Raw genomic sequence first — 72,089 nt, forward strand, 5'->3', positions numbered from 1 at the left:
TGATGATACATAGAATAAATATAAACATGAATATAGTTTATTGGTACCATCATATTAACCGTTTCAGCCCCGGGCCCCCTTGCACTGCATCGCTTTAACTGACAATTGCACGGTCATGCGCCATTGCATCCAAACAAAATTGGCGTCCTTTTTTTTCCCACAAATAGAGCTATATTTTGGTGGTATTTGATCACATCTGCAGGTTTTATTTTTTGCGCTATAAACAAAAAAAGATGACAATTTTGAAAAAGAAAAACAGCATTTTACTTTTTGCTGTAATAAGTTTCCCCAAAATAAAAATAAATAAAAACTTCTTCATCAGTTTAGGCCAATATATTTTCTTCTACATATTTTTGGTAAAAAAAAGTGTGTATTGAATGGTTTGCGCAAAAGTTATAGCATCTGCAAACTATGGGAAAGATTTATGCCATTTTTTTATTATTATTATTTTTTTTTAGTAGTAATGGTGGTGATCTGCGATTTTTAGCATTACTGCGACATTGCGACGGACAGATTGGAGACTTTTTTGGGACCATTGGCATTTATACGGTGATCAGTGCTATTAAAATGCACTGATTACTGTGTAAATGTCACTGGCAGGGAAGGGGTTAACACCAGGGGACAATCAAGGGGTTAACTGTGTGTTCCCAAACTGTTCTAACTGTGTGTGTGGATAAGATTGACAAGGAAAGGAGCCATATCGTTTTTCCTGCCTAGTAGGAACAAATGATATGGCTCCTTTCCTCTGACAGCACAGGGATTTGTGTGTTTCCACACACAAATCCCCATGCTGGTGCTCGTGCACGTAACCGCACGTGGCCAGCAGCGATCGTGCCCGCCGGCCATGCGCATCAGGCCCCCTACCATGCAGCGGGCGCACGAGAGCCCTCTGGTGGCTGAAAAAGGGTAGAATGGGATTTCACCCAGGAGAGCCATTGTGCCACAGTATATCTGCATGACACGGTCAGCAAGTGCTTAAGCATTCTGTAATCTTAAAAAAAAACATGTTGAATAAATAATTGTATAATGTAATCAAAAGACTATCAAATACAATAATACATTACAAATAATCAAAGATATGCTTAATACAATGAATTCAAAATGGGTAATAACGATCATCAATAGGCATAATTGGCAAAAAATAATTCATAGGTTACTCATACATCGATTGTCAAATGTGCAGACAAACATAATATAATGCGTATTGTTAAACCAGCCTTCTCTTGGCACCCTTGTTGAAAACGCTACACATTTCATGACGATACAGCCACTCTTCTGGAGTATGATGCAAATTTTTACTGCAGGATAGATAGTATCTATTAGTATATAAGCCCTTTAGGGGAAGAAAATCTCAAGAAAAGACAATTTGACTGTTACTTTCAGATCCCAAGCTGTACCCAGCTCCTATACGGGAAATGATGGGGACCTCAGATAAATGTCAAACCCGGGGTTGAGGCAGGTAACCCCCCAAAATGGGACCAAGTGGGGCAGCCATGTGACACGCAAGGTCGCCACAACGTAAACCCAAACCCAAACCCTGGGCTAATACTTCATATGCTCCTATCACCAGGAATGGATTCCGCACATGCTGTTCCTCACACAATCATACACTTCAGTTAACTGGGGGTCATTTCATTGCTCCGTCCACACATTTGGTTTTGTTTGTTTGCCATTTGAGCAAACCTACCGGAGTGTATTACAACACTCCCAACAATTAGTTTATATCCATTCTGATTTTGTGGGTTTATCCAAACACCCATCAATCCTACACTAATGGTAGCCCCCTTGCGGAACACATAGGTGTTTTAGACACACCACTCTTCTTATCTGCTAAGATTTATTCATTTACACATCCCCTTTTCACATTATTTGCAGAATGCAAGTGCACTCATCTTATACTTGGGGCCTGTGTCAAGGCAACCTGGCATGTTGCATTTCTGCCCCCCTTGGTCCAGTTTTGGGGGGTTATATACTAATAGATACTTTATCTATCCATCCTACAGTATAAATTTGCATCATACTCCTGATTAGTGATGGACGAACGTTTCGCCCGGCGGTCGTTTCGCGGCGAATTTCCGACATTCGCGGTCCGCACGTTCGAACGCCTTTTTCCGTCGTTCGCCGCGGCGGACTTACGTGTTTAATGTATACAAGAACTTTAACCTTTGGTGACACGTTTATCATGTGATACAGGACAGCCAATTGAGACATGACAGCACATGGACACTTGTACATTCCCCCTAACCTATAAATACACCCGATCCGGTGGCCATTTTACATTCTTTCTTCTGTTACGATAGGGACAGGTTCCTGTGTGGAGTAGGGAGAGATAAACCACTAGCTATTTGGTACACAAAAGTTCTTTTCAGGACTGGTATAGGTGTTAGGTGTTGATAGGTTTGCTGTGCTGCTGATTCTTGCAGCAGCCTGAGTGTCTTTTGTTAGTTTAGAGAAAGGGAAAGGACGGTGTATGCTACAGGGACAGCCAGATTAGTCTTTCATCATCATCATCATCATCATCATCATTAGCTGTTACTATCAAGGTCCACAAAAGAGCTGTTCCAGTAACCACTAATCGTTCTCTTTTTTTGCCAATTTGTATAGGGACAGGAAGGAAGCAGTGTTGTCAGGCAGTGAGGGTAATTTTAAAGACTTGCTGTTATTATTAGTTCCACAAAGGTTCTTTTCAGGACTGGTATCAGTGGTACAGTAATAGGCTTGTACATGTATAATATTCTTTCTTCCAAATATAGAAAGGATATTATACTTGACTGCTGCCCTTCTGCTGCAGTCTGCTAAACATTCACAACTCACTTGTTCCACAAAAGTTCTTATAAGGACTGGTAACTTGGTATAGGGTGCTACGGTACATAGGCTTGAGTGCGGTACAGTCTGCTGTTCTGTAAGGACCGCTATCGGTCCACAATAGATAGGGTTGACGTGCACCACTGCTGACCGCTGCCCTATACTGCAGCAGTCCTTCAGCGGTATAGGGACTGACGTACAGTCTGCTAATCACTAACACACAACCTGCTTGTTCCACAAAAGTTCTTATAAGGACTGGTAACTTGGTATAGGGTGCTACGGTACATAGGCTTGAGTGCGGTACAGTCTGCTGTTCTGTAAGGACCGCTATCGGTCCACAATAGATAGGGTTGACGTGCACCACTGCTGACCGCTGCCCTATACTGCAGCAGTCCTTCAGCGGTATAGGGACTGACGTACAGTCTGCTAAACACTAATACACAACCTGCTTGGTCCACAAAAGTTCTTATAAGGACTGGTAACTTGGTATAGGGTGCTACGGTACATAGGCTTGAGTGCGGTACAGTCTGCTGTTCTGTAAGGACCGCTATAGGTCCACAATAGATAGGGTTGACGTGCACCACTGCTGACCGCTCACCTATACTGCAGCAGTCCTTCAGCGGTATAGGGACTGACGTACAGTCTGCTAATCACTAACACACAACCTGCTTGTTCCACAAAAGTTCTTATAAGGACTGGTAACTTGGTATAGGGTGCTACGGTACATAGGCTTGAGTGCGGTACAGTCTGCTGTTCTGTAAGGACCGCTATCGGTCCACAATAGATAGGGTTGACGTGCACCACTGCTGACCGCTGCCCTATACTGCAGCAGTCCTTCAGCGGTATAGGGACTGACGTACAGTCTGCTAAACACTAATACACAACCTGCTTGGTCCACAAAAGTTCTTATAAGGACTGGTAACTTGGTATAGGGTGCTACGGTACATAGGCTTGAGTGCGGTACAGTCTGCTGTTCTGTAAGGACCGCTATCGGTCCACAATAGATAGGGTTGACGTGCACCACTGCTGACCGCTCACCTATACTGCAGCAGTCCTTCAGCGGTATAGGGACTGACGTACAGTCTGCTAATCACTAACACACAACCTGCTTGTTCCACAAAAGTTCTTATAAGGACTGGTAACTTGGTATAGGGTGCTACGGTACATAGGCTTGAGTGCGGTACAGTCTGCTGTTCTGTAAGGACCGCTATCGGTCCACAATAGATAGGGTTGACGTGCACCACTGCTGACCGCTGCCCTATACTGCAGCAGTCCTTCAGCGGTATAGGGACTGACGTACAGTCTGCTAAACACTAATACACAACCTGCTTGGTCCACAAAAGTTCTTATAAGGACTGGTAACTTGGTATAGGGTGCTACGGTACATAGGCTTGAGTGCGGTACAGTCTGCTGTTCTGTAAGGACCGCTATAGGTCCACAATAGATAGGGTTGACGTGCACCACTGCTGACCGCTCACCTATACTGCAGCAGTCCTTCAGCGGTATAGGGACTGACGTACAGTCTGCTAATCACTAACACACAACCTGCTTGTTCCACAAAAGTTCTTATAAGGACTGGTAACTTGGTATAGGGTGCTACGGTACATAGGCTTGAGTGCGGTACAGTCTGCTGTTCTGTAAGGACCGCTATCGGTCCACAATAGATAGGGTTGACGTGCACCACTGCTGACCGCTGCCCTATACTGCAGCAGTCCTTCAGCGGTATAGGGACTGACGTACAGTCTGCTAAACACTAATACACAACCTGCTTGGTCCACAAAAGTTCTTATAAGGACTGGTAACTTGGTATAGGGTGCTACGGTACATAGGCTTGAGTGCGGTACAGTCTGCTGTTCTGTAAGGACCGCTATCGGTCCACAATAGATAGGGTTGACGTGCACCACTGCTGACCGCTGCCCTATACTGCAGCAGTCCTTCAGCGGTATAGGGACTGACGTACAGTCTGCTAAACACTAATACACAACCTGCTTGGTCCACAAAAGTTCTTATAAGGACTGGTAACTTGGTATAGGGTGCTACGGTACATAGGCTTGAGTGCGGTACAGTCTGCTGTTCTGTAAGGACCGCTATAGGTCCACAATAGATAGGGTTGACGTGCACCACTGCTGACCGCTCACCTATACTGCAGCAGTCCTTCAGCGGTATAGGGACTGACGTACAGTCTGCTAATCACTAACACACAACCTGCTTGTTCCACAAAAGTTCTTATAAGGACTGGTAACTTGGTATAGGGTGCTACGGTACATAGGCTTGAGTGCGGTACAGTCTGCTGTTCTGTAAGGACCGCTATCGGTCCACAATAGATAGGGTTGACGTGCACCACTGCTGACCGCTGCCCTATACTGCAGCAGTCCTTCAGCGGTATAGGGACTGACGTACAGTCTGCTAAACACTAATACACAACCTGCTTGGTCCACAAAAGTTCTTATAAGGACTGGTAACTTGGTATAGGGTGCTACGGTACATAGGCTTGAGTGCGGTACAGTCTGCTGTTCTGTAAGGACCGCTATCGGTCCACAATAGATAGGGTTGACGTGCACCACTGCTGACCGCTGCCCTATACTGCAGCAGTCCTTCAGCGGTATAGGGACTGACGTACAGTCTGCTAAACACTAATACACAACCTGCTTGGTCCACAAAAGTTCTTATAAGGACTGGTAACTTGGTATAGGGTGCTACGGTACATAGGCTTGAGTGCGGTACAGTCTGCTGTTCTGTAAGGACCGCTATAGGTCCACAATAGATAGGGTTGACGTGCACCACTGCTGACCGCTCACCTATACTGCAGCAGTCCTTCAGCGGTATAGGGACTGACGTACAGTCTGCTAATCACTAACACACAACCTGCTTGTTCCACAAAAGTTCTTATAAGGACTGGTAACTTGGTATAGGGTGCTACGGTACATAGGCTTGAGTGCGGTACAGTCTGCTGTTCTGTAAGGACCGCTATCGGTCCACAATAGATAGGGTTGACGTGCACCACTGCTGACCGCTGCCCTATACTGCAGCAGTCCTTCAGCGGTATAGGGACTGACGTACAGTCTGCTAAACACTAATACACAACCTGCTTGGTCCACAAAAGTTCTTATAAGGACTGGTAACTTGGTATAGGGTGCTACGGTACATAGGCTTGAGTGCGGTACAGTCTGCTGTTCTGTAAGGACCGCTATCGGTCCACAATAGATAGGGTTGACGTGCACCACTGCTGACCGCTCACCTATACTGCAGCAGTCCTTCAGCGGTATAGGGACTGACGTACAGTCTGCTAAACACTAATACACAACCTGCTTGGTCCACAAAAGTTCTTATAAGGACTGGTAACTTGGTATAGGGTGCTACGGTACATAGGCTTGAGTGCGGTACAGTCTGCTGTTCTGTAAGGACCGCTATAGGTCCACAATAGATAGGGTTGACGTGCACCACTGCTGACCGCTCACCTATACTGCAGCAGTCCTTCAGCGGTATAGGGACTGACGTACAGTCTGCTAATCACTAACACACAACCTGCTTGTTCCACAAAAGTTCTTATAAGGACTGGTAACTTGGTATAGGGTGCTACGGTACATAGGCTTGAGTGCGGTACAGTCTGCTGTTCTGTAAGGACCGCTATCGGTCCACAATAGATAGGGTTGACGTGCACCACTGCTGACCGCTGCCCTATACTGCAGCAGTCCTTCAGCGGTATAGGGACTGACGTACAGTCTGCTAAACACTAATACACAACCTGCTTGGTCCACAAAAGTTCTTATAAGGACTGGTAACTTGGTATAGGGTGCTACGGTACATAGGCTTGAGTGCGGTACAGTCTGCTGTTCTGTAAGGACCGCTATCGGTCCACAATAGATAGGGTTGACGTGCACCACTGCTGACCGCTGCCCTATACTGCAGCAGTCCTTCAGCGGTATAGGGACTGACGTACAGTCTGCTAAACACTAACACACAACCTGCTTGTTCCACAAAAGTTCTTATAAGGACTGGTAACTTGGTATAGGGTGCTACGGTACATAGGCTTGAGTGCGGTACAGTCTGCTGTTCTGTAAGGACCGCTATCGGTCCACAATAGATAGGGTTGACGTGCACCACTGCTGACCGCTGCCCTATACTGCAGCAGTCCTTCAGCGGTATAGGGACTGACGTACAGTCTGCTAAACACTAATACACAACCTGCTTGGTCCACAAAAGTTCTTATAAGGACTGGTAACTTGGTATAGGGTGCTACGGTACATAGGCTTGAGTGCGGTACAGTCTGCTGTTCTGTAAGGACCGCTATCGGTCCACAATAGATAGGGTTGACGTGCACCACTGCTGACCGCTGCCCTATACTGCAGCAGTCCTTCATCGGTATAGGGACTAAGAGTTTTGTCACAGGGTCATTTAAAAAATGACAGGCAGAGGAAGAGGCAGGCCCTTCCGCAGGGGTGGTAGGGGTAGGGCAGGAGCAACAGGCTTGAGCCAAAGTGGGAAGTTGCAGAAGGTGCGTTCAATTACTTTAAAGGATGCACCAGACTTGGTTGAGTGGCTCGCTCAGCCTTACTCTTCTGCACCCTCCTCATCCTCTCGATCTGCACCCTCTTCTTCACTCTCTGCTATGTGCACCCCCAAAGACACTACCACCAACAACACGACCACCACCACCACCACCACATACCTTCCGCTTGAGTCACTGGAATTATTTTCCGATCCATATCAAGAGGACATTTCTGATGCGCAGCCACTCTTGGTATTGGATCAGGAAGAGGAGGTAGCAACAAGCGCTACTCAGCAGTCTGACGCCAGTACCCAGATCAGCCCAAGGAGGAGGTTGGTCCCCGGTGTTGCTGCCTACTCCGAGATCTCTACTTATAGCGGTGGGGAAGGTGACGTTGATGATGACGTGTCTAGTGATGTCACGTGGGTGCCCACAAGAGAGGAAGAGGAGGGGAGTTCAGAGGGAGATATGGACCAGCAGATAGGGAGGAGAAGCAGCAATGACTTACATTGCACAGCAGGGACAAAGCAGACTGCAAATGTATCAGGAGCGAGTCATCGACCATGTACGGTCACATCTGGCGCTCCCAGGACACCGGCACATGGCTCCGCAGTGTGGGCTTTTTTTAACGTGTCCGCTGCTGACAATAGCGTTGCCATCTGCAATCTTTGCAGTCAACGCGTTAGTCGCGGTAAGCCCAATACTCACCTAGGGACGACCGCCTTAAGAAGGCACATGAGCAGCCATCACCGAGCCCAGTGGGAGCAACGGAACACACAAAGCCACACTGCAGGCTCTCACCGTCCAGCCTCGTCTTCTACTTCTCCTTCTCCTCTCTCCTCACAATTGTCCTCCACTCCACCTTCCATCACGCCAAGCTCACATTTTTCTGCAAAAAGGCAGGCTTCCGTGGGCCTAATGTTTGAGCGTAAAAAAATGATGACGCCGGATAACCCTCTTGCCCAACGGTTGGCGGCTGGCTTGTCAGAACTCATAGCCCGCCAACTACTGCCATATAAACTGGTGGACTCGGAGGCCTTTCGCAAATTTGTGGCCATTGGAACACCACAATGGAAGGTCCCAGGAAGGAAGTATTTCTCAGAGAAGGGCATCCCAGAGCTATATGGCCATGTTCAGCGGCAAGTGAATGTATCTCTGGCACACAGTGTCGGTGCCAAGATACATCTGACCACAGACACGTGGTCTAGCAAACACGGGCAGGGAAGGTATATCAGTTTTACTGCCCACTGGGTGAACCTTCTGACGGCCGTCAAGCATGTAACCCGTGGCACCCGTGTAGATTTGGTTTTACCGCCACGGATTGCATGCAGGCCTGACTCTTCTTCTCCTCCTCCTACTCCATCCTCCTCCCTCTCCTCCTCAGCTGCCTCCTCCTTTTCCGCTGCTAGCGTCTCTTCCACTGCACCGCCCAAGCTCCCCAGAACCTATTCCACATGCCAGGTGAGACGTTGCCATGCCGTGCTGCGTCTGTTGTGCCTGGAAGCAAAGAGCCACACTGGCCCGGCACTCCTTTCAGCTTTGCGTTCACAGGCAGATGAGTGGCTAACACCGCTCAATTTGACAGTTGGTAAAGTGGTGTGTGACAACGGTGCCAATCTGCTTAGCGCATTGAAACAGGGCAAAATCACGCACGTGCCGTGCATGGCACACGTCTTAAACTTGGTCGTGCAGCGATTCCTTGTCAAATACCCTGGGGTCCAGGACATCTTGCGGCAGGCAAGGAAAATCTCGGCCCATTTCAGAAGATCTTACACGGCCATGGCTCGCCTTGCTGACATTCAGCGGCGACACCATCTGCCGGTCAGACGTCTTATTTGCGATTGCCCGACGCGATGGAACTCAACCTTCTATATGCTTGATAGGCTGCTCCAGCAGAAACGTGCAGTTAACGTCTACCTGTATGAACTCTGCGAAAGAAACGGTTCTGGGGAGCTGGGTTTTTTTTCACCGCGCCAGTGGCTGCTCATGCGCGACACATGCAGACTTCTGCGGCCATTTGAGGAGATCACCAAACTGGTCAGTCGCAGCCATGGCGCCATCAGTGACATGGTACCTTATGCCTTCTTTCTGGAGCGTGCATTGCGTCGTGTCATTGATCAGGCTGTGGAGGAGCAGGAGCGGGAAGATGAGGAAGTCGCAATGCTGGATGAATTCCCAGGGGGGGCTACTCTATCTGAGACAAGTCAACAACAGGAGTCTGATGAGGAGTCAGAGGAGGATGGTGCCGGGGCGGATGAGCAGGAGCAAGAAGAGCATGCTTTAAACCTTTCTGGGATCCCTGTTGTGCGAGGATGGGGAGAGGAGAATGAAGAGGACGACATTATCCTGGATGATGAGCAGGAGCCAGGCCACCACACCGCTTCCACTTTAGTGCAAATGGGGGCCTTCATGCTCCAGTGTTTTAATAGGGACCCCCGTATAAAAAGCATGAGGGTCAAGGACCAGTACTGGGTGGCAACGTACTTAGACCCCCGGTACAAACACAAAATGGCGGAAATGTTACCGCCGTCGCAGAGGGCTGTCAGAATGCAGCACTTCCAGGCCTTGCTTCGAGAAATGCTGCATTCTGCTTTTGCGTGCGCTGGCAGAGGAGCAATTCCCACTCCCAGAGAAGGATTTGCGGGTACCAATCCAACAGCGCCTGCAAGAAGAGGCCGGTTTGAAGATGTGTTGGTGACTTCGGATATGAGGTCATTCTTTCAGCCGACCCATCGACAGGTGTCATCCGGATCCAGCATCAGGGAACGCCTAGACCGTCAGGTGTCCGACTACATTGGGTTAACGGCCGATGTGGACGCTCTGAGGAGTGATGAACCCCTAGACTACTGGGTGGGCAGGCTTGACCTCTGGCCAGAGCTTGCCCAATTTGCAATCGAACTGTTGGCTTGCCCCTCATCCAGTGTCCTGTCCGAAAGGACGTTCAGCGCAGCAGGGGGGATTGTGACCGATAAGCGTACTCGCCTAGCTCACCACAGTGTTAACTACCTCACATTTCTAAAAATGAATGAGGCATGGATCTCGGAGGAATTCAACACATGTGACCAGTAGACCATGTATATGTCTATAAACTATTTTTTTAATCAAGCACACAGACCTTCTTAATTCATTTGGCTCACTTCCTTGACCCAAAAAAGCACACCGTACTATATGCCCCTACCCTCCTCTTTGAAGAGGTTGAGCGGTGTCATATTTCTACTGGGGCTGCTTATGATATCCCTGTGCTGTGCTGACTTCCTCCTGGGGGTTCTTATTATGAAGGGATCACACTATCCCTGTGCTGTGCTGACTTCCTCCTGGGGGTTCTTATTATGAGGGGATCACACCATCCCTGTGCTGTGCTGACTTCCTCCTGGGGCTGCTTACGGTGCTGCTGTCAGTGCTGTATGTCACGGTGCTGCTGTCAGCGCTGTATGTCACGGTGCTGCTGTCAGCGCTGTATGTCACGGTGCTGCTGTCAGCGCTGTATGTCACGGTGCTGCTGTCAGCGCTGTATGTCACGGTGCTGCTGTCAGCGCTGTATGTCACGGTGCTGCTGTCAGCGCTGTATGTCACGGTGCTGCTGTCAGCGCTGTATGTCACGGTGCTGCTGTCAGCGCTGTATGTCACGGTGCTGCTGTCAGCGCTGTATGTCACGGTGCTGCTGTCAGCGCTGTATGTCACGGTGCTGCTGTCAGCGCTGTATGTCACGGTGCTGCTGTCAGCGCTGTATGTCACGGTGCTGCTGTCAGCGCTGTAGTCACGGTGCTGCTGTCAGTGCTCTGTATTACGGTGCTGCTGTCAGATGCCTCTATCACGGTGCATGTGTCATTCCGGTATGTCACGCTGCTGGTGATCATCTCCTGCACCCTCTTCTTTGCCTACCCTGGTCCCTGACCTTCCCTCTCCTCCATTGCCTTCATTAGCTCCATAGTCCTGAATTGTTAGAACAATTTCCCAAATAAAATAAAAATGCTTGTAGTTATCGATCCCAAATTCACCTCATACATGTATTATGTCATTGTCCAGATGGTGGGACTACGTTTTACCCCCTAATAATTACCACGTGGCCGCAAATTCGACATGAAGGTTTGCAAAGTTCGCCTCCCATTGAAGTCAATGGGGCCCGCGGCGAACGTTCGGTTTCGCGAACGTTTGGGTCCGTTCGCATTTCGCTTTCGCGAAACGTCCCGTCGGAAGTTCGTCCATCACTACTCCTGATGAGTGACTGTAATGTCACGAAACACGTAGAGTTTTCAACAAGGGTGTCAAAACAAGTCTGGTTTAACAATATGCATTATATTATGTTTGACAATTGATGTATGAGTAACCTATGAATTATATTTTGCCAATTATGTCTATTGATGATCGTTATGACCTATCTTGCATTCATTGTATTAATCATGTCTTTCAATATTTGTAATGCATTGTTATATTTGATATGTTAATCTTTTGATTGCATTATATAATTATTTATTTAACATGTTTTTTAAGATTGCGGAATGCTTAACATGATGTTACCAAAACTATTAAAAATGTTATATTTATTCTATGTATCATCAATTGTAATGGCATGCCTCATCCAAAGTCCCAATACTCTTTCTCTTCCTATGCACTCATGATAACAGGTCTAATGCTAATAAAAAGCAGCCATGGTTACAATCACATAATTGTAATTTCCATCTATTCAGTGCATACAGACTATTGTCATTACATGTAGAGGTAAAGAGTAATTCATGACACTATGCAAAGTAAGCTTATTTTCTTTTCTACTCAGCTAATAAAAATGCATAGCGAGTAAAAGACCGCACGTGCCCTTAACATCGCCTTAACATATTATGCAATCAATCTTCTTTCACCTCAGTGTGAATGAGGAATTTTCTTAAGCTGCTAGGTAATCTTCATTCTGACCCCATCTGATGCTGTGATTCTGTGACTACATGTACATCAGCACATGACGATTATTTACAAATGTGGACAAATTTGTTGGTACCCTTACAGCTCTCTAAAACAATATTTTGTTCCACCTGAAAAATTATGAGATTAAAAACAATAATTTATGCATACCTACACATCTTTGGTGTGTCATAGAATAAAGCAAAAATTTTGAAAAAAGATTCTTACTTATTTTACAAAGATAAAATAAAATGTCCAGGGTAGATTTGTTGGTACCCCTGAAAGGATTATATACAATATAACCGGATCAGTAATATTTCAAACAGTTTTCTATCATTAATATAACATATCCTCAATCTTGCATAAAGGGGGGAAAAATTGGGACTTTGATTGAGGCATACATATGGTGATATGTGCCTCCATCCCTGAATCAATGAAACATAAAAAGGAAGTTGGGACTTTATGTGAGGAAAATGGCAGTTGAATAAGGCAATACATGTATAGTGACTAAATTTGTAAAATTGTCATAAATAGGGTATAGAATCACACTCAATATGAAATACATTAGAAGCCACTACATATATGTAAATGTTGAATGAAGTACAGTTCATAGACACATAAAGTTAGAAAATACAAATACATAATCCAAATAGTTCATGTATGTAAAACCTTAAAAATGAAAAAACGCAGCTTTTATCCCTGGTATATTCTTCTATAATTTCAGCAAGAAAGCCCCTCATTGAGGCTGTATCATCTCCAATGGGAAAAAGAACTAGGGAGGCAGTTAGACCCAGAGTATTGGCAGATAATGAATATAGCTCTTTCAAAGATTTCCCAAAATGTTCTTTATATTAGAGAATGCCTATAAAGTATTGTATAGGTGGTACTACACACCGGCTAGATTGGCCTGGTTTATCCCAACCTACTCTCCTCTCTGCTTTCAGGGGTGTTCACAGGAGGGGACAATGACACATATTTGGTAATCATGCCCAAGGGTATGCAGGCTATGGGTCAGAATCTATAACACTTCTTCGCAATTTATTTCATGTTAACTTCAAAAGGGATCCCTGTGAAGCCCTACTAGGCAAGGCAATTGTTCAACTACTACGCTCAGAAAGGCAACTGGCCCAACATCTATTTACTGCAATTAAATTAACAACTGCCAAGGGATAGAAGATTCCTATGCTTAGCTTTAAGGCTGTCAAAAATCACATGAACAATGTCATGATAAATGAGAAAGTAACGACCATTCTCTCAGATACACATGATACATTTCTTAGGGTTTTTTGCAACCGTGGATCACTTATTTTCAGCCCTTCCAGTTCAACAGTACTCTCCTCTCAATTTAACGCTCCCCGACACGTACCCCATGGACTTTTCTTTCTCCTCTTTCTTTCCTTTTTGGTCTTTACTCCTTGTGTCATGTTTCTTCTTTTCCCCTTTTTTCTTCTCTTTCTCCTTTTCCTTTTTCTGTTCAATATGCTTTATGCATTAAGTTAATATGGTTATCGGGCCGACAGGTATTGCCCTGGTTAGGATGGTTATTTTGATAATATTGTTTTTGTGTTATCTCTGAATTCCCCTCCCCCCTTTTTTTTCTATCCTCTCCAATTGGGATACTCTAGACCAGTGATGGCAAACCTTGGCACTCCAGATGTTTTGGAACTACATTTGCCATGATGCTCAAGCACTCTGCAGTGCAGTTGAGCATCATGGGAAATGTCGTTCCAAAACATCTGGAGTGCCAAGGTTCGCCATCACTGCTCTAGACTATGCATGCCTTCGTTCAGATATCCCAGATTCTATAATTGGACATTTAGGTCTGTAGGCATGATATCTCCTCTATGATACCTTGAATAGCTGCTTTTGGGCTCTCCCTTACATTCTTAGTGACCTGGGCCATTATGTTTGTGACCTGTGTAATGTTATTGTTTATGTTCTCCCTTTTTGCTATTATTTTTCCTTGTTTTATTTTATTTACCTCATTTCTGTTTATTATAAGCTGTAACCATCCCATCGCTGTCCATATATGTTGAATTGTCTATTAATAAACCTTTTAAAAATAATAATAATAATTAAATAGCAGCACATTTCAGTTACCAATGTATAGAGTAAATACTCTGTGTAAGAGCATAACAAATGATAAAATGGGTAATAGATAGAGATGCAGTGATGGTTGACTGAAACAAAGTTGCATCCTGTCAATGCTCAACGTGTTTCATGTAATGGAACTTCATCAGGAGTGGCTGCATCCGTTAGTCTGTAAAAAATATATATAGATACTAATAAGTTCTGGTAAGAACTCCAGCATCAAGGAGAAGGAATAAAAAATATTATGGTCTGGTTACTTACATGGGACTGTAAAACAGAGGTATCTGATACTGCACTTGGAAGGAATCACCAGGATAGGTCGTCTGTCCCGGGAGCTGAGGAGGCCAAACCGTGCACGGGGTGAATGCACAAACACAAGATCCCCAAGAAATTGGATTCTCCATGGGGCTCCATAGTAGTCTGTGGAAAAAGGAGTTATACTATGAAAAACTCTCATGTAGTAATGACGGTGTGGATTGAGTAAGAGTGAAGCATCAAGTGGGGGGAAACATTTGGTGACGATACTGAAAGAGGACAAATATATGTTATTAAGAGCCATAGAGCCATATCCAGGTAAGTGAATCTGGGGGTGAAGAGTGTATGAGGCAATCATGTGTTTAAAAGCCAAGATAAGTGAAAAGACCAAAGAGTTGTATACAGTAAGGAAAGATCCAAATGTAAAAAGATAGTTAGTTACCTTATGTGAAGATGCATCAAGCAAAATGTGGCATGGCCTATGGTGCAAGTAAAGGCATTGGCAGTGGAGGGTGCTTGAGGTGTTCAGCCCACCTGTAGGTAACCTCCAGCATCACGCTGGGCATGATAGAGGAGGAGAGGCATCCCCCCTGGGCAGCAACGCTGTCCGTGATGGCACCAAGGTGCTCCCCCTATAAATCAGTCATGTTCATCATGTAAAACTTTTAATACGGTCTGTGTTTTTCTGGTAGAAACAGCTGCCATCTGTCTTTAGAGTTGTCCGAGGGCCCCTTTGATAAATCACCCTTTTTCTCAAATACAGATTCCACTCCCTATGGACTATTTGTGCTTCTTTTAGAGTATCTGTTAGTAGCAATTCTGGGTTTTGACTCTCTGGAGCTTTCAGTGTTCGATTACAGAGGGTGTCTTCTTGTCTGTGTTTCCGTAGATGCTTCTTTGACAACCTGGGTAGACTTTCATCTCTTATTTGGGAAAAGTCACAGTAATATTTAGGAATGTCAGCTGTGGCGCCTGCTGCCTCTTTGGCACAGTTCTCCACCCCTGAAGATAGGGCTTATACTCCTTCTGGAGTTAGTTGCGCACAGCTGTCTGTAGGAATGTGTGAACCAAAAGGCCTTATGGAGAGAGAATCGGCATCCATGTTTCCATTCTTGAGGGCAATACTTCAGGCTGAATCAGAACCCAGACAGATCAGCCAACCACCAGTACCTGGTAGCATCTAGCTTGGCTGTGGTGAGTACATATGTAAGTGGCTTGTTGTCGGTCTAAACTACGAAGTCTGCACCATAAAGGTAGTCTTTTTGCTTGTCTACCACTGCCCACTTTAAGGCCAGAAAGTTCAACTTGTGAGTGCAGTAGTTTCTTTCGGCAGGGGTTAGACTTCTGCTCACATATGTAACTGGTCACAGATGTGTACAATGCTCTTGGTATAGTCCCCTGCACAGTCCGTTTCTGCTAGCATCGAAGTGTAGTTCATATTATTTAGAAGGGTCAGCATAGGCTAGCACTGGAGAATTGGTTAGACTCCTCTTCAGCTGGCGAAACGCCTGTTTGCACTGATTTGTCCACTGGTCTTCAATAGATTCTCAAGGCTTTCTGGGTCCTTTGCTTGGCCTTGCCTTGGGTGCGTCTATATCTTCCTTCTCATTCTTAACAACTTAACAACTTATTGAGAACCCTTCATTGAATCCTCATTAGTAGAAGGAGAATCTCAAGAATGACCTTAGTTCAGTGATGTTAGTTGTAGGCCAGGAGGTGACAGCTTCTGCCTTTTTTGGGTCGATTGCAACTCCCTCTGCAGAGACAACCTGCCCCAGATAGTTGACTGAGGGTTGATAGAATTGGCCTTTCTCCAACATCAATTTAAACACTTAATCATGCAGTACCTTTTTCAGTCCCTCATTGTGTTCTTCAAGAGTCCTCCTGAAGACAGGATATGCACCAGTACCTCAAATCAGGTTCATGTCTTCTATGGTGCGTTCCATTAGCTGTTGAATGGTATCAGGGGCCCCTGACAGTTCTTGAGGCATTCTGTTGAATTTAATAAAAGGCAGTGGGCAGATGAAGGTAGTTTTCTCCTTGTCTTCTGGGTGCATGGGGATTTGGTAATACCAGCTTTTCAGATCTAACAGTCTGAACCACCTTCCCCTGATAGGCACTGCAGAGCATCCCCTATGTGTTAAGTGGTTTATTGGTGGTGAATTGTTCTCCGGTTAAGTGTTCAATAATGAATGCACATTCAGAGGGTGCCATGCATCTTTCCATGCAGGGAGCAGGGACACCGCCCCGCCCCCTGCCCCCCCAATTCATGCACCGACCCTCCATGCAGGGTGCTGGACGGATGGATTTCAATGTTTTTTTTTTTGGAAGCTCTAATTGGCTTAAAAAAAGGGTGGGCTTGGGGCACAGAGCACTGTGTCCTGAGCCCACCCAATTGTGTGACAATAGCAAATTAATATTTGCTATTGTCTGATTCTCCTCCCAATCTCCTCCTCTCTGATTCTCCTTCCAATCAGGAAGTAGGTCCTGAGACCCGATTGGCCATGGAGACTTAGGATCCACTTCATGTTCGGTCAGGAGGAGAAGCTTGTCTGTTCGGGCGGGAGGAGGTCCTGGCTCCTCCATCGCCTGGAGCGAGGAGCAGCAGCCCTACCCCTGCTCATCTTCTAAGGTAAGGCTGGCTTCCCGTCGGTCACCCGCGGGAGGGGTGGTGGCAGTGGCGGTGCGAGTGATGGGGGAGGTGGCGGCAGGTGGTGACAGTGCGAGTGAGAGGGGGAGTTTGTTTGCCGCCCCCCAAAATATTGAGCTCCAGCCACCACTGGTACCCATAATATGGAAAATTCTTTGTTCCAATACCCCAAATCTCCAAGCCTTCCAACATCTGTAGGGATATACTTTCAGATACTTGTCATAAAAGTATTGATGCAATAACGTCACTTGTGCCCCCTTGTCCAGCAGAGCCTTGGTTTAGACTCTCTCTACTTGAATTGGAACTACACTCTGTGCACAATTGTTAGACAAGTTGTACTTGGATTAAATGTCATTATTGAACAATTACAGTGCTCTCGGTCAATCCAAAATGGTAATAAACCTCAAACCTGAATATTTAAAAAAGTAAAAGTGGCTTTCTTAGGAGAATATCTGTGTGCAGAATTATTATGCAACTAACCGAAAAATGAAAATTTTCCCATCTCACTTGTTTATTTTCATCTGTTAAAGTGAGAATAATAAAGAAACAAATCCAAATTTAGAAAATAAACATTTCTGACTTAAAAAAAAAAAAAAATCAGTGACCAATATAGCCATCCTTCTTCTCAATAACAGTCATAAACTTCGATTTGTGGAGTCTGTCAGTTTATTGATCTGTTGACGTTCAACTTTTTGTGCAGCAGCAACTACAGCCTCCCAGACACTGTTCAGAGAGGTTTACCATTTTCCTTCACTGTAAATCTCCCGTTTAAGAAGGGCCCACAAGTTCTCAATAGGGTTTAGGTCAGAGGGAAAGGGGATCATGTCATTATTCTTTCATTTTTAAGGCCTTTACGGTCTGGCCACGAAGTGGAGTACTTTGATGCAAGCGATGGAGCATTGTCCTGCATAAATATCATGGTTTTCTTGAAAGATGTAGACTTTTTCCTGTACCACTGCTTGAAGAGAGAGTAGTCTAATAACTAGCAGTAGGTTTGAGAGTTGAATTTGAGTCCATCTTTACCCAGAAAAGGTCCAACTAGCTCATCTTTAATAATACCAGCCCATACCAGTACTTACCTCACCTTTCTGGCATCTGAGTCGAAGTGGAGCTCTGTGCCCATTACTGATCCAGCCACAGGCCCATCAATCTGGTCTTTCAAGGGTCACTCTCATCACATCAGTTCCTAAAACCTTTGAAAAATCTGTCTTCAGATATTTCTTAGCCCAGTCTTAGCATTTCAACTTTTGTGCCTTGATCAGTGGTAGTCAGGTTTCAGCCTGCCTTACCTTGGCCATGTCTCTGAGCACTGAACACCGTGTACTTCTGTGTACTCCAGGTAGGGTGCAGTTCTGGAATATGACAGCACTGGAGGATGGGTTCCTGGTAGCTTTATCTTGATTCTTCTCAAATCTTTTTCCAATCACGTTTCTTGCAACCCTGTTGACTATTTGCAACAAAATGTTTGATGGCTCTGTGATCATGCCCCAATATTTTAGCAATTTCAAGAATGCTGCAACCCTCTGAAAGGCTTTTAGCATTTTTGACTTTTCAGAGTCAGTTAAATCTCTTTTTGGCTTCTTGTGCCTGAGGAAAAGAAGCTGCCTAATAATTATGGGCACCTTGATATAGAATGTTAATCTCCTTAAAGCGGACCTTCAGTCATTTTTTAAACTTTCCATCTATTAAATCTTCTGTCCTTGTTGTTTTAACTTTGGATAGTAAAACATTTTTTTTCTGCCGGTAAATATCTTATACAAATAAATAAATAAAGTTGCGCTACGGACTGCCCACCCTGTGGGTAACTTAACCACTTTCAGACCGGACCATTTTGCTGGTAAATGACCAGAGGTCTTTTTACAATTTGGCACTGCGCTGCTTTACCTGGTAATTGCGCGGTCATGCAATGTTGTACCCAAACAAAATTTGCGTCCTTTTCTTCCCACAAATAGAGCTTTCTTTTGATGGTATTTGATTGCCTCTGCGATTTTTATTTTTTGCGATATAAACGTAAAAAGACCGAAAATTTTGAAAAAAAATGATATTTTCTATTTTTTGTTATTAGAAAAATCCAATAAACTCAATTTTAGTCATACATTTAGGTCAAAATGTATTCAGCCACATGTCTTTGGTAAAAAAAAAGTCAATAATTGTATATTTATTGGTTTGCGCAAAAGTTGTCACATCTACAAACTAAGGTACGTTTTCTGGAATTTACGCAGCTTTTAGTTTACGACTGCCTATCTCATTTCTTGAGGTGCTAAAATGGCAGGGCAGTACAAAACCCCCCCCCCAAATGACCCCATTTTGGAAAGTAGACCCCCTAAGGAAATTGATAAGTGGCATGTTGAGCCCATTGAATATTTTATTTTTTTGCCTCAAGCGATTGAATAATGACAAAAAATTTTTTTTTTTTTTTTTTTTTACACAAAGTTGTCACTAAATGATATATTTCTCACACATGCTATGGGCATATGTGAAATGACACCCCAAAATAAATTCTGCTGCTTCTCCTGAGTACGGGGATACCACATATGTGGGACTTTTTGGGAGCCTAGCCGCGTACGGGGCCCCGAAACCAAGCACCGCCTTCAGGCTTTCTAAGGGCGTAAATTTTTGATTTCACTTCTCACTACCTATTATAGTTTTGAAGGCCATAAAATGCCAAGATGGCACAAAACCCCCACAAATGACCCCATTTTAGAAAGTAGACACCCCAAGCTATTTGCTGAGAGGCATTTTGAGTCCATGGAATATTTTATATTTTGCCACAAGTTGCGGGAAAATTACAAACTTTAATTTTTTTAAATTTTTTTTTCACAAAGTTGTCACTAAATGATATATTGCTCACACATGCTATGGGCATATGTGAAATGACACCCCAAAATAAATTCTGCTGCTTCTCCTGAGTATGGGGATACCACATATGTGGGACTTTTTGGGAGCCTAGCCGCGTACGGGGCCCCGAAAACCAAGAACCACCTTCAGGTTTTCTAAGGGCGTAAATATTTGACTTCACTCCTCACTACCTATTACAGTTTTGAAGGCCATAAAATGCCAAGATGGCACAAAACCCCCACAAATGACCCCATTTTAGAAAGTAGACACCCCAAGCTATTTGCTGAGAGGCATGTTGTTTCCATGAAATATTTTATATTTTGCCACAAGTTGCGGGAAAATTACAAACTTTTTTTTTTTTTTTTCACAAAGTTGTCACTAAATGATATATTGCTCACGCATGCCATGGGCATATGTGAAATGACACCCCAAAATAAATTCTGCTGCTTCTCCTGAGTACGGGGATACCACATATGTGGGACTTTTTGGGAGCCTAGCCGCGTACGGGGCCCCGAAAACCAAGCACCGCCTTCAGGCTTTCTAAGGGCGTTACAGTTTTGAAGGCCATAAAAAGCCAAGATGGCACAAACCCCCCCAAATGACCCCATTTTGGAAAGTAGACACCCCTAAATTTAGGGGTACACTAGTGAGACTAGGTAATAAATGGCGGGTGCCCTGAAACTATAAAAAAATAACTAACCAACCAGCGTCACCTGTAACAGTTATATGGTGATCACTGGTGAAAGGGTTAACTAGGGGGCAATCAGGGGGCTTTATGCGGTAGTATATGGGGGTCCCTGGCGCTATAAAAAACTGCAGCGAACCTAAATACCTACCTGCCTAACTAGCGTCACCTGTGACACTAATACAGCGATCAGAAAAACGATCGCTTATTAGGCTGGGTTCACACTGGAGCGATGCGGGAACGCCACGAATCCGCGGCGGGTTCCCGCATCGCATGCCTCCCGGCGGCAGTTCACACTGCCCTATGCGAACTGCTGGGAGTGTCAGTGAAATGTTAATGACACCCCCAGATCAGTTCGCATATCGCAGTGCGATCTGCAAACTCGGATCGCATGGTGTGAACACCTATGCGATCCGATTCTGCTGCGGGCCAAAAAAAGGGTCCCGTGCGAATTTGCGGCGGGTGCGGCGGGTGCGATGCGAATTCAGCCATGCTATCTGTATGGCTGAACTCGAATCGCACAGAGATCGGATGTGATTTGCACTGCAGTGCGGTGCGAATCACATTCGTTCTCATAAACCGCTGCAATGTGAACCCAGCCTTAGTGACACTGGCGACGGGGGGTGATCACGGGGTTAAACCTTTATTGGGGGGGGTTAGGGGGGTACATTAGAACTAAAGGGGGGCTAACCCTAACTGCCCTAACAGTTATTACAGTCACAAATGACACCAATGCAAAAAAAAAAAAAAATGACATTGGTGTCACTGTGACTGGGGGGCAGGGGTAATTGGGGGGGTGATCGGGGGGGTGTGAGTGTGCCTGGCATGTTCTACTGTGTAGTGTCGTGTTGGTGCAACTCACCGATCCTCTCTCCTCGGTGTCGGAACGAAAAATACCGACACGGAGGAGAGATTACATCACTTCCTCTCCTGTGTTTACATTACAGGAGAGGAAGTGATGTCACGGAGCATTTTCATTCGTCGGGAGCGATTGCGAGGGGGTGGCCATGAATGAATGGCCGTCCCCTCGTCCGGGATCGCTCCCGAACGAATACCGACCGCCGCAGGCAAGGACGTACATGTAAGCCCTTATGCCTGCCCGTGCCATTCTGTCGACGTACATCGTCGTGCGGCGGTCGGGAAGTGGTTAAGCAAAGATGAGTGAAAAATGAAAAGAGTGAGAAAAAGTGGGTTAGAGCTGCCTCTACCTAGAAACCTCCACCCCAGAGAATGGGGGGGGGAGGGGGTATTGAGTTTAAAAGTGTGAATGATAGGTTATGGCGCTAAACCCAAAATATTGTATACCTGGTGTATTATAGCCTGTCTGTGTCAAGGAAATAAAACTGGTTTGTATGGTGATCTATATGCAAAACATATTAGTGTGTGGCAAAAACTGTAATTCAGTGCTGAAATGTTAGTTAAATATTAATTTAAAAGTGGTGGTAATTAATGTGTTAAACATGTGCTAACACAGATGTGCCAATGAAATTAATATAGATTGAATTACATATAATTATTACACATTATAAAATTCATTCAAAATTATTGTGCAAACATCATTACGTGTAAAAAAACTTTCAAACACACGTCCTAGGATCACTGAAAAAATGTCCCATGTAACAATGTCCCAGGTAGCAGTAAAATAAAATAAAGTGACAAGTGCAAAAAGTGCCAATATCTTCAATGCAGAGAAAACAATCTTCCCCGGTGCGCCACTCAGTGCTGTGGTAATGTGAATGCTCTCACCAGAACTTATACCCCTGCGGGGTTTGATGGGCTTTCACAGTATGAGCCACTGTGCTGCTATCTGGCCTCTGCTGCTGGTGCACTGGGGAGATGTTCACTCTTCAATTTATATTGTCTCCATTGGTAAATGCATTGAGGGAAGAAACACATCCATGGTGTAGTATATACAAACAATTGCTCTATTTGAATACGAAAGACCTACTCACATTTGTAAAGTAAAAGATCGCTCTGTGTATAAAAACATCCGCCGGCCGCTGCTAGCTATAGGAAAGGTGCACGTAACGTAGCCACTCCCTACGCATTTCGTCAGAGTGCCGTCTTCAGCGCTCCTGAAGATGTCACTCTGACGAAATGCGTAGGGAGTGGCTACGTTACGTGCACCTTTCCTATAGCTAGCAGCGGCCGGCGGATGTTTTTATACACAGAGCGATCTTTTACTTTACAAATGTGAGTAGGTCTTTCGTATTCAAATAAAGCAATTGTTTGTATATACTACACCATGGATGTGTTTCTTCCCTCAATGCATATACCAATGGAGACAATATAAATTGCATTACCTGCATCACGGTTTGTTGCATTTTCAATTGTCTCTGTGCCAGCTGGGTCAGAAAATCAGGTGCTATTGATTCCATTGAGACTCCTGGGCCAGATGTTTTCGGATGTTAAGATTCAAACTCCATTGTCAACTTGTCATCATCACTTGATAGACACCTATCCATTTCATGCAGAGATTTAGGCTGGGTTCACACTAGTGCAAATTGGATGTGGCTTTCTCCCCATACAATTCGCATGACAGGTGATTGGGACCAGCTCTCAATTATTTCACACATCTTCGGTTTGGCTGGGGAGCGAATTGCACAGAGGTCCTGAGCATCTTTGTGCTCCGTTTCAGGTCAAAATTCGGGCCTGATTCATCCCTGAAATGAAAAACAGCGATATACCAGACCCTTGCTGTCATGACGTCACTTTAAGTCTTGGGTGGAAGCAAACTTTTTTTTGTTTTTTAAGCCAAGAGATCTTTTGCTTTTAAAGGTAAAGGAGAGATTGTGGGTCTTTATGACCGCAGATCTCTCCATAAAGTGGACCTGTCATCCTTATTTTTATTACAATGGATATTTACATTCCTTGTAATAGGAATAAAAGTGATTAAAAAAAAAAGGGGACAGTATAAAAAAAACAAATATATATAATAAGAAAAAAAAATGAAAGTGCCCCCATCCTTCTGTGCTTGCACGTAGCATATGTAAACAGTGTTCACATCACACATGTGAGGTATCATCATGAACGTTAAAGTGAGAGCAATAATTCCAATGCTAGGCCTCCTATGTAACTCTAAACAGATAAGCTTTAAAGGTGTTTAAATCATCGCCTATGGAGATTTTTATGTACTGTAGTTTATAGTCAATCCACAAGTGTGTGCAATTTTAATGTGTGAAATGTTGGTTATCTATTTATTTTGTGTATTATCTTTCAAATTATACAAAAAAATGTAAGTATATGTTGTATTATTAAAAATGTATTCAAACATATTTTCTCCAAAAAAATTGCATTAGAAAAACCACTGCGCAAATACTGTGTAACAGTCCTAAGGCAGATGAAGGAGTAAGGGTGATAGTTTCGGTCTTTGCCACACTCTGACTTGGGCTCTCGGGATTGGTATATGGCACTTGTAGCTGGATCAAATGGGCTTCAGTTTCCTCTCTCAGATGGATATGGTCTCTCAGGAAATGGACATGGATGTCCCTTATCTACTCTAAGAGCACATAGGTACAAGCAGAAGGTGAATCCACTTTCATGTCTAGCATGAAAACGCTCTACTTTGGGGTTAGTGTCTTTACTGCTTGGTGAATCTCCTCCTCAGTCCATTCGTTCCCTTGAATATCAATCACCATACACAAATCCAGTCAGTCATTTTGCTCTTGGCACCCTCAGCAGCTGCAGCAGGATTCACAACTTCTTCCGGCTTATTATTTAGAATACTGACACTCAGAACAGAGGGATCCTCAGACGAGCTCCAATATGTAGCGCTAGTCTCAGGAGCCACTGTATAGGATGTGTCCTCTGTTCTTTGCCTCAACCTTCTCAAGAACCTGAACCCCTCTGACACACCAGGTTGGGTGTTTAAACATACAATATTACAGGAAATCACGGAAAGTCTTACTCAGTACCCAATAGTGGTGCTGTATTAAAGAAAACAGGCACCAAACCAGGTAGTAAAGACTAATGTATTATACTGATAACCAATATGGTTGGTAACTAGGCAAGCATAAAATGGATTAACAATGGTAATAACACAATATAGCATACAGAGTGATAAACAGTAAGCACTAGGCATAAGATGACATTTGGCATCCAGATCAGCATAAACAGTAGCTAAGCCACCTCAAGTGCAGCACTGAACTGTACTGCCAGTGCTGAGTTCTGGAACTATACTGTCAGAGTGCAATTATGGTGGTGATGCTAGTCCTAAACTGACTGGGTATGCAAAAGAAAGGGAGGAAGGTAGCAGAGGGGGCAGGGGACAAAGGGGGCTTGCAGCATAATTATTGAGGAAAGGACAGTCCTTCAAGAGGTTATTCTGATGGATATCATTGGGGCCCCATAAGAACATCAGTACACTTGACAACTGACCCAGTTAACCTGTATGCAGTGCAGTGTAGGTACAGTATAGTGTCAGCACAAGTACAAGGCAGATGTGGTAAAGGTTCATTATAATGCAGGATAGGTTTGATATAGGTGCAGTTCAAGGTTTGGAATAAGTGCTGTATAGAGTGCAATGTGAAGAGAAAGAAGAAAAAGAGGGTGCACCAGCCTTGTGCATTATCCTTAGACCTCTTTTTATTAAAAATAAGATAAAAGACTACTCACAAACATGTCTGAAAAGGTTCGCAATACAAATTATCTCCAGATGACAGCAATTAGTTGACCGGCAAACAGACTCCAGATGGTAACAAGGTAGATTTCAAGGGCCACTGCCGCTGACGCATTTTGAAGGGATACCTTCTTGCTCAGAGCCCAGCATTCAGACTGTTGGCAGGTAAATTTGCTAGCAACCCTGCCTAAACATCAGGGTGCTACATCCTCCCCTTGCCTACTAAACTAAATCTCTGAGTTTGCAAAAAAAAAAAAAGATTTGAGCTCTCAAGCCTGAGAGCGAATGTCCTGGCAAAAACTGGGATGGGTGGGAAAAAAACAGGAAAGGAATAATAATAACAAGTAATGCATGTGACATACCACATGAAAAAAAAAACATGTGTAACACATACACAAGTGAATGATAGTTCACACAAGGTAGATTAATATCAGACATTATATATACAATTTAACGTGTAGTGTACCACCCAAGTAGTTAAGGGAAAACCTATCAACAATAGCCTTATATCCTATCTAATATATACAGTGATAACGGACATGAAAATGTAGCATTATTATCCATGCTGGGTGACTGTCTTTCCTTGTCCAAGGAAGATGCAATGGTGCAGGAACACCTGAAAGAGAAAACAAACAGCAATGCAAATGCATACTATCTCTATGATAATACAGTACAATGTATACATAAATGAACATTAAGAAGTTGTTAATTGTCCTCAGCCGAGAACAGCATAACAGTGTAAATACTATACATGTATTTACACTGTTATGTTGTTCTCGGCTGAGGACAATTAACAACTTCTTAATGTTCATTTATGTATATATTGCACTGTATTATCATAGAGATAGTGTCTAAACTATACGAATATGAATGAAAGTGAGCCCCATTCTCATCCGAGAATGCCACCCCCTTTCACAATTATCCTATAAACTTTCTTAGCATGTACTATAGATGAACACATAATATAAATGGGAGCTCACTCAGGCTGGCACTCAGGATCGTTGGGCCAGATGGGTCCCCAAAGTTCGCATTGCCAGATGTTGTTGTTGGCTATCCAGTCCAGCAAACTCCAGACACCCGGGTATGGAGACCCTAAAACGCTGCCCAGGCTGTCTACAGTACAGCATATAATTATTAAAAAGGTAGCTGAAGAATATGGACACCTGTATCCCTATTTACCAGCTCACATAGAGGAAGAGATCTTAGACAAGGAAACGCAATGGGTGGATGAGGCTGTACAAAGTTTCCTTCGGATCCCGTTGCAGGTGGACTTTCCAAAACTGTCACTCAAGTTAGCCGAAAGATACACCTCAGTTCTTCACACCTGGGGCTATGGCCGTAAAATCAGCCTAGACAGTTTGATCATTCGCAGATCTGACAAGAAGGATATTCGCCACTACATCACCACTGTAAATACCAGAGGAGAAGATTTGAAGTTGCCAGATCCCAGGTATTACTGGTAAATGCTATAGAACTATATTGGTTAACCAAATCTTGTGGATTACAAATGTGTGCTTTGTGGAGTTAAGGACTCTATGCTGGAAGACACTTCTCCCCTGCACAAAAGTTGTTGCTAGTGGAGAACATTCGTGTTGGTCTCTGCAAACCTTTGCAGGTTCTCATGATATATGCATTAACGATCCGTATTTTGTGTATTAATATAATGGGCTGTCAGTACATAGCAAGTGACCAAAAACTAGGCCTGTAGCATTTTTTTTATACTGTAGTTGTGTGTTGGGGCACCATTCTAAATGACTGCCACCACAATGTGCAGCACAAAGTGTCATGTTTTACCATGTGTTGAAGTAATGTGTGATACAACAGGCATTGTACAGCAAGGTATGGGTCCCAAAGGGCCTTGAGTTTTTTCCTTGTTTGTACATATGTTTCAGCACGCTGTCAGCGAGTCCGCTGGTTTCTCTCTGAATTTTGTTTTTGTATTACCTGGATAAACACTTTTCAATTTAGTTTTTATTGTTTTGACTTGGGTTAAACAAAATACAGTTGTTTCTAAGGAAAGGACTGTATCACAGCCAGTATAAATACTTTTTTCCTTGGTCATATATTATGAAAGTAGTGTTTAGGCTTATTGTTATTGTAACTATGCTGCTGAAATGCAGACATGTCTGGGGGATCAGTGGGTAGCAGAAAGTGAGATGAGAAGATAATGGAATAAGGAGGGTTAAAGGGGAAACATTTGAACATAGAAAAGAAGGTAAAGAATGAAAATTAAGCGAAGTAGGGAAATTGAGGACAGTTCAATGCAGAAAAAAATTAAGGGATAGAAAAATGTTTTGTAATAATAATAATAATAATAATAATAAATCAATATATAACCATGAACATAAAAAAAACATACTTCGCTATTAAAGCTACAAATACTGCAGCTGCTGACTTTTAAAATAAGGACACTTACCCGCCCAGCGCGCCCGCGATGTCGGCACCCGAAGCCAATCTCTCGATCGTCTCTCGGGTGCTGCCACCGCCATCTTGGGTATAGTAATCAGGAAGTGGAGCCTTGCGGCTTCATTTCCCGGTTCCCTACTGCGCATGCACGAGTCGCGCTGCGCAATAAGGATGGTCCCCGCTGTCTCTGGGATCCGTGTGTTTCCCAGCAGACAGCGGGGGACCTGCGGAAAGGGGTGTAAATATCCGTAGATTCTGCAGATATCTATGCCGGAAGTGGGTGCAGATACCTGTACTGTACAGGTACCTGCACCCCCCTCCCCCCTGAAAGGTGCCAATTGTGGCGCCAGAGGGGGGGAGGGTTCCAATGAGCGGAAGCTCCACTTTAGGGTGGAGCTCCGCTTTAAAATATTATATATTTTTTTACATTGTGAATTAGATTCATTTTACTGATATTAAAAGGTACTGTGCTATACACATATGAAAAAAAGAATGCACAGAAAATGTACTTTTATTCACAACACACATGAATGTGCCCAAAAGATGGGCAGGGTATACATAACAGACAGAAAAAGCAGCTAGAGAAAGATAAAGGAGCTAGTGACTGGTATTTCAGCTGGAGCAAGGAAACGGTATTCTTGAGTAAAAAAAAAAGAAATATTTACCATTTACCTAATATTTACCTGCAAAAAACAGGGTCCTCCCCAGGATGACAACAGGCTGCATTGCTGAAAGCCCCCAGTAACAATGGAGAGGGGAGGGACATCTGTTGAAGATACAACCCTCTAACAAATGATTTTGACAAACAAGGGCAAAAATGTTAAAATCTGCCCCTATTCAAGATGGCCACCACGACCTCAGACCAGAGCGTGCATGTGCAGCCGGTGGAACTAGGACCTATGCGGCCCACTGAGCCAGCTCCTGACATCCGCGCATGCGCAGAGCGGGAAGGAAGACACTGAGAGACTCAGAAAAGCCGGAGCGATCTGCGTGCCACCCACTATAGTAACCAGGAACGAAGGTACAATATCAAAAGGTGGGGAAGGTGGTGGGGGAGGAAAAAAGCGAAAAAGAGAGAGAGGAATGCAAGGAAAGGAAAGTGAGAGAGAATGGATGACAGGAGGGATAAATGGAAGGTTAAGTGAAAAATAGATATAGCTGCTTTCTCTGCTGCAGGCTTCAGCAAATGCCAGTGTATAAATGCAGATAAGAGCTCTTAGTTAAGAGACAACTGCTGTCCCAAAAGACCCACAGAAGGCACTCCCTATCTTATCAGCGCATTTAGCTGCCAAGAATAGGGACTGCATCCTGGAGAAGCTTGAACCCAACTGGAAGCTGCCGACTGGAGAGGTAAGGGGCATTCGACCACCATTCACTGACCATGAGATATGAGAAAAAAAAGGAGAATGCTGGGAGTGCACTAATTCTTTTTTTTTATAATATTCACTGGTCCTGAGGGGGGGGGGGGGGGGGGCAAGGCGGAGCTTGTCACAGGTATGCTGCCATGGAGGCATCAGGAAAAAGTGTTTCCTTTAGTTATACTTTAAGCAAATACAAAATATCTTTATACATGTCAAATAGAGAAAGAAAACCATATAAAAAAATAAAAAATCACACACATATAAATACCCTTCTTCCACCAATACAAAAGTCAGTGTTGGCTTTTGTATTGGTGGAAGAAGGGTATTTATATATAGGCGGGCCCCGGGTTACAAACAAGATAGGGTCTGTAGGTTTGTACTTAAAGGGGTTGTAAGCAATGCATTCTATGCATTAAAGTGAAAAACCTCCTGTGCTGCAGCAGCACCCCCGAGCACCCCTTATACTTACCTGAGCATAGTAATTCCCACAATGGGAACGAGCACACCAGCTCCGGCCAGTGTATTGTGTCCTGATTGGATAGATTGATAGCAGCGCAGCCATTTTCTCATACTGCTGTCAATCAAATCCAATGATTCGGGCGCCAGGGGGCAGAGCCGAGTCCTGCTGTCTACGTCTGCGGACGCAGCAGCAGGACACAGGAGCACGCCCACATGGGTGTCCATGAAGGAAAGCGCTTCTCCGATGTGGCACTTGAGAAGAGGAGGAGCCAGGAGCACTGCAGAGGGATCCCAGAAGAGGAGGATTGGGGCCACTCTGTGCAAACAAACTTTTTTAATGAACCTTTACAACCACTTTAAGTTGAATTTTTTAGGTGTAGCTCCAGCCCAAAAAAAAAATTATGTTTTTTGGATAGCATAGGGAAGGGTTATCACCCCTGTAACATTTGTTTTGCTGTCTGTGCACCTGTTCAGAATATTTCACCTCACTTTCTGTCCCTAAGACAATTGATTTTGAAAATGTTTAGATTGTTGTAGAAACAAGGATTGGTGATAAAGCTTCAGTGGAGACACCATTTGCCTGTGAGAACTCTTATGCCCTGTACACATGGTCAAAAATTTAGATGGAAAAGGTCAGATCGGATTATGTTGTCGGAAAATCTGATCATGTTTGGGCTCTATCGAACTTTTTCCGTCGGAAATTCCAACACACAAAGTTTGAGAACTGGATCTAAAATTTTCCGACAACAAAATCTGATCTCACTTGTTCCGATTGTTTGTAGAGAATTCCGACGGACAAATTGGCACACATGCTCAGATTAAATTATGAGACCATTACGAACGATTGGATTTTTCGACAACTTTGTCCGACCGTGTGTACGCAACACCAGTTTCGGCCAAAATCTGTCAGAAAAAATCTGATGGATTTTGTGGTCGGAATGTCCGACCGTGTGTACAGGGCATTATAGGAGTACATTTCCCTTCCTAGGGGTAGATTTCCTCTCACCTGTTGTCTCCCTCCATTTGTAAGTAGAAGTCGTTTGTAAGGCCTGGTTCACACATATGCATTTTTAGTGCTTTTTACAAATTTGCACTACAGAACTTGTTCCATAGGAAACCATATTAAATGGATGGCTGTAACCCGGGGACTGCCTGTATGTGTGATTTTTTTTATACCATTCAATATTTTATATTTACTTAATTTAACTTAGTTGTTTTTGATACACCACGTGTGTCCGGTGAAATTAGCTTTCCTTTGTTATTCTAGACACCTTTTTTCTTTTGTATTTATACATATGCTGCAGGGACTGCTTTGAGTGAGTTGGCATATTTCTATGGTTTAAAACATTTTACCTCTTTATTAGCAATAAAAACTGACAGGGGTTCTAATTCTTCTCCACTGTATCCATCTCACTGAATATCACATGGGATAAAATACTGCATGGTTTTATGAGAGATATACCACATATTTCGGAAAAATACAGTATGCAGTACTTTACAGTAAATGTTTTTAGTGAATGCCAAAAATGTTTTTGAAAAAACGATATGGGGTATTTTACCACACTTCTTAAAGTGGTGCATAGCGCTTCATGAATGGAGCCTAATATAACAGAAAATTGTATACTCACCTTTTCGTAATTTTCCTTTCATGCATCTTCATGGCACCATACAATGGTTTGTGGCTCCGCCCCCACAACCTGATAGAACTATAAATCAAAGACAGACTCAGCTCACGGCAGGGGAGGGCTGGCAGCCTTAGGCCTGGGGGGCAAGTCTAGTCAAGTGGCCCATTAATCCACGAATCAGCTCACCATCACCAGTGCCCATCAATGCAGCCTCACTAGTGTATCAATACAGCCTCACCAGTGCCCATCAGCTCAGCCTTGTCAGTGCCCATCAATGCAGTCTGTTCAATGCATGGGGATTAGAGAGAGAAAAGCCGCTGGATAACACAGAGCGGAGATCTCCCGCTTACCCAGTGTGGCTTCTGTCATACGAAATCCTGCCTCCTGGACCAGGTTCTATGATAGATGTCATCAGTGTGCTCTTTATCATAGGACATCTTTGGCTTCCAGGCGGTACAGAGGTACACGTCACTGAGGAGCCGATGCACGTACCCGGTTGCTGCGATGTCTGCCGGGCACCCGCAATCGCTCATGAAAGAGCAGGAATGTGGATTTGTGTGTGTAAATACACAGATCCACGTCCAGTCAGGGGAGAGGAGACAGATTTTGTGTTCCTAGTATATAGGATCGGTCTCCTCCCTAGTCAGTCCCATCTCCCCCACAGTTAGAATCACTCCCTAGGTAACACATTTAACCCCTTGATTGCCCCCTAGTGTTAACCCCTTCTCTGCCAGTGATATTTATACAGTAATCAGTGCATTTTTATAGCACTGATTGCTGTAAAAAAGTCACTGGTCCCAAAATAGTGTCAAAAGTGTCCGATCTGTTCACCGCAATGTCAGTCACAATAAAAATCACAGCATTACTAGTAAAAATAAAAAAATTCCATAAATCAATAACCTATTTTGTAGACGCTATAACTTATTACTGCTTATCGCTAATTTTTTTTTACCAAAAATATGTAGAAAATTACACATCGGCCTAAACTGAGTAAACATTTTTTTTTTTTTTTTTTTTAAGTTGGCATATTATAGCAAAAAGTAAAAAATATTGTGTTTTTTTAACCAGTTCCCGACCAGCGCACACCGATGTACGTCGGCAGAATGGCGCGGGCAGGCATATTGGCGTGCAGGTACGTCCAATCTTTAATGCCGCCCTGCCATCGCGAGCGGGACCCCCGTGAGTCCGGTCGCGGGCCCCGTGAACTCGATCGCAATGGGCATATCCGCGATCGTCTCACGGGGCGGCTGAACGGAGAGATGCCATTGTAAACAGCATCTCCCCGTTCTGCCTAGCAACAAGTGACACTGATCTCTGCTCCATGTGATTGGAGCAGAGATCAGTGTTCACTAAATGAAAGCCCAGCCCCCCACAGTTAGTAACACACCCCTAGGAACACTTAACCCCTACACTGCCCCTACACTGCCCACGGGTTAACCCCTTCACTGCCAGTGTCATTTACACAGGAATCACTGCATTTGTATAGCAGTGATTACTGGATAAATGACAATGGTCCCAAAAATGTGTCAAAAATGTCTGATGGGTCCACCATAATGTCGCAGTCACAATAAAAATCGCTGATCGCCGCCATTACTAGTAAAAATTTTTTTTATAAAAATGCCATAAAACTATCCCCTATTTTGTATACGCTATAACTTTTGCGCAAACCAATCAATAATTGCTTATTGCGATTTTTTTTTTACCAAAAATATGTAGAAGAATATGTATCGGCCTAAACTGAGGGGAAAAAAAAGAAGGTTTTTTATATATTTTTGGGGGATATTTATTATAACAAAAAGTAAAAAATAATGCGTTTTTTTCAAAATTGTCGCTCTATTTTTGTTTATAGCGCAAAAAATAAAAACCGCAGGGGTGATCAAATACCACCAAAAGAAAGCTCTATTTGTGCTTAAAAAAAGGACGTCAATTTTGTTTGGGAGCCACGTCGCACGACCGCGCAATTGTCAGTTAAATTAACGCAGTGCCGAATCGCAAAAAGGGGTCTGGTCTTTGGCCAGTAAAATGGTCCGGGGCTGAAGTGGTTAAAGTTGGCACTCTTTTTTGGTTTAAAGTGCAAATAATAAAAAACGCAGAGGTGATCAAATACCACCAAAAGAAAGCTCTATTTGTGGGAAAAAATTAATTTGGGTACAACGTTGCATGACTGCACAATGAAAATTGACCTGGGCAGGAAGGGATGAAAGTGCCCGGTATTGAAGTGGTAAATGAATGAAAGTGTATTTCTTCCAAAAAAATTGTATTTGAAAAACAGCTACATAAATACAGTGTGGCATAAAATATTGCAACAATTGCCATTTTGCCAAAAAAACATATACATATTATATTTATTTATATATATATATATATATATATATATATATATATATATATATATATATATATATATATATATATAATGTTTGGGGGTTCTAAGTAATTTTCTAACAAAATATTTGTTACTTATAAACAAGTGTCATAAAAGGTTTAGGCATGAAGGGGTTAATAATATCAGCTATCACTATAATCTTCATAGTGTAAGACCTTTCTTTTTAATAAAAAAAAAAAAACACATTCACCAAAAAAAACTTACATTATCTGTGCTCTATCCTCAGGATCAGCCTCATGGGGTGACAGTCTGCTCCCCCACAGCCTCTCGTTTGTCCTCTTCCTGTGTCCAGGCTGGGGAATTTTTTGCACCCAAGAAATACTATTGGGCCACCTGCAATAGGGACTACATGTCCCACAATGCTTTGCAGCTGCTAGAGGCTTGGCTGATGGGCTCCCTCCCTCTACCAATGAGGAAGCAGGGGAGGGAACAGAGTGGGTGGCCGCTCACACATGCTGCAGTGTTCAGAGGAGAGGAGGAGGGGGGGGAATCCCCAACACGAGCTGATAGGTTGGCTCTCACTCCACTGTCAGTGGATTAGTGTGAGAGCGACCGACGGGAGGTGCGGGAACAGAGCCGCCTCCACTACATAAGGGAGTGCCTCTTAAGTTTCCGCGCCCCTCCCTCTGCTCAGCTTGCAGCCCCTGCCCCGAAAATAAAAAAATAAAAAAATCGTGAGCGCCGGCCGCTTTGCGTATATTGTTAGGGCAGCCTAGGGGGAAATTGCCACCCTGCCCCCTGGCCCAGCCCGCCCCTGGCTCACGGCATTCTTTTTAAGCCTGCTTTCACACTGAGGCGCTTCACAGGTGCTATAACGCTAAAGATAGCACTAGTAAACCTGTCACTCCAGTGTGAAAGCCCGAGTGCTTTCACACTGGAGCGGTGCGCTTGCAGGACAGTAAAAAAAGTCCTGCAAGCAGCATCCTTGCAGCGCTGTAGGAGCGGTGTACACATCACTCCTAAAGCACCCCTGCCCATGAAATCAATGGGCAGTGGTGGTAAAGCACTGCTTTGTGGTGCTTTTCAGGCAGTTTTAACCCTTTTTCGGCTGCTAGCAGGGGTTAAAAGCACCCCGCTAGAGGCCGAATAGCACCCCTAAAATGCAGCTAAAAATAGTGGTGCTTTACTGCCAACGCTCCCAACGCCCCAGTGTGAAAGTAGCCTTACATTGTATGCTGCCATGAAGATCCACCAGGAAAGGAAAATTACAGAAAGGGGAGTATACAATTTTCCATTTTCCTGGTGCATCACGGCAGCATATAATGGGAACTAACTCGCCATATGGAAGGGTGCAAGAAAATTTTTGTAAAGGTCAGTAGCGTAAGTATGCACAATTAATTTTCCAAATTTTACTTTTATGAGCCGGGGTTCACCTAATAAAGTGCCCTAGTTGAATGTACTCTTAAGTCCTCTGGAACAGCAAGGTCTTGTGAAGAGTAGGCTCTTTTAATTGTCTTAATTTAGGAGGTGACTGTACGTGTTGATACTGACTGACCCTGTCTTAAGCCATGCTGGGAACCAAGCACAGATTTCAGCTTTCCTGAATGAAAAGGTAGCTGCCAAGCTGGTCATCAGAGTTAGTTTAACTTCCAGGGGATGTGGTTCTCTCACTCAACCAAGAAAGACAGTAAATTGACTTCTTGGGTAAAGCGGAAGGAGAAAGACACCCCATGGATAAAAGCAGTCTGAGGTTTTACGACTATTCTGTCTGGATAGAACGTTAGGTGAGGCTCCTTGAGTAGCTCTGACACCCTTTGCACAGAGGTTGTAGCAACCAGAAAAAAAGGTCTTCAGGGTTATATTGCAGTGTAGCCAATTCTGTAGGATAGAAATGAGGTCTTGATAGAGCTGAGGACCATAAGCAAGTCCCACATAGAAAACAATGATTTCCTGGTGAGTCTATAACATCATGCAAGCCTTTTAAGAATTGCATCACTAAAGGGTTAAGGACGCTTTAAACCCCTGTAAGTGCAGACAAGGCTGACCTTCAAAACATATTTGAACCTAGGCTCCTGTTCAGCCCCAGTTGTAAGAACTGCAGAACCTTGGCTGGTTTATGTGATAAAGGGCTCCAGGCTTTTGCTGCACGAGATCTGCATAATTTACACATATTCTCTGGTAAGTCTTATTCATGGACACCTCTCTGTCTTGACACAAGGTAGCCACTACCTATACTGAGTGCCCTTGACCTTGTAGTCTCCACTTCTCAACTTCAATGCCATCAAAAGTAGTCTCTTGGTGCTGGATGGCAAAACTGGTCATGAGACGATCCATCATCACTGGCAGTGGCAGTGGTGACTCAATGCTCAACTGTAGGAGAGACAGACACTAGATCCTCCTAAGACAAAATGGTATAATTGCAATTTTTGATGCAGGAAGTTCTACTGACAGCCTAAGAATTCTACCTTTCCACTGCTGTCTAGGCACAGTACAACACTTGCTCCTTTTGTAAAAGGATTGATTGACAGAAGAGCTTTGAACTCTACTCTCAATACTCTACCTCATAAACTGAACATTCCATAACCTTGCGCAGCCTGCTCTTTGAAATGCACCCCCCCCCCCAGCCTTTCTGCTGTCTGATGTGATAATGTTCCATTCTAAAAACAATTGGTCATTTATGAAGAATCAAGGATACTCAGGCACTGTTCTGCTGGAAGAGACTTCACTCCCAAAGCACCTTTGACTTTCAGAGGACTTATCTTCTTTGTGGAAGTTCTACTGAATTTTTCCTATCGCCCTGAGGGAGGTGTACAGACCAAAGTGGAGGCCCTGAAATGTAGAGGAATTGAAGATGGATTGGGTCAAGTAGGTGTCTGATAAACCTACAGATCTCCAAGATTTATCAATTATAGAATTTATTGGAGGTTCTCTATCTTGCACGACAACTTTCTGTGCTTGTTGAGCTTTTTCATGTTTAGCCCTGGGCACAGATTACCTGAATTTTTTATTTTATTTTTTTCTCGCTAAGAACACAGGTGAACCAAATCCTTATCTTCTCAGGTCACTTGGAATCTTCGCAATTGCTCATTTTTTATTTAATTCAGCTACACACTGGACCAGAATTTTTTACTTTTCCATCAAATCTGGTAGCCTAGTTGCTGGAAGAGATTGGAAGGTGCACACCCCTAAACTTCCACCAATGTCACACCAATATAGCAGATATGGCCCACTGAACCTGAATATTTTCCATCCAGGTGTGTGCGCAAAACTTCACACAGGCCCCCCTTTAAAAGGTGAGTGCACCCTTAAAAGGACTTCCACTGTTCTCCCAAATCAGGTGCCTTATATTTTCAGCTTTAACAATGACCATTGGGTACTTCTCCAGTCACTTTACTTATCTTTTTCCCGGTCCGTAGGATTTTGCCTCCTTGTATCTACTTTGGGATTGCTGTCTGTATACTGAACCTTTCAGATTTTTCTGTTTTTTGTCAGGTTATTTTCACCCTGACTGGCTAGTGGTCACCCCTGAGATGGCTGTATCCTGTCTACTCCCATATAGATTGGATCCATTGTCTGGTATCTTGCACCAGTTTTATTTTTAAGGTGGGATCCACCGACCATGGCTTCAGCCATAATGCCCTCCTTGCCGTGACCGTGGAGAACATCGGTCTTGAAAACATCAATTGACGTCTACTGACACATCTGCCACAGTCTCCCACCAATTACAGCTCTTATACAGTTGTTACCACCTTCTCTCTTCTCTACCTCCAGAAGGGCTTCTTTAAAGGGTAACTCCACTTTCCTTTTCAATCCGTAGGGCTCTCATTTTCTGTAAAAAGAATGTGTACAGAATGCCCCCTGAAACAGCATTTCCTGCTTGTGTGATTGGCTCGCTGTTTTTCCCAGAAGTCTGCACTAAGATACCAGTCAGATTTTGGGCATCCACTGCAACAAAAATTTAATTTTCGGTAAGATATTCCCAATAGGAAATCACGTCTAAAGGGATGTGGAACCTGCCACTTTCCCCAGAGTCCCACAGGTGCAGCAGCTGGTTGATAATTTTGAAATCTCTCCCATTAGACTCACTCAGCACATGGGTTGCTTATTGCTGGTCGGCAGGCACCTGCAGATGCTACAATACATAGTAGCACTTCAGATCTGGATCAAATCAAAGAGCCTCCTTGAATGTAACCGCAAGGTGACATGTCTTGCCAGCTGCATTAATGATGCATCTACTATCAGGAGAGACCGCAGTGGGTTGACTTTTTCAGTGTATACAGTTTTGGCAACCTGTTTATACATGCCTTTTTGTCTGATCCCTTCCATTCTTTCTGGATTAGCTCCTCCAGTTGTTCAGTGAAGGGAAATGTGTACTTTTTATTCTTGTGTGTTTTATTCTTGAGTTTCCTCCACTTCAACCCAGGCAATTGCATCCTTAACTGTCCTTGTAAAAATCTCTATTGGGCAAACGTCAAAGCCTGTGGTCCCTTCAATGCCTTCTTTCCAATTTGGACACCACTTGCTGGCTCTGGTTGAAAGTGCTAGGCAATTCAGCCACAGAATGGTAGGTACAGGCTTCATGTATCAACTCCTTGGCTGATTCTTTAATCAAGGTGGCTACTTTCCAGACAGCCCCTTCTTTGTCACTTCTTCCAAGCGGACTTGACATACTAACTTGTCAGGCAATGACTTTCCACCACAAAAACAGCAACCATTAGGGCTGGCAATCTGTGGTGTTTGTAAATGGGGATCAATAATAATGAGAGATGAGATGAAGCCTTGATCAATGTTGCCTGGATGTCTCTACCTAAATGGTGACTTCTCTGGCTTTTAGAAGGCTTTCTCTATCTTGAGGTCTTTGCAGGCTTCATGTATCAACTGCTTGACTGATTCTTTAATCAAGGTGGCTACTTTCCAGACAGCCCCTTCTTTGTCACTTCTTCCAAGTGGACTTGATATACTAGCTTGTCAGGCAACGACTTTCCACCACAAATGCAGCAACTATTAGAGCTGGTAACCTGTAAAGTTTGTAAATGGGGAGCAATGGTACTGAGAGGTGAGATTATGACCTTAATCAATATTGCCTGAATGTCTGCTCTTAGATGGCAACTTGTCTTGACCTTAGAGGGCTCCCTCCATCTTGAAGTCCTTACAGGGCTGTAGATATTGGCTCTCTTTTTCTTAATCTTCACTACTTACCTAATCCCTATACCTTAAAAGCAATGGGTGGTCTGACTGGGCAGCATTACCCATAGAAACAGAGCAAAGCAGAAGACTGAAATGAAAAATGGCACAGTGAACCCAGAGCAAGCATTGAGAAGGGGATAGGAAGAGCCAAGGTGAATGATATAAAGAGCACAGCGATTCCAGAGCAACACTAAAAAGAAGATAGGAAAAGCCCAGGTGAATGCCATAAAAAGGTAAAACATAACTGCAAACAATGACTACATAAGCATCCAGCGTGCATGAGTAGAGAACTCCACCATTTGTTGCCCAAAAATGCCATTTTGCCATTAGTGAGTGTAGTGATGTGTATGCTTTATGTTATAATTCAAGTTCAATTGTTATGCCCAGTTCCTTATGCATGTTAGGAAACAGTTAACCGTTTTGGTCATGTGATCTGGGGGCGGGGAGCTGTGGAGAGTTCTGTAAGATGGATGCTGCTGAATAAACATCAGGCTCATGTTAAAGCTCATGCCGTCTGCCTATCCTTGGTGTTAAATCATCACGTGGTACCAGAAGTCGGGTCAGAAGAGACATGACAGCAAACAGCAACACAAAGAACATTCCATCCCTGGATTTGGAATCAGGAAATGTAGCTGAAAACTGGTCACAATGGAGGGAGCTGATAGAGCTTGTGTTTGCAGGACCAGATGCAGACAAATGGTCTGATCAGCAGAAAACAGCTCACGTTCTGATATGTGTGGGACAAAAAGGATATAATGTGTGCCGAGCCTGGAAAGCAAGTGGGAAGATCACTGCAGAGGACAGAAAGAAACCAGAGGTAATGTTTGCAAAGTTTGAGGCATACTGCAACCCAAGGAGAAACTCCACAGTGCAAAGGAAACTGTTTTATGAGAGAAAACAGTGTGGAGGTGAGTCTGTGGATGAATGGGTTGCTTGCCAAAGACTGTGCTTTCTATGATGCTGGAGATATGATAAAAGACTGCATTCTGATGGACAGTAAGTTTAAGGAAGTTCAGGAAAAGCTGCTGCAGGAAGAAGACTTAAATCTTGAGAAAGCCATAAGGATTGTCAGCGCATATGAGGCTTCAAGCCCTACCAGAGGCATTTGGGCATCACTCTGTATAAGCGCAGAGCACGGGAGTTGGTCTACTGGCCTAATTTGTATTCTGATATTGAGACACTTGTGAAGAAGTGTGAAACCTGCTAGACATTTCAAAAACACAATGCAAAGGAACCTCTTACACTGTGGAATGCTCCTTTACGGGCATGGCAGAGACTGGCTACAGATATTTTTCATTTTGAGGACAACCATTACCTGATAGTAGTAGATTACTACAGAAAATACTTTGAGCTGGTGCAGCTGAGAAATTTAAAAGTATCAACATTCATATGGGCTTTCAAAAAAATACTTTCAAGACATGGAGTGTGTGGAGAACTTGTGTCTGATAATGGTCCACAATTCTCATGTTCTGAGTTCCAGTGCTTCCTGCGTGAATGGGGAATCAGGTACAAACCCAAAGCACTTATCACCCACAGGCCAATGGTCTAGCAGAGAAGTATGTTGGCATAGCCAAATCCATTATATTGAAAGCGCAATCATCAGGACAGGATGTGTACCTAGAACTGTTAAACTATCGTGCAACACCTATTGAATGTTTATGCTCACCTGCACAGCTGCTAATGGGTAGAACACTGAGGACCACAGTGCCTATTGCACCACAGAAATTGCAGCCTCAGTCTATTCGACAGGATCGAGTAACAGCTCAGAGGATCATAAACACGAAAAGGTAAAAACTGTATTTTGATAAATTTACAAAATCCCTTTGTCCACTCTCTGCTGGGCAAGCCGTGCGACAGAGTCACTGGGAATACATGGGAACCTGCTCAAATTGTCAAAGAAGCCAATTCATCAAAATCATATATAATCAAGACCAAGTGTGGACAGAACCTGAAACGAAACAGGCAACATCTTCTTCCAGACACTGCTGCGGATACATCATTAGAGGAACCGGATGACAATGGAGATAAAGGACAAGCCCATGATGGCACAGAAGTCCTAAACAAGGATATTGAGTCTACTGAGGATACCGAGGACAGCATAAACATATCAGCATGTGATAATGCTGGAAGTGACTCTCAACTAGACACCAATCCTACGGATGATGAGCCAGCGATTACTTTCACTCTCTATGGTCAAGCTATTAAACCAAAGATATGGAGGGACTTTGACTCATATTAAATGCTTCATGCTTGAGAGGGAAGATGTAATGGTGTGTATACTTTATGTTATAATTCAAGTTCAATTGTTATGCCTAGTTTCTTATGCATGTTAGGAAACAGTTAACAGTTTTGGTCATGTGGGCAGCTGTGGAGAGTTTTGTAAGATGGATGCTGCTGAATAAACACCAGGCTCATGTTAAAGCTCATGCTGTCTGCCTATTCTTGGTGTTAAATCATCACAGTGAGGATATCAGTGTTTGAGCATGCTCAGATCATCATTTTGGAAAAGGGCTACCAGAAAATTGGCCACAGAGACTGCATAACTTCCTGCTTCTCATGCTCAGAGTGTATTTGCATTGCTGCAGCCATCTTGGAAATGGCAAATGCCAACAAAACAGAGAAAATAAGTGAAAAGCATATGGAAAGCAAAGGGAAAATGCTGTCACTTGCGTCAAAGCTTGTTTAAAGCTTTCTTTGACAGGCCTGCACCACCAGAATGGGACTCCAACCATATGGCTCATGTAGAGGCTGTGCAGGAAAGGACTTCCACCCAGGAGAGGCTGAAATATGCCCCCCAGATCACCAGAATGGGGCTCCAACCATATAGCTCATTTGGAGATTGTACAGGAAGGACTTCCAACCAGGAGAGTCTAAACCTGGCTGGGGCGACAAATGCTAAAAGATACCTTGCGACTCCAGTCCTGAAAAGCTGACGACAAAAAGGAGGATGCTGTGAACTGAGTATGTCTTTGATTTATAGTTAAGCAGTACTATGAGAGCTGCTTGAAGAGTCCTGGCACAAAAACACTGAACCCAATACATCAAGCGGCTTGTTCAGGTGTAAGCGCTACACTTGAGAATGCAGATATCTATCTTTTTCATTACTTAAACTAGATTATAAATCTCTGTTAAACATAAATCAGATCCCAAAAGCAGTTAGGTCCTTATTACTACCTTACTAGAATGGGAACTATGTATATGGTAGTTATACAAAATACCTTAAAATGTGGATGACAGCAGTGCAGGCCAACATTAAGGATTGTTAAAGATTTGTTGCAGAATGTGACAATAAAGGCTAGAGTTGGAGGACTGGGTAATGCATCTGTTGTCCAGCCTATCTTATCGCACAAAACCTCTAGCCCTCTCTGTTTATTTAGAGACCAATATAGGAAAGGCCACTCAGTGGAGTGGGAGAAAGGTGAATAAATAGACCCCTTTACCCAAACTGTCTAGTTCACATTCTTGCAGCACATTTGGAACCTACTGGCCAGCAGTCCCATCCAGATGGTAAACCCTTAAACCATATAATATGAGGTCAAACCTTAGAAGTTTCAATTTTTATGCAATTAGGCAGGCCCTTGCACTACATGGTTTTGGTAAATCTGAAGGAAAAAAACAGCAGAAAATCTGATAGTGTGTATGGGGCTTGCTAGTATTTAATGAGACTTATGCCGCGTACACACAAGCAGACTTTTTGACAGCAAAGGTTTGACGGAACAAATCCCTCGAACAATTCGATCATGTGTGGGCTCCATTGGACCTTTGCTGTCCAAAAATCTGACGAACTTTAGAAATAGAACATGTTTCAAATTTTTCAGTCGGAACTCCGCCAGACCCAGTTCCTATGGAGACATACGCTCGTCTGTATGCTGTTCCGACGGACCAAAAACGATTCATGCTCTGAAGCAAGTACGAGGCGGAAGTGCTCGGTCTGGTAAAACTACAAATCGTATTGGAGCTAGCACATTCCTCACACTGCAAATTCTGTGATCATTTAAATGCAGCGCATTATTGTCTTTATTATAATGCTAGAAGAACGAAGTTGTTTTGTTGCTCATATTCACACAGAGTTCTCACAAACAGATTTCTGGATTCTTTCTCCTGATCTCATGAATGATATTGTATTTTTTAAAAGCCCAATCTCCATAATAATGTTTTAAAATATTTTTTGTGGTCATCTTTTCTTATTTTGGATTTCATCATGATCTTTTTTTATGATTATTTATAAATTCTTTTCTAGTGATCTCCATATTTTTTATTTTATTTTTTGGTGTCAAGTTACCACAATAACCTTTTTTTATTTATTTTTTGGTGTCAAGTTACCACAATAAACTTTTATTTAATGTTTTTTTTGTGTCAAGTTACCACAATAACCTTTTTTTTATGTTTTTTTTGGTGTCAAGTTACCATAATAACATTATATATTTCTTTTGTTTTGAACCTCAAGGAGGTTGGTGTCTTTTGTTAATTTGACATTGTATTTTTAGAAATGTATTTGAATGAAAACACATAGACAAGTATTTTCATAAAATAAAATATCCATTTATACTGGTTAAAAAAATAAAGATGAAGGCAACGCTGGAGAAACTTTTTGGAATTTGTGCAGCCTTTTGGCCCCAGGGCACACATCAAGTCTGTGGAAAAGAAAATTGGGATCTTGAGGAGTCCATATAATAGGGAGCACAATCTGGTCCAAGAATCCCAGAGATCAAGACCAGCAGCAGATGACATATATGTCCCCAGGGTGTGGTACTACACCAGCCTGCGTCTTCTGTTAGACCAGACTGAAGACAGGTCATAATTTTCTTCTCTTCGCTACACCCTTCCCTGCAGCCTTCCTTGCAGCCTTCCTTGAAGGCTGTGGCTCTGGTGGTGGACTTGTGGCAAGAGGAGGAGGAGGAGGAGGAGGAGGAGGGGCTTGATAATTTATTTGGCTGTTGGCAGTTAACTTGCCACTCAGCCCCTTGTGAAGGGCCGAAAAAAGTATTCCTTCACATTGGAGGCATTGGCCCTTCTCCAATTCCAGCAACCTGCTGGCTATTTAGCACCCATAGGCCTCTTCAGTTTCAGGGGGGGCTCCTTAGTACATTTGTAGCCTCTTTAATAGGGCGCAGTGATGCTTCCTCTGTGACCATCCCCATCCTGGGCCTTTTTGTATGAAGGCGGAGGGGAGGCACCTGTGATTGGGTGTGGCTCCTACTGGGCCCAGCCACCTCCTGGCTGACACAGGGCACAGCCTCCTCCTGGCTGTCACTGGACCCAGCCTCCTCCTGCCTGCCACTTTCCAGAACTTCCGCCTGGCTGATCTCATTCTGTGTATAAAAAAGGGACATAGTTTTATTTTTTGGTTCATCAATCACACACAATTTTCAGCTCATGACTTGCAAATTCTATGTTAATACATATAAAAGAGTATCATTCTGACCCCAGCATTTTTTTCAAGCTGGTGACAAACATTTTTGGCCACTACTGTCAATTGATTTGTATACATTATTGTTTGGATAAAATCATTAATAGTTAATAAATTATAACATCTAGTTAACATCATTAATATAAAAAAATATATACCTGGCTCCAGTGTCAGGCTAGGAGCAGATAACAAGTAACAGTTAAGGTGTGCTGATTATACAAAGAGTTCAAAGCACATACCATGAGCAGGTCTAAGCAGAGCAGGTCAGCTGGGACTTGTAGTACACCGCTGCAGACGAAGGTAGATGATTGCTGGACCTTGTAGTTCACTGCTGTAGATGAGGATAGATGATTGCTGGACCTTGTAGTTCACTGCTGTAGATGAGGATAGATGATTGCTGGACCTTGTGGTTCACTGCTGCAGATGAGGGTACTAGTAGAATCAGGTAAAGAGTAGTCTAGGCAAGCTGGGTCATACACAGGTAGATCAGAGTCCAAATGGTACTGAATCAGAAGCAAGCAAGGAGGGTCAAACAAGCCGGGTCAAACACGAAAGACACAGAGCAAATATCAGCTGGATCAAACACAAGTGAACTCTAACACGAGCACTGACTGAATGCTGATACAGGTGATTTAAACGTGAGCTGGCCAATCACTGTTGTTTCCCAGACACAGGCTGTGTCAGGTGAGCTGTGCTGGGTCCTAAAGGGATTCTAGTACTGACAGTACCCCTCCCCTTTCTCGAGGGGTTGGTCCTGCACCCCCAGTCATACTTGGATAACGGAGATGGAACTTCTTCTTAAGTCGATCAGCATGAAGATCACGAGCTGGTACCCAAGATCGATCCTCTGGGCCGAACCCTTTCCAATGAACGAGATATTGTAAGGAATTGTGCACTCGTCTGGAATCAAGAATAAATGCCACTTCATATTCTTGACTGTCCAACACATCCACAGGCTCTGGTTCATTTACTAGGAGGCTGGAATGAACAGGTTTCAACAATGAAACATTAAAGACGTTTGGAATGCGCATGGATGGGGGAAGTTTTAATCTGTAGGACACAGGATTAACAATCTCTGAAATTTCATAAGGCCCGATGAATTTTGGGCTAAGCTTTTTAGATGGAACATGCAGGGACAGATTCCGAGATGATAACCACACTTTGTCACCAACTTTATATCCTGGTGCCTTTGAGCGCTTCTTGTCAGCAGTTTTCTTAAAAGCCTGCACAGAGCGAGAAATAGCACGATTTACATCGGACCAGATTTTGGAGAAATGTTCAATCGTGGTGTTGGCATCTGGAACATCAGAGGGCGGAAGATCAAAGGAGCACACACGAGGATGCAACCCGTAAACACAAAAGAAAGGAGAGGTCCCTGTAGATGTGCTGGCACAATTATTAAAGGCAAACTCTGCCCATGGAAGGATGTTGACCCACTCCACCTCATCTTTGGCTATCAGACAACGTACCATCTTCTCTAGAGTCTGATTAGTCCTTTCTGTTTGGCCATTTGTCTCAGGATGATATGCTGAAGAATATGATAATTTAATCCCCAGTTGAGAGCAAAGGGCCTTCCAAAACTGGGCTATAAACTGAGAGCCACGGTCAGAGACAATGTTAACTGGTGCCCCATGGAGCCTGAAAATATGCTTAATGAATAAAGATGCCAGTTCTTTAGCAGATGGAAGCTTCGGAAGCGGAACAAAGTGAGCCATCTTACTGAACCTTTCTACCACCACCCAGATCGTGGAACATCCCTGGGACAGAGGCAAGTCTGTGATAAAGTCCATAGATAAATGGGTCCAGGGACAGGTAGGTATTGGTAGAGGACGAAGGAGACCGGGGGGCTTAGAGGTACTACTCTTGCTTCTGGCGCAAACTTCACAGGCCTGGACGAAGGCTAACACATCCTGCCTAAGCGATGGCCACCAGAGGTTGCGAGAGACAATCTCAAAAGTTTGTCTAAACCCTGGATGTGCTGCAGGTTTTGATGCATGTACTTGCTGCAATACCTGCAAATGAAGAGCCAGGGGCACAAAGAGCATACCAGAGGGAGTGGAGGGAGGGGCTTCAGCCTGTGCTGGTAACAAGGCCTCAGAGATGTCAGTCTGGGTAAAAGCCAAAATCCTATCCTCAGAGATAATGGGTTGCGGAGGAAGCGTAGGAGGAGACTCTGATAAAAAGCTGCGAGACAAGGCATCAGCCTTAATGTTTTTTGGACCTGGTAAATAAGAAATTGTGAAGTCAAATCTGGAGAAGAACAATGACCACCTGGCTTGACGCAAGTTCAGTCTTTTAGCAGAACGGATATATTCCTAGAGACGATTCAGTTCGCATTGTGCGCTATACAAGTATTTCATTCATTCATTCATTCGTTCATTCAAGGTTTTTGTGGTCAGTCAGAACTATAAATGGATAGCTCCCTCCCTCCAGCCAATGTCTCCACTCCTCTAAAGCTAGCTTTATGGCTAAAAGTTCTCTGTTGCCTATATCATAATTGCGCTGCTGGGGAATATTTACGGGACAAGAAGGCACAAGGGTGGATGGCAGCACTTACAGGATCTTTTTGTGACAAAAGCGCCCCCACCCCTACTTCAGATGCATCTACCTCTACAATAAAAGGTAGCTCAGGAACAGGATAGCGTAGAATTGGTGCAGAGGTAAAGGCTTTCTTTAACTGAGTGAAGGCTGCCTGTGCTTCAGTAGTCCATTTAAATGTACTAGGAGTCTTCCTGGTGAGAGAGGTGATGGGATGTGCAATGGTGGCAAAGTTCTTAATGAATTTTCGATAGAAATTTGCAAAGCCCAGGAAGCATTGAACTGCCTTCAGGTCTGAAGGTGTAGCCCAGTCTAAAATGGCTTGAACCTTGGCTGGGTCCATGGTGAGGCCTGTGTCAGAAATTAGGTAACCCAGGAAAGGTACTTGTTTAACATGGAAAATAAATTTTTCAGGCTTTACAAAAAGGGAGTGAGTCTTTAGTCGGGCTAATACTGAGCAGACATGCTTCTGATGTGTTTCAAGATTGGGAGAGTAGATCAAAATATCGTCTAAATAAACAAGCATGAAGCGACCCATCATGTCACGGAAAATGTCATTCATGAAGTTCTGGAAGACGGCTGGTACATTCCTGAGGCCGAAAGGCATGACAAGACATTCGTAATGACCATCCTTGGTGTTAAAGGCCAACTTCCATTCATCGCCTGCACGGATTCGCACCAGATTATAGGTTCCCCTTAAGTCCAGTTTGGAGAAGATTTTGGCTCCCTGGATTTGAGAGAACAACTCTGTGATGAGAGGGAGAGGATACCGATTGGGAACAGTTATTTTATTTAGACCTCTGTAATCAACACAAAGTCGCAGTCCTCCATCCTTCTTCGGGACAAAGAAGCATCCTGCTCCTGCGGGAGAAGTGGAGGGATGGATGAAACCCTTTGCTAGATTTTCCTGGATGTATTCTTGCAAAGCAAGATCCTCTGGTTCAGACAGTGGAAAGACTCTCCCTTCGAGGAGGTGTAGTGTCAGGCAAGAGGCCAATGGGACAATCATAACTGCGATGAGGAGGTAAAGTGTCAGCAATTCCTTTAGAAAACACATCCCGAAAGTCCTTATAACAAAGTGGAATCTGTTCCATTCCCACTTGACAGGTATCAAGTCGAACAAGGTGCTGGATGCAGCTCTTTTTACACTGATTGGACCAAGCCAGAATATCTCCTGTTGGCCAGTCAATTATAGGATTGTGCTTCTGAAGCCAAGGAAGGCCTAGGATCAAAGGAGTGGATGGAGAGTCAATGACAAGACATGAAATCTTCTCCCAATGCAAAGCCCCTAATTGTAACTGGAAAGGGTTGGTGGATTGGAGCACTAGGTCTTGTGAGAGAGGCCGATTATGGACGGAGATCAGGCGGACTGGGCAATCTAGAGCATGAGTTTCCAGGGAAAAAGAGGTGATCAGAGTTTTATCAATAAAATTCTCAGCTGCTCCAGAATCCACCAAGGCCAGCAGTTCATGAGCCCCTGTCCCAAAGTGAATGACAACGGGTAAAAGTATACGATTGTCCCCCTGGGGAGATGAGAGTAGACCTAAGGTGACCTCCCCGCAATCACCTAGGTCCTGGAGTTTCCCGGACGTGTAGGGCACTAACGGAGCATATGACCCTTGAGGCCACAGTATAAGCAGAGTCCCTTATTACGCCGGCGTTTGTGTTCCTGGGCAGATAACCGGGTGGAGCCTAACTGCATAGGTTCTTCCTCAGATTTGGCACTAGAGGTGGAATAATCAGGTGGTAAGGAAGGTATATAGTTTGCCACAGCCATTGTTTGTTCTTGCCTCCTCTCTCGCTGGCGGAGGTCAATTCTAATAGCTAGACACATAGCCTCCTCCAGTGAGGCTGGGTAGGAGAAGTTGACCAGAGCGTCTTTAATAGCATCTGAAAGGCCAATTCTAAACTGGCTGCAGAGAGCTGCATCATTCCAGACAGATTCCGTGGCCCACCTGCGAAACTCTGAGCAATACATTTCAGCTGTGGTAGTTCCTTGTTTTAAGTTACGCAGGGTCAATTCTGCAGTAGCAGCACGATCTGGATCATCATATAGCAACCCAAGGGCTTCAAAGAAGGCATCTACTGTTAGCTGGGCTGGATGGTTTGGTTCCAGGTTAAAGGCCCAAGCCTGGGGGCCACCCTGTAGTAGAGAGATAATGATTTGAACCCTCTGAGTTTCAGGGCCAGACGAGGATGGCCTCAACTTGAAATATAATTTGCAGCTGTTTTTAAAGTTGCAAAACCCTTTACGGTCACCAGAAAACCGGTCGGGAAAAGGAATTTTTGGTTCAGATGGAGTTTTTGTAATGGTGGTAGTAGAAGGAGATTGCACCTTGGTGAGCTCTGTGGCCATTTCCTGAACTTGATGTGATAAACGGCAAAGTTCTTGTGTAAACAACTGAGCCTGTTCAGGATTCATGATAGGTTTCCCTTTATGTATTGGCTCGTGTTAATGTCAGGCTAGGAGCAGATAACAAGTAACAGTTCAGGTGTGCTGATTATACAAAGAGTTCAAAGCACATACCATGAGCAGGTCTAAGCAGAGCAGGTCAGCTGGGACTTGTAGTACACTGCTGCAGACGAAGGTAGATGATTGCTGGACCTTGTAGTTCACTGCTGTAGATGAGGATAGATGATTTCTGGACCTTGTAGTTCACTGCTATAGATGAGGATAGATGATTACTGGACCTTGTGGTTCACTGCTGCAGATGAGGGTACTAGTAGAATCAGGCAAAGAGTAGTCTAGGCAAGCTAGGTCATACACAGGTAGATCAGAGTCCAAACGGTACTGAATCATAAGCAAGCAAGGAGGGTCAAACAAGCCGGGTCAAACACGAAAGACACAGAGAAAATGTCAGCTGGATCAAACACAAGTGAACTCTAACACGAGCACTGACTGAATGCTGATACAGGTGATTTAAACGTGAGCTGGCCAATCACTGTTGTTTCCCAGACACAGGCTGTGTCAGGTGAGTTGTGCTGGGTCCTAAAGGGATTCTAGTACTGACATCCAGCTGGCACATCCACTTCTTCCATGGTGGAAGGCCCAGGTTGCTCCTCATCAGCCTCTGCTGGGGTGGAGCGAAGGGTGGAGGGAAGGCTGCAGGGAAGGGTGGAGAGAAGGGTTGAAAGCGATTCCCTGGCTTCAGTCTGGTCATCAAGAAAACACAGTTTGTCAAAGTACCACAGCTTGGGTACATATACATCATCTGCTGATGCTCCTGATCTCATGGAATTAACGATCTTCTTGTGCTCCTTTCTGTACATATTTCTCTAGATCTCAGTTTTCTTTTCCAAAATCTCCATGTTTGCTTCTGGGATCCAAGTCTGCTCAAATGCCAGATGTCTCTCCAGCTTTGCCTTCCTTACTTGTTTGTTATAATATGCACTGTGCTTGACCTCCCTCAGATTTCTCATTTCCCTGTATTTGTCTATAAATTGTGACATAAATTCAGGGTCCTTAAATGTATTATTATTCATTTTTTCTGTAAGACAATACACAAGACAAAAAACATGAATTTTAGCCCAAACTCTCATAATCTTATCCCAATATAGGCCTCAATCTATAAGCTGTATAGGCCACTGTTTTTTCTAAATTTGTATGAAAAATTACCTTTGTTTCGGTCGCTCTCAACTTCCGTTCCTATTTCCTCCGCGCACGTATGGCACATGCGTGTTAGCTTTTTATATACTGTGCATGTGTGAAACTCTGCCTGCGTTGCCCACCAATGACGTTCTTTTTTCACTAATATTTCCACCCCTTCTCTCTACGCACAGAACGTATATACGTACGACACTTGTGTGTTAGCTTTATATACACTGCGCATGCATGAAACTCCGCCTGCGTTGCCCACCAATGACGTTCTTTTTTCACTAATATTTCCACCCCTTCTCTCTACAGTGTGCAGTAGGAGCAACATGGCGGAGACACAGCAGGTGTATGGTAATTACTACAGTAACAAGGAAAGCCCGGAGCCCGAAACGTCTCGATCCGGGAAGAGGAGATTTAAGGCCTCCAATATGGCCTTTGAAGAGATGGTGAAGATGGTGGACATTTTGTAGAGGAAGGATTATGATGGGAAGCATGAACCGTACACTCATCCAAATTTGCGCAAGGCCAAAATCATGTCCAAAGTTGTGAAGACCCTGCAGCAGAATTTTGGGGTACGACGCTCCAAAGACCAATTGAGGAAACGCTGGTCTGACCTTAAACTGAGGGAGCTGGATCAGTACAGAAGAATATAGAAAGTGCTACAAAAAAGTAAGTACTTGTTGTGTGTTCCTATTCAGATTATTAACTTGCATGCTGCTTCATGTGCTTTTCTTTACTGTTGTACAGTTTGAAATGGCTACTTTCATCATTCGTAGGAAACATCATTTGAAAAATTATACGGTGTATTTAGTTGATACAGGGTTTAAACAGCATTTTGGTCTTGGTAATTTGTCTTATTAAAAGAAGTTTAGCACATTGTTGTCTAGATGTCTTTGAAACTAGAATGAATAGCAAACTTCATTCAGTGGAATGTAAGGAGAGGACACTTGGCAGCTGTTTACACATTTGCACTCAGGAGCATTAGTGTGGGACACCAGATAACATTTTCTAGGGTAACACACATGGGGGCTCCAGGGGATACTTGGGGTGTCTCCATCTGTGAAACTTGGCCAAAAAAGGTAAGTATTGCAGTTATTTTAAAAGGGAATTTGTATCATGTCTTCAACTTTTGGATCTCTTCCCAAACAGACAATTGTACAGCACTTTAAGCAATGTTTTATATTCCTAGTTCTGGACTCAAATATCTGTGTGCTAAGTATAACTTATGTTTAATTCTCATAGGGAAGAAAAGACTCAGACAGCAGGATCCCAGGGACCCCCGATCTCGCCGACCTGAATGGGAGGTTAGCCCCACCCCCCTGGATGTGCAGGAAGGAGAGGTGGAGCAAGTGGGGGAGATGTGCACCCCACCAGGTGAGTGTCTGACACCCCAGCTTCAGGTAATCTATGTATGCCTGCATTTTTTTAAATACATGTCTTTTCATCTATTTTAGATGATGTGCTGGTTGTGGAAGGGGAAGCGGTGGAACCATTTCAAAGCACCATTGCCCCCCCCCCCCGAGGATGTAGAGGAGGGAGAGGTGGAGGAAGTGGGCCAGATGGGCACCCTACCAGGTGTGTATCTGACTTCAATGTACGTTTTTTTTGGGTGGAACCCCTTCCTCATAATGCTAGTAGGTGAGAAGAAGGGATTGCAACCACAAAACACATCCATTGACCCCCCATGATGGAAGATAGCACATGTTGACATTACCCATTTGTAATCCTAATTTTTGTGCATCTTCAAAATTTGGCTTTTACAGTGGGGTGACATCTGAACCCCAATGTTGAACTTTATAAGTTCCAGAGTTGTGTATATGTTTGAAAAATGCCTGTTTACTTTTTTTTATTTAAAGTAACATTTTATATATATATATATATATATATATATATATATATATATATATATATATATATATATATATATATTACAAAGATTTTTTAGAAACGCACATGTGAATATGCACAGATTAAAAAGTTTAATAATCAACAATGTGTGGCATCTTCTTTCAATGCTTAATATCAGTTTTGTAAGTTATTTGGTGTTTACAGTGACAATGGGGCATATTTACTAAAGGAAAATACATTTGGCACTACAAGTGCACTAGGAAAACCTAGGAGACAGCCAAAAAGAAAAGCAAGGAATAAATACATTTCTAGATTTTATCTGATCATTTTTTTCTTTTAATAAAAATTATACATCGTCTGGCATTGCAATGGCCCTCTACCCGAGAAATAATATACATATTTATCCCGAACTTCATGAGCGCTTAGGGGGGCCAAGCCACTACGGCCAGGATCCAGGCCCATCAGAGGATTCTCTGGAAATCCGACCTCAGGCCCAACTGATGAAACATCATTTCTCAAATTTTTTCTTAAAAAATTGTGCAGGATGCAGCATGCTAGGACGACATGATTACGTTTGTAGTCCACCAGATGGACGGCTGTCAGAAACAAGCGTAACCGGCTAGCCATTATCCCAAAGGCATTCTCCACAACTCTTCTCGCTTTGGCCAGCCGGTAGTTAAAAACCCTCCTCTCCGGGGTGAGGGTCCTTTCGGGGAACGGCCTCATCAGGTGCTTTCCCAGACTAAAGGCTTCATCCGCAATGAAGACAAAGGGGAGTCCTTCCACGTTCTCAGCGTCAGGCGGCAATCCCAGGCCACCACTCTAGAGACACTGGTAGAACATAACACATAACATTACAAGCACATTACTCAAAAAACATTCTTGCCCAACATCAGTAGAACATTTAGTTTAAGTATTATTTAAAGACTAAATATAAGGCACACTTATCAGATTCCACACCCCCTCTGATGGCCCATTGATAAAATTTAAGGGGGGGCTTATAAATTAATTTAAGGACACACAAACCATTTGGACACATTTTAAGGGTGGGTGAGGGGCATATAAATAAATTTAAGGACACACTTTAAGGGGGTGGGGGGGCTTGTAAATTAATTTAAGGACGCACAGACCATTTGGACACATTTTAAGGGGGGTGGGGGCTTATAAATGAATTTAACCCCTTAAGCCCCGGACCAATTTGCAACCAAAGGACCAAGCCCCTTTTTGCGATTCAGAACTGCGTCGCTTTAACTGACAATTGCGGGGTCGTGCGACGTGGCTCCCAAACAAAATTGGCTTCCCTTTTTTCCCACAAATAGAGCTTTCTTTTGGTGGTATTTGATCACCTCTGCGGTTTTTATTTTTTGTGCTATAAACAAAAATAGAGCGACAATTTTGAAAAAAATATATTATTTACTTATATACTTTTTGCTATAATAAATATCCCCAAAAAATATATAAAAAAACATTTTTTTTCCTTAGTTTAGGCCGATACGTATTCTTCTACATATTTTTCATAAAAAACTTGCAATTAGCGATTATTGATTGGTTTGCTCAAAAGTTACAACGTTTACAAAATAGGGGATAGTTTTATAGCATTTTTATTAATATTTTTTTTTTACTAGTAATGGCGGTGATCAGCGATTTTTATTGTGACTGCAACATTATGGCGGACACATCAGACATTTTTGACACATTTTTGGGACCATTGTCATTTATACAGCAATCAGTGCTATTTAAATGCACTGATTCCTGTGTAAATGACACTGGCAGTGAAGGAGTTAACCACTAGGGGGCGAAGAGGGGTTATGTATGACGTTATGTTTTTTTATTGTAGGGGGCATAACCTGGTATGTGACATCACTGATCGTCTTTCCCTATATCAGGGAACAGACGATCGGTGACAGCAACAGAAGGAAGCATGGGGAGAGGTTTGTTTACACAGAATTCTCCTCGTTCTTCAGCTCTGTGACCCGATCGTGGGACACCAGCGGCGATCAGGTCCGCTGGTCCCGTGGCCACGGTCATGGAGCTCAGGACTGGGTCGGGAGCGCGCCGCCGGTGGCGCGCTCCCGACCCACAGCTGGGCACTTAAAGAGCAACGTACCAGTACGTGCTTGTGCCCAGCCATGGCATTCTGCTGAGGTATATGTCCAGGAGGCGGTCCTTAAGTGGTTAAGGACACACAGATTATTTGGACACACTTTAAGGGGATGGGGGCTTATAAATTAATTTAAGGACACACAGACCATTTAGACACATTTTAAAGGGGGATGGGTAGGCTTATAAATTAATTTAAGGACACACAGACCATTTGGACACATTTTAAGGGGGGTGGGGGGATTATAAATTAATTTAAGGACACACAGACCATTTGGACACATTTTAAGGGGATGGAGGGGGGCTTATAAATGAATTAAAGCACGCACAAACCATTTGAACACATTTTAAGGGGATGGAGGGGGGCTTATAAATTAATTTAAGGACACACAGACCATTTGGACACACTTTAAGGGGGTGTTTAGGCTAAAGCCCTACAATGGAGCTGACAAAATACATTGTCATGTGACTATACTAGGTGGATATGGGCCCAGCATAGCATGCTGGTAGAGGTTAGTGAAGGCAAATATGCATGGAGGACAAAAAAGGAGCATTAAAAGATTACAGCATGCATGAGGACAAAGGGGACATTCACAGTGTATTGCAATCATGTGATGTTAAAGGAGAACTCTTACCTTAATATAGTCCTTCTGCAGGACCTAGAATGATGGCAGAACAGGTCTCTGGGATAATGATCCCCAGAGCCTGGGGGGAGCTGCCTGTCAAAAACTTGAGGTCCTGAAGGCTTCTCTCAGTTGCCAAGTACCGCAACGTGGTGACTAGCCTCTTCTCCGGAGTGATGGCTTGCCTCATGCAGGTATCCTGCCTGCTGATATAAGGGGTCAGCAAAGCCAACAGATGGTGAAAAACGGGGTCTGTCATCCTGAGAAAGTTCCTGAAATCGTCAGGATCATTCTCCCGGATCTCACGAAGCAAAGGCATGTGAGAGAATTGGTCACGCTAGAGCAATCAATTCTCCGTCCATGAACTCCTCCCCACCCTGTTCATGGACTGGTCTTGGGTTGAAGAATGAACTACAACACCAAGCCAAAGCAAAGCACGAACTCTACGATGAGTACGTACACGCAACATGGCTTCAAAACGGTCGGCTGGTCAGAATGAACTTAACAGAATGAACTGAAGAACAGCAAGGCCTGTGAAGAGCGAGCTGAAAATCAGCAACAAGCGGACAAGAACACAGTGAATAAACCAATGCAAACTGACTACACGCACTGAAAAGCAGATACAAACCTCACAAGCACAAACTGAACAACAGTTAAACGATCTGAAAAACACAAGTCTGAAAAGCGCAAATCGTCTCTCACCAAATTTCTACTAACACAAGGTAAACACAAAATTAGCAGAAGAAGCCCAAAGGGTGGCGCACGAGCTCTTGAACTTCCGTTTATAGAATCGTCGGACAAGGTGAACGTCACCGCGTACTAGACAGTCGGACTTTGGTGTGATTGTGTGTAGCAAGTCCGTTTCGGCAGAACTCTGTCGGAAACTTAGCTGAAAAGTCCCTTGGAGTTCAGTCCGACGAGAAGTCTGCTCGTTTGTACGCGGCACAACACTTATGCCCCATACACACTATCAGATTTTCTGCTGTTTCTTTCCTTCAGGTTTACCAAAACCATGTAGTGCAAGGGCCTGCCTGATTGCATTAAAATTGAAACTCCTAAGGTTTGACCTCATATTATATGGTTTTGGTAAATTTGAAGGAAAGACTCAGCAGAAAAACTGATAGTGTGTATGGGGCTTTAGTAGTCCCACAGACACCTACTCACCTATACTGATAAGCTTTGGATTGTGTTGCCTTTTAATAGCAGATTTTACTCCACGCTGATTTTTTTTATTTTTATTTTTTATCTGGTGTGCTGATAGTAATTAGGCTTTTTAGAAAGGATGAAAACAAGTTATGATGTAGTACATAAATAAACTAAAGTCAATGATAATGCAGTGTACAATAATTTGCACAGTCCCTTTGGTTAAAATGAGACTCAGAGCAGAAAGGCAGTATACTGTAGGACATATGCCAGAAATTATGATGGCTGCTTAACATTGCTTTAACAAGTGAGGAGCCATGTCCCTTGGCCAATTTAAAAAAAAAATACATGCTGATCAAATAAATAAGCATACATTCATGCATACATAGCTAAACATATAGTATATGGCTTGCTTTTATTTATACAGATTATGTTTTACATATTTCCCTGAAGCACAGACTCTATAACAAAGCAGGCACAGGGTCTAGATGTTTAATAAACCATAAATTAACCAAGTTACTTCTTGGAAAGACTGAGTGTCTCAGGGCAAATATTAGCTTTAATATAATAATTTTACACTCAGAATGGGTGAGTCATTAAAAAAGAACATCACAATTTTATGTGTTTTAAAGTCTAAAAGGTATTCATAGACTTGATGGGTTGCAGAGGGTTAGTCTAAGATCAGCATTGCCAATTCTAAAGCATAAAATAAAAACCCTACATCCTGGATAATAAAAGATGGCTGATTTTAATATGCTGGAATTTAATCACACAGAACAGGATATTTGAAATGTTTTTTCAGAGACAGCAGGTGGTGGCTCGATCTACACCAGGATAATCCGCTCAGCAATTTCTGGATCATACAATCATACAATAAAATGTAAAGCTATAAAAAAAAATATGTATGCACACTGAGTGTACATATACTATACAGTATATATATATTTTAAAAAGTGATAATTATGATTCAGTTGTCTGTCTATTAAACCATGAAAGTGAATACATTAAGGCTGAAGTCCAGCCCTACCTTCAGTCTTGCACCATTGAATAGGCTTACCTTCTGCATATAAATTTCAATTATTTCACTGCACACTGATCTTTTTACAGTGTGCATAGGAAGATGCAAGAAGTCAGATAGAGCCCACTTTATTTCCTGGCTGAAGGACATCCAGGGCATCTTTTTGTTTGCAGCCTTACGGTGCCTGGTCCACCGCTTTCATTCATTGAATTTCAATTCTTTCTTGGAGGCTCAGCATCACATGTGGGCATTCGTAGGACAGTCTGCATCCAAATAGGAATGCTCACTCCTCTAGACTAACATCCACCCATCAAGGCATTTTGATATTTGCATAACTCCTCTCAAGACCACTGCTTGCATTAGGGCTGAAGACTCTTAAGAGGAGTACTGAGGCAGGGTGCTTTCAGGAACCTATGTACAGCACCCTGCTGGTCACTCCAACCAACCAATATCGTATGTCATGAAAATGGAAAAGTTTTATTTAAAATTATAATTAGCATGTTGATAAGGGGGGGGGGGGGGGGGGGTTACCAAGGAAGGCAAAATATAAGCAGATTAAACTTGAACTTCTAGAGCACATATTCAAATATTCTGAGCAAACATATACCAACACAGAGAAAAACATAAGCAACATCAAAGTACCTTTTCTTGTTTTCTACTCGGCTTGTATGGTCCTAACTGAGCTCTGCATCTATAGAGATGCCAGACAGTCAGAAATAAAGACTTGACGCCATGTCTGCCACACTGCAGAGGGTTTTGCATGGGTGCTATCCATACCTCTTATCAGGGTGATCCTCATTGACCATCTACTGGATTTCTGACTCTTGACTGTTATAAAATAAGGGATGACTGTACCCAAGTATCTTGCAGTGCTTGGAAAATCATGATTGTCAGTTAGAGCTGGTTCATGCCTGAACAGTCCGTGTTCATGTGCGATTCTTATGCAACTCAGTGTGGTGCGGTCTTCAGCCCATTCATTTGAATGGGCTGAAACTGTTCTGGGGTGCACCAAAAGTAGTGCATGCAGTAGTGCGGCATTTGGGGTGTCATTAGGAATACATTGACACCGGCAACAGTTCGCACACTCAGTGTATTTTGAACATGGCACAGGAAACACACACAGAATGTGGGTTTCCCGGAATGTGTTCTGCTGTGAGTGAGTCCTTAATTCTCCTTTTAAAAACCTTCCAAATCATCTGTAAGGCTTGATTCACATCTATGCATGTTGCTTTTGATTGTTGTGATTTTGCAAGGATTTGTGTTTTAATGCCCTTTTGGGGGGGGGGGGGTGGTGTTGGGCAAAAAATGCACTACATGCTTCTACATGCTTATCTGCAGCTTCTCCATTGAAATCTATTGAACCAAAAAAAAACAACAACACCATTTTGCGTTTAAAGACTCTTTCTAAAAACGCAGAGGCACAAAAATGCATTGATGGGAACGTGTTCCATAGGAACCCATGTTAAAAAAAAGTCCTGCATTTCTGCAAAAAACAAATAGCATGAAAAACCCTCTGCTATTGGTCACTAAGGCTTTCAATTACAGTGGCAGGTCAATAGCGAAACCAGTTTGGGACTTGCTTGGAATTGTCAAATGTGCCTAATTTGTAGTCCCATCCTTTGTAATTTTACAGTTGACAGGGAGAAGCTGCTCTGTGTCTAGGTGTTTGCAGTTCCTTCATTATTTAATTACAAGGGAAGAACGATCGGGTCCGCCTGTTGGATTTTCAGGCAGACCCGATTGGACCTTCTATTATACTTTATGGAGGGGTGGATGTAAACAGACATGTTATAAATTCTGAAGAAAACCGTGCTACTTATTCACAGGTAGAGGAGAGAGTAGGTGGAGAAAATATTTTTAACTGGATAGAAAATAACTTACAATAAGGATTAAATAGGTTGCAGCCCCCCACCAAAGAAGACCCCCAAACGGGGTTTTCACAATATTATAACCTAAAAAAACAGGGTATCTGGCGCTACCTATGGTTAGGGAAAAATTAGGACAAATTATAGAATAGCGATGCAAAATCAGTATTTATATAAACCCTAAAGGTGCCAGCAGTGTAGTGTACCTTTGTAGTGTGCGTGGCTCCGTCGAACGCGTTTCGTCATTGACGTCTTAAGCGTCGGAAGACGTCAATGACGAAGCGCGTTCGGCGGAGCCAAGCACACTACGTCACTTCCGGGGTGTTTCGAATGGTGGAGCGCAGATGATACGCACACAGCGCATCCACTGAGCGAACCAGACTTTTTACATACGCTACGGAGTTGAAATATATGGCCCTACCCTAGGGAAATCCACAGTTGTCTTTTGCATACGGGACAGTCCTGGAATTTAAAGGTCACCTACAACTAAGAGGCTTGCTAACCACAATTAAACACTTGAGTTCACCTATAGTGAAGTGGTGTTGACCACAAGTAAGGACTGATCCTGATCCCTTTGGGTTGGATAGCCATCTGTGCAGTTTTTTATTTTTATTTATATAATTTTTTTTATTTTTTTTTTATTTTTTAATATTTTTTATATTTTTTATTTTTTTTGTATTTTTATCTTAAAAAATGTTTTATCTATATTTCCCAACTCATACCTTGATCTGTATGTGGGCTTTCTGATTTTCTGATGGTCACTGACCCACGGATGCTATAGAAAGTGGGTGTTCTGGACTATATTTTCTCATATATATATATATATATATATATATATATATATGCTATACGAAACTTGTTTTTGATATATTTTTTTATATATTTTTTATATATTTTTGTGGAAATAAACAGTTTTTTGCCTAAATAAACCATTAGTGTTCTCCTCAAGTATATACATACTACACTATGGAAACTTTATATTTTTCCCATGAGGGATAAACGGAACCCCCGTCTGGATGTGAAGGATTGCATCGTATATGGGCAAGGAGCTGGAATTCCATAAGGCTGATTGAAGGCTAATTACCCCTGCTGGGGTGCATTCTTTTGGTGAGTGGGGAACCTTGTGGGGGAGCACGGAAGTCACTTGAAGGATATACAGCAAGCACAAAAGTCACTTTATGAATTTAATTTCTGGATTTGCACAATAGAAGATTTTCCAATAATGGACATTTAATATATTATTTTAATTTTTGTGTTTTTTTGGTTTTTGTTTACTTATATTTTTAAGGGTGGTGTGGTACACATACCTATATATTTTTACAATTTTGCACTTTTTTTCCCTTTTTCCTTTCCTTTTTCCTTTTATATACGGACTTGAGATTTGCATTATACATCTAAACTTTGTGATAGGTTTTTGGCTTATGGATTCTAGTTATATTTTTTCTATATACACCTCAATTTAGGGGGTGCTGTTTGTTTGTTTTTGTTTTTCTTTCCTTGTTTCCAGATTCTGAGTATTTTTCATTGAGATTCGGATTATTTATTTTTTATTTTTTATTATTTTATTTTTAAGTTTTATTTATTTAATTTTTTAGTCTTACTCAATATCTTTTGTGGTAGGGGTGTATCACTATGAATATTTGGAGTCTATGTTTACAGTAATTTGCACTTTATAATCCTGATTCACTTTATATATAAGCACGTGCACTTTTTATGCTTGATTCAATCTGTTACACATTTGCACTTTAAGAGTATCTTTGTCTACATGTGAGGGGGATGTGTTGTTGGATGAGTTCACATGCAATAACATCTATGTGATTTTTGGCATAAGTTGCATGTGAGTACAATATCACCTATTTATATATATTTTTTGCACATAAGCACCTTTTTGGAATCCTAGGTTTGGGTCCCTTTGACACAAGTGCGTATTATTTCCGGACCAGGCTACACCCAAGAATATCTATGAGATTTTATTGTCAAAATCGCATAGGGGATTACACTGGTTAAGCCACATAGATCTTCTGGCACCCAGCAGTTTTGGGATTATTGTACCTTGTCCTTGTTAGAGGCTAATATTTCCATTAGTGGGGGAATAGGATATCTGATATAGGCTTTTGAGATATAGAGCGCAATTTATGAGATTGTTGGTACCTTTAGGGTTTATATAAATATCGATTTTGCATCCCTATTCTATAATTTGTCCTAATTTTTCCCTAACCATAGGTAGCGCCAGATACCCCGGTTATTTAGGTTATAGTAAACAGACATGTGTCCATTTACACACGCCAACATCCAAACAGACGGATGGGCATTTATTCCCCATCCATCTAGCGGATCTGCTGGTAGTCGGGTGTAAACAGACAGGCAGTCCATTTACCTCCAACCACCCTTAGGGGAGAGTGAGCTGTGTCTGTGTTCACTCTGGATCAACCATTTACCTGCTCAGAGGGGATCAGCGGACAGATTCTCAACTGGGCAGGAGGATTGCTAGCGGAGTCTGCCCTGTGTGGAAAGGGCCTTTACCAGGTAAAGGGCCTGCAATAAAATCGACATGTGTAATTTGTGTTTGGAAGCTGTCTCTCAATATGAGCTTAAAACAGCATTCAATGTAAGCAAAGCAGGCCATTATTATGCTGAAAAAACAAGCCAAGCACAGAGACAATTTGGTGCATTCTTAAAAAAGAAGCACCACACTGGATACTGATGAGCTAAGATGCACCAAAAGACCTGGAATACCAGAAAAGAAAACTGTGTTGGTTGATCACTGGATAGTGTTTTTTTTTTCCATGGTGAAAGAAAAATCCCTTCCCAACAAGCAAACCAAGAACACTCAGGTGAGAGGTGCAATAATTTCAAAGTCTACAGTCAGAAGACATCATGAAAGTAAATACAGAGAGGCTTTATAATGGGTGCAAACCATTACATGAAGCATAAAAAGGCCAAGTTAGGTTTTGTCAAAAAAATCTAAAAAGCCTGTCCAGTTCTGGACCAATATTCTTTAGACAGATAAGACTAAAGGCCCATACACACGATCAGACTTTTTGACAACAAACATGCAAATTAGCTGTTCTGGAGCAACATCCGACCGTGTGTACGCTCCATCGGACAAACTTTTTTGGTTTTCATCTGACTTTTGTTGGCTGTACGAATGGACAAACTTACTGGCAACAAAAGTCAGATGGAGCAAAGTCTGATCGTGTGTACAGAAAACCATAGGACTTTTGTACAAACTACAAACAGGCATGCTCAGAACCAATGCAAAAGATCAGACAACAATACAGAAGTTGACCAAAGGTGGCGGTAAAGAGCAGAAAAACCACATGATTTGGTGAAAGTTGGCTGAAAAAGTCCTGCTGTGTGTATGCGATACAAGTTTAGGGCCGACGCCCTTTGTACAAAAATCCAAGGGAAAGTTTGTACAAAGTCCTATCGTGTGTATGAGGCTTAAGATCAAAATGTACCAGAATGATGCTAAGAATATGAAGAAAGGAAGGTCTAATTGAACTTGAAACTATTTAAGGGTGTCCTGGCCCCAACCCTTTTTCCCCCATAAAAGTTTGTAAGATGAAATAAACATCTATTTTGCATTCAAGAAGTGTCTGGTGCCCAATAACTTCCACCTTTCACCCACTATGCCCCACAACCCACCACATACCGAAGAATGTCAGCTATCTCTGACCCTTGAGGTTCTCATTAGACCGAAGGAGGCCAGAGACCTTGAGATTATATATATATAATGTTTTGTTAGATATTTTCCAGGGAATGTGTCATTTAGAAGTGTTTTAAAAAAAAAGGTTCAAAATAGGCAAAAAGGAAAAAAAATGCCTGTAAACGAAACGCGGCTAAACATGTTTAGAAGCGGTTGGAGCTTGAAATGCCTGTAAACTCAGCTTCTGTAACGCATTTTTCTACATTCCAAAAAATTTCTCTAACTCAACTGCCTAGAAACTACTGTAGACAACCCTGTGTACATGGACAGATAAGATAACATAGAGGAGAGTTCAGGGGCAGTTGAATAAAAACTCCCAACGTCCATTTACCAGTAGCAGTGTACATGAGACCTAACCCGGACCACAGTTGCAAGTTGGGGTTTTGCCTCAGGACCGGCGCCTGCTAGGCCAGAAGATGACAGTTTAGAAAACAAAGTTCAGAACATGTGGGGGTTGCACGCTTTTACAGACCAAGTCAAGATTTTAGGAAGAGTTGGTGAGGAGGCTAGATATCCCCTCAAATGCCTGCTAAAAAACGTAACCTCGGGTATTTGAGCAGAGTTTGAGCCTCAGACTATTGGAACATCAAAGCGGTTGTTCAGGATACGCATGGTCCTTCAGATGTTCTCCTCATCTCACATTCGTTTGCACAGATTTGCCTCACTCCGAGGTAAAGAAGCATATACTCTTGTGTTACGTAAAGGCTCTGGTGTTGCAAAGAGCTTTACCAATCCCAGAATGCAGAAGATTTCAGGGCGTTTAGTTGCCCCTCTTTATGGTCATGAAGAAGAAGAACGGCTTGCAGAGGCTGGTTATAGACCTCATGCACCTAAAACAATTTTTATCAAAAAGGAGAAGTTCAAGGTAGAGACATTGCCCCTGACTCATAGGGGGTCCAGCCAAGAAACTGGCTCATTTCCACAGACCGAAAGATGCTTATTTGCATGTGCCCATTGAAGAAGTTCCTTCAGTTCACTGTAGATTGAGACCATCTCCAGCTCACTTGTCTACCATTCAGGCATTTAACATCGCCCTGCATGTTTTTCAAAATGTTATTGGTTGTTATAGTCTTCATCAAAACAAGGGGCATATGCCTGCATCGTTACTTGAATGATTCTTTCCTACTATCCCAAGACAGACGACAGCTGCTGGAGCCCAGAGCTCAGGTCTTTTCAATGCTCCTCAAATTCGGCTGGCTGCTGAATCGGGGAAAGAGCCACCTGGAACCCACTAAGTCTCTTGTGCACCTCGGGGCTGAGTTCAATATAATCAAGAGGACCATTGCTTTGCCTCTGGATCTTGGTGATCTGGAACAGAATACTCCTGGCCATGTCTTCTTTCCAGCTTTTAGTGTCTAAAATTATTGGGTGGATTTTGTCCCTGGGGGTGGATCCGTTCACCTCTCTGTGTAACAAGACATTGGAGAAGTATTATATGTGGGGCCAGTATCTCCAAGGCTTTAGAACAGATGCTCTGAAGGATTATTGGAAATGCAGCAGGACCTGTGTGGTTCTTCCAGTCCCAGTCATCCTTCGGTTTCTATGAAGACTCATACCAGAGGTTGTGGTGGTAGCGGCAGTGATGCCTTATTGCCAAAATAGGCCATGGTCCCCCTTGCTAGCACAGCCCAACTACTGGAAACCCAGAGCCCCTTCCCCTCAGGCCAGATCTTCTGTCACCGGGTGCATTTCTATATTCAAGTCCAGCATAGTGACATATGGTGTGGTTTTTGAGATTGGAGGTCCTCGGCTGCTCCTCTGGAGTCATCTTCGCTCTCATGAATACTAGGAGTGTGACACAGCCTTCACAGGTGTGTCCAGATCTAGACATTTTTTCCTGTATGATAATTCTTTAACCACTTTCAGACCGGACCATTTTGCTGGTCAAAGACCAGACCACTTTTTGCGATTCGGCACTGCGTCGTTTTAACTGACAATTGCGCAGTCGTGCGACGTGGCTCCCAAACAAAATTGACGTCCTTTTTCCCACAAATAGAGCTTTCTTTTGGTGGTATTTGATCACCCCTGCGTTTTTTTTTGCGCTATAAACAAAAATAGAGCGACAATTTTGAAAAAAACGCATTATTTTTTACTTTTTGTTATAATAAATATCCCCCAAAAATATATAAAAAAACATTTTTTTCCCTCAGTTTAGGCCGATACGTATTCTTCTATATATTTTTGGTAAAAAAATCGCAATAAGCGATTATTGATTGGTTTGCGCAAAAGTTATAGCGTTTACAAAATAGGGATAGTTTTATAGCATTTGTATTAATAATTTGTTATTATTATTTTTTTTACTAGTAATGGCGGCGATCAGCGATTTTTATTGTGACTGCGACATTGTGGGGGACCCATCGGATATTTTTGACCATTGTCATTTATACAGTAATCACTGCTATATAAATGCAGTGATTCCTGCGTAAATGACACTGGCAGTGAAAGGGTTAACCAGTGGGTGGCAGTGTAGGGGTTAAGTGTTCCTAGGGGTGTGTTACTAACTGTGGGGGGGTTGGGCTTTCATTTAGTGAACACTGATCTCTGCTCCAATCACATGGAGCAGAGATCAGCGTCACTAGTTGCTAGGCAGAATGGAAAAATGCTGTTTACACGGCATTTCCTCCATTCAGCCGTCCCGTGAGACGATCGCGGGAATGCCTGCGGCGATAGAGTCCGCGGGTCCCGCGACCGGACTCACGGGGGTCCCGACCACCGATGGCAGGGCGGCATTGAAGATTGGACGTACATATACGCCAATATGCTTGCCCGTGCCATTCTGTCGATGTACATCATCGTGTGCTGGTCGGGAAGTGGTTAAGGGAGCACCTAGGATCAAATAGAACCTCCCACTTGTTCTTGATTCCCTCTTGGGAATTAGAGCTGAGTGTTCTAGGGCTGTCTTTGCTAAAGACTTCTGTCAAGTTCACCTTTCTCGTGACTTTTGGGATGGGCAAACGGTTCTGCCCCAGAATAAGTTCAGGCCGAACTTTAGCTGTTCAGACATTCGGCGAACAGCCAAACAAACGGGTGTTCGCCCCCTCGAACCGGCCACAATTCATTGCAGCGCTGAACAGTGCATTGCAAGCCCTGATTGGCTGAAGCAGTGAAAGCTTCAGCCAATCAGGGCACAGAGCACTGTAAGATGGCTCATGGCTCATTCCCACCCCACAGTATAAAAGTATTCTTTCAATGGCAGCCATTTTCAGTGTGATTTTGGTGTGGAGAGATAGAACAGGGCACTGTTCAGTGCTATTAGTTAGTGTGCTATACTATGCTATTTTACTTCAATTGTCAGTGTAGAATATTAGATTAGTGTCAGTCTAGGGATAGTGTGAGTGTAGTGAGAAGGACCATCATTCAGCTTTGCATAGTGTGCTGCTAGAGTTGGGCCAGCTCAGAAAGTTTCACTGTAGTGTAGTGAGACCGTGTCATTCATACATCCATAGTTACATATAGTTACATATTTAGTAAGGTTGAATAAAGACACCAGTCCATCTAGTTCAACCTGAGCAAGTGTCTACAATTGTCCCTATCCCTGTATATTGTACACTCACATTGGTCCCTACCCTCATGGAGCCCACAATCCAAGGCTCCCATTCATATACTAGGGGCCAATTTTGGACAGAAGCCAATTAACCTACATGCATGTCTTTGGAGTGTGGGAAGAAACCAAAGTACCCGCCCGGAGGAAACCCACGCAGGCACAGGGAGAACATGCAAACTCCAGGAAGGTAGTGTCGTGGTTGCGATACAAACCAGTGACCCTTCTTACTGCTAGGTGAGAGTGCTAACCACTACACCACTGTGCCGCCCTTAAATGGGTGGTACATTAGTGTAGAGTAGGGAAAGCTGAGATAGTTTCAGTGTAGTGTAGTGTAGTGAGACCATGTCAGTAATCTTTACTAGCTAGAGTAGGGACAGTTCAGATAGCATCAGTGTAGTGACGGTTGAAACCCATCTATTTGATTGCGTTACTGCTAGTTTAACTCCATTTACTTCTGTGTGCATTACTGACAGTTTAACACCATATAGTTCCATGTGCGTTTCTGCCTGTTTAATGCCATATATTTCCGTGTGCGTTACTGACACTTTTACACCATTTACTTCTGTGTGCGTTACTGCCAGTTTAACGCCATATAGTTTTGTGCGTCACTGTACGTTTGTCGCATTATATTGCAGTATAGTATAGTGTATTCGGGGAGTGTGTCTGTGTAGTGTGAGTACTCAAATTAAAGTGCACTAAACACCTCTTTACATTGATTAAAGTGCATCTATGTACAGATTTCAACTTTTTCTTTACATTTGCTGATAAGTACCACCGCCTTCCTCCAAATAATGTCTGGGAGGACAACAAGGAGAGGCAGATGTTCCCTTGGCACTGTAAGGGGGCCAGCAACAAATGTGTCCAAAAGCAAAGGTGGACAAGGTGGTCAGTCCCAGGCAGGGCATCACTTCCTCTGTTTAGTGAGTTTGCCCCTGCTATCCAGCCACAGCATGCAGAGGAGTTTGTGGACTGGCTTACTAAACCTTCCTCATCCTCTGTCAGGCAAGCAGAGACAAGTGTGCAGTCCCCTGCAGTTGCCAGAGTGAATTAACCTGCCAAAAAATTATTCGGTTACATCAGCTTCAGGTGCTTGGTAGTTGTGGGTGATCCAAGACTGATTCATCTTGATGAAGGTCAATCGATCAACTGATTCGGTGGACAGGCGCACCCTGTGATCGGTAACAAAGCCACCAGCAGCACTGAAGGTGCGTTCCGAAAGAACGCTGGATGCAGGACAGGCCAGTAGCTCAATTGCATACTGTGCAAGCTCTGGCCAGTGATCCATCCTCAAGACCCAGCCAGAGGATTTTCGGTGGGAAAGGTGTCCAAGTCTGACCTTGCCCCTAGGTATTCCTGCACCATGTAAATCAGACGCTGGCGATGGTTGCTGGAACCGATCATACCTTGGGGCTGCGGACTAAAAAATTGTCTGAAAGCATCAGTCAGACGGCCACCTTCTCCACCGCTCCTTCTGACCGATGCCTCAGCAACACGTTGTCCAGGACCAGGAGTTTGTAACCTCCCAGTCTCTGGGAACGCGTTGCACAGACCTTTCTGCAAGGCCTCCCGGAGATGTCTCATCCTCTGCCCCCTCTGCGATGGCAAGATAAGGTCGGCAACCTTACCTTCGTACCGTGGATCAAGGAGAGTGGCCAGCCAGTAATGGTCCCTCTCCTTGATCCGAAGAATACGAGGATCCTTCCGCAGGCTTTGCAGGATCAGGGAGGCCATGCAGCGTAGGTTAGCTGAGGCATTCGGTCCAGAGTCCTTTGGGTCACTAAGGACAACATGATCCGCAGCTACCTCCTCCCAGCCACGTACAAGTCCACGTGTTTCTTGGGACTGTAAATCATCCCTACAAGACTGAGTGCCAGCCTCCACCTCCATGCTGTCACAATCATCTTCCTCCTCCTCTTCCTCCTCCTCATCCTCTTCCTGTGTGATGGGTGGCACAGCAGGAACACTGTCTGGATAAAGGGGGCCTTGAGAGGCAAGGAAGTCCTCCTCTTCCTGCCTCTGTTCTGCCTCAAGTGCCCTGTCCATTATTCCACTCAGCGTATGCTCCAAGAGGTGGACAAGAGGTACAGTGTCACTGATGCATGCACTGTCACTGCTCACCATCCTTGTGGCCTCCTCAAACGGTGACAGGACAGTGCATGCATCCCTGATCATGCCCCACTGGCGTGGTGAGAAAAAACCGAGCTCCCCTGACCCTGCCCTGGTGCCGTAGTCGCACAGGTACTCGTTGATGGCCCTCTGCTGCGTGTGCAGCCGCTGCAGTATGGCAAACGTTGAGTTCCACCTGGTGGGCATGTCACATATAAGGCGGTTCTTGGGCAGGTTCAACTCCTTTTGGAGCTCAGCCAGCCGAGCACAGGCATTAAATGATCGGCGAAAATGCACACAGACTTTCCTGGCCTGCTTCAGGACATCCTGTAAGCCGGGGTACCTGCCCAAGAACCGCTGCACCACCAGGTTAAGGACGTGAGCTACACAGGGCACATGGGTCAGTTGTCCCTGTTGGAGGGCGGAGAGGAGGTTGGTGCCATTGTCGCAAACCACCATTCCTGGCTTAAGCTGGCGTGGTGTCAACCACCTCTCGGCCTGCCCCTGCAGAGCTGACAAAACATCCACCCCAGTGTGGCTCCTGTCCCCCAAACAAACCAGCGCAAGCACGGCATGGCATAGTTTTGCCTGCGTACTTGCGTAGCCCCTGGAACGCCTACGGAGCACCGCTGGTTCTGAGGACAGAGCACTGGAAGAGGCCATGGAGGAAGAAGAAGAGGAGGGGGTGGAGGAGAGAGGTGTGTCACAACCAATAGTAGCATTTTGGAGGCGTGGTGGCGGAACAACCTCCAACACTACTGCACCTTGTCCTGCATCCTTCCCAGCTGCCAGAAGAGTGACCCAATAGGCCGTGAAAGACAGTCCCTGTCCATGCCTGCTGGACCATGAGTCAGCTGTAATATGCACCTTACCGCTGACCGCCCTGTCCAGCGAGGCAAGGACATTGCCTTCCACATGCCGGTAGAGAGCCGGAATCGCCTTCCGTGAGAAAAAGTGGCATTTGGGGACCTGCCACTGAGGAACCGCACATTGTACAAACTCACGGAAGGGGGCCGAGTCTACCAACTGAAAAGGCAGCAGTTGAAGTGCTAGCAATTTAGTCAAGCTAGCATTCAACCGCTGGGCATGTGGATGGCTGGGAGTGAACTTCTTTCGCCGGTCCAGCAGCTGGGGCAGGGACATTTGCCTGCTATAATCGGACGTGGGTGTACTGCTAGCAGAGTGCCCGGAAGCACTTGGCTGTGACACACCTAATTCTACACCTTCATTCCTCTCAGAGCAGGTTTCAGAGAGGACTGAAGGTCTAGTGGGGTTGGAGATGCCAGCTGATGAGGAGCAAGGAGAGGTCCGCTTTGTTCTTTGGTGTGGGTCTTTGAGGTACACTTGCCAACGAGCTGCCTGGCAGGTCAACATATGTCTGGTCAAGCATGTGGTGCCCAAGCGGCTGATGTTTTGGCCATGCGAGATACGCTTGAGACATATGTTGCAAATAGCAGCGGTGCAATCTGATGCACTCGTCTCAAAAAAGGCCCACACCAAAGAACTTTTAAATTAACGTGCAGAGGCAGCTCCCTGCACAGGCGGAGCTCTGCGGTGTGATTCAGTCGGTGTGCTGCCCCTAAGCTGGCCCCCGGAGGGCATCCTGCCTCGTTGGACATGTGCCTCCTCCTCTCTCCTACCAGGCACCCACGTGGAGTCAGTGCCCTCATCATCCCCTCCCTCTTCATCGCTGTAGCAAACCTGGCAGTATGCTGCAGCTTGTGGAACATGACTGCCAGATTGCTGTCCTTCTTGAGCATCCCCTCTCTCTGCGCTCACACTACTGCCTTCCTCTAGCTGAGTGTCATCATCAGAGCCTACAAAACACTGGGTATCCTCCTGGAGCATGTACCCAACACTGTGCTCAAAGAGTTCAGGAGACTCCTCAGGAGGACGTGGTGGGTCTAGGGAAGGAGTCACTGATGATGACATTGAGAGGAGGGAAGACGATGCGTTGGCAGCTGCTTTGCTAGTACCCTGAGACTGGGTGAGAGAGGATGAGGAGGATGAAGAGGGCTTGGTCATCCACTCTACCAAGTTGTTGGCATGTTGTGGTTCAACATGTCCAGCTGCCGAAAAGAAGGATAAGCGTGTCCCATGGCCATGTGCTGATGACAATGCACCGCGTCCACGACCAGCACTGTTGTCTCTAGACGCAGAGCCTGCTTGCCCTCTTTTATCGGCTCGCGCCTGTCTGCCTCTCCTTGCTGGCCTTCCAGACATGGTAATGGCCTGAAGGGAGTTGGGTAAAACAGCAGTTGGGTAGTGTATATTGTGCTGGAGGCACACAACACCCACTAACTCCTGCAGATGCCTTTATTATAGAACACCAGAGATAAAGGGGTATACTGTAATGGAGTCACACAACACCCACTAAGCCCTGCAGATGGCTCTATTAGAGAACAGCAATAAAAGGTAGATACAGGTGTATATTGTGCTGGAGTCACACAACACCCACTAACTCCTGCAGATGCCTTTATTATAGAACACCAGAGATAAAGGGGTATACTGTAATTGAGTCACACAACACCCACTAAGCCCTGCAGATGGCTCTATTAGAGAACAGCAATAAAGGGTAGATACAGGTGTATATTGTGCTGGAGGCACAAAAAACCCACTAACTCCTGCAGATGCCTTTATTATAGAACACCAGAGATAAAGGGGTATATACAGATGTATACTGTGCTGTGCTGGAGGCACACACAACTTCCAATAACTCCTGCAGATGGCAAGTGGGTTCAAATAGAGAAGAGCTATGTAGGTGGATATAGCGGTGTGTACTGGGTACAGAGCACACAGACAGCACGCACAAGCTCCTAACACTACTGACTGCAAGCTCTATTATAAAAGATAGATCACTAGCTATATAGGTGAGGTGAATATAGCGGTGTATACTGCGGTCAGGGCAAGCAGACAACAACCACTACAGAAGAGCAAGATCGAAAATCGGCCGATAACGATCGGTGTGTACTGTGTTGAACACCCACTAACTGCTTCAGACGCCAACACACTACACAAGGCCGCCGCGCTGGCGGCCTTATATAGTGTGGGGTGTGTACTACACAGCCTGAGCTATGATTGGCCACAGGCAATCATGGCTCTCCTCGCTGCTGGCGCTGTGATTGGCCAAGCATGCGGGGTCACAGTGCATGCTTGGCCAATCATGAGCCAGCAATGCACTGCGATGACGCAGTGCATTGTGGGCCGTGAGCGCCACACGAATTTGGCCCATAACGTTCGGAATTCGCCGAACGGGCGAACAGCCAATGTTCGAGTCAAACGTATGTTCGACTCGAACACGAAGCTCATCCCTACTCACTAACTACTGCAGATGCCTGTATGATAGAACACCAGCAATAAAGGGTAGATACAGGTGTATACTGTGCTCTGCTGTAGGCACACAACACCCACTAACTACTGCAGATGCCTGTATAAGAGAACACCAGCAATAAAGGGTAGATACAGGTGTATACTGTGCTGGAGGCACACAACACCCACTAACTCCTGCAGATGCCTAAGAAAAGAACACACTGTCTAGCTCTTTCCCAGCACGCCGGAACACACTACACAAGGCCACCGCGTTGGCGGCCTTCTATAGTGTGGGGCGTGTACTAAACCCCCCTGAGCTATAATTGGCAACAGGCATCTTGCCTGTGGCCAATTATTGCTCTCTTCGGTGCCGGTGCTGTGATTGGCCAATCATGTGGGGTCACAGTGTATGCTTGGTCAATCATGAGCCAGCAATGCACTGTGATAGTGCAGTGCATTGTGGGCCATGAGCGGCACGGGAATTTGGCGCGAACAACCCATAACATTCGGTATTCACCGAACATGCGAACAGCCGATGTTTGAGTCAAACATACGTTCGGCTCGAACACCAAGCTCATCCCTAGTTACAAGAC

The 72,089-nt window shown here is 43.9% G+C and overlaps 1 long non-coding RNA gene across 1 annotated transcript; it reads right to left on the minus strand.

Annotated features, from left to right (window-relative positions):
- Nucleotides 1-11,855: 11,855 nt before the first annotated feature.
- LOC143942115 (uncharacterized) lies at nt 11,856-25,544 on the minus strand. The gene is made up of 3 exons (XR_013264691.1): nt 25,321-25,544; nt 14,540-14,698; nt 11,856-14,447 (listed from the first exon to the last, which is right to left on the minus strand). It is a non-coding gene; the product is annotated as an uncharacterized LOC143942115 (long non-coding RNA).
- Between the last annotated feature and the right edge of the window lie 46,545 nt (nt 25,545-72,089).

Source organism: Lithobates pipiens, unplaced genomic scaffold, assembly GCF_037356315.1.
Source record: "Lithobates pipiens isolate NorthernLeopardFrog02 unplaced genomic scaffold, aLitPip1_a1.2 Scaffold_30, whole genome shotgun sequence".
NCBI classification, from domain to species: domain Eukaryota; kingdom Metazoa; phylum Chordata; class Amphibia; order Anura; family Ranidae; genus Lithobates; species Lithobates pipiens.